The following is a 54,655-nucleotide window of genomic DNA, read 5'->3' on the forward strand; positions in this document are numbered from 1 at the left end:
AAAGCTGATTGCACAGCACTAAAGGAGGAATGAAGAGATCATGGATAGGAAATAAAATTATTTATTTTCAATTCAATCAGATGATTAGAATCATGAATATAAAAAGCAAGAACTGTTGATTTTCAAACACAAACATTGCTTAATCTTTTTCCGCTTTGTAATCTCAAACTACGTCAATATGACCGTTTCCCTTTCTTCAGAACGGATTTTATCTCTAGTAGTAAAATTTCTACCGCTTTCTGATAAGATCGCTATGGAGATAAGCCAAGAATATTCTTTATCATTTGAAAAGAAAGTCTCATTTCAAATTAGTCTATGTTTTAGCTATGGCGAATGTTTTGCAGGAGAGGAATCTTGTTATTGTTTCATCCAAAAAGCTCTCGTTCTTTGAGTGGAAGTTCGAAAAATCAGATTTGGGACCAGGAAATGTCATACGCAGTTCAAATTTCAATCTCGGAGGTGCCGATGCATGGTTTCTGGAACTAAGAAGAGATTTCTTCGATACCTTGTATTTATATCTCTGCAACTCTGAATGTGTTGATATTGTCATACATTACACCATCATCTTATCGGACTGCGTAGATCGCGAAATTCACAGCAACGTGGCATCCATACGCAGTTTCGGAACTTTGCGCAAAGCCGATTTACTCTCCAGTTTCAAATCCCTCTCGTCTTCAACTAACTATCCAGTAACTATCACCTGCGTGATTAAAGTGCCCAATCCCGTAGTATCCGAGTCCGCAGACGATATCTCCGCTGGTGATTTTTTACTGGATTCTTTGAAAGAACTTTCGTGTGATTTTAAGAAAATACTGGAAGATGGCAACAGCACCGACATCTCTCTGGATGTTAACGGCGTTGTTATCAGAGCGCACAAAATAGTGCTGCAAGCACGTTCGCCGGTTTTTTATAACATGTTCAATCACGATACTAGTGAAGCTGCTCAAAATGAAGTGGTCATCAGGGATATTGCGGCCAGTACCATGAAGAGACTCCTCGCTTATCTATATTCTGGAAGGAAAGAAAAGTGTGGATTTGAAGAGACGTTTGAGTTGTACTACGCTGCTGATAAGTACGAAGTGTTGTCCCTGCGAAACATTTGCAAGAATGATTTGCTTGACCAGTTACAAGTGAGCAATTCTTGCTGCTTGTTTAGTTTGGCGAACCGTCACAGCGACGAAACTTTTAAGGAACAGGTAGTGAATTTCATAAGTTCTAATTTCAAATCTGTTGTAGATACGGATGCGTTTGAAGAGATGAACAAAACTGATATGAAATTGTTAACACGATCTTGTGCGCACAACATATTACAGTAATGTCACTCAGAAATTTAAAATTTTTTAAACACGATCGCATTTTAGAGTAAAAGTCGAGGAATTGATTGGCACATTGCTGGATTGTTTAAGATGAACTAAAAAATAACATTGTTTCTAAGTTCAATTTAAAGCATTTTTTTATGGGACAAGAACAAATACTATAATTTTCGTATAAGTAAGTATATTATTTAAAAGAATGTATTGCATTTGGTTCTATATATTAAATTACTTTGTTTAAAGTTCCACTATGTACTGAAGAATTTTTTTTCATGCAAACATTATAAGCACTTATATTTACATTTTATTTAAATGCAATTTCTTAGAAAGGGAAAGTGTTAAAATAACGTTAAATGTAAGCATATTGTTTGAAATTATTTCTTACTGTTTAATTATATTTGTCATTTTACATAACTGGGCCATAAATTGTAACTTTTTAATACGTACTAAAAATGATTGTAGACCATTAAGGCAAGGAGTGCGCTTGTTCTTGTTATTCAGTGGAGTTTGACTTCTGACACACCCATACGTCACACCCGTTTATAGGGCGGATCCTTCCAGTCATACATCCAGTCATTCATCCACAAATCGTAATTTTAAACTGATCCAGAGAACGATCAATCACCAATTCAGTACACCCATAGGCATAATTTGTCATTTGAACATGTAGGACTTTGCGACCCGATCAATTTAAAGTGCACTAGTCACCATTTACTACACGAAGTCTCCGGCTGGCTGTATTTAAACTCCCGAGTTCACGAACGTGAGTCCAGCGCCCTGCCAACCAGGACAAAGTGTAATTTACTATATTTTCGGAATAATTATTATAGGTAACGCATATGTTTATTCATATCTTGAATTTTATTGTTTTTATTCATATATTTTTCTTTTGGATGCATTACTCATAGATGGATTTTCTCGTACAAATTCTAAAAACTCTTAAATGCTCAATTATCATATTTTTAAAATTCAGTTAGATGTAATTTCTTGAAGAGAAATATCTTGTGTTTACGATGTAAGCATAATATTAAAAAAAAATTACAATAGATTAAATTTAGTAACTTATTTAAATCATAACTGCGTTCTACATTTCTGGAATTTTTACGCTAACACCTAAACACCTGTTTTTAACCCATTTTTGCACAGCGTCTTTTACGAAGGACGGTTACTTAGCTCATGGATTATTTTTGTACAAGCAAAACAGTTCTACCAACCTTGATATATGGAAAATACAGATAAGCGGTAGGAAACAGAAGAAATTATCCACTTTTTTAATATAGTTGTTTCTCATATATGATCCACTTTTGGTGACTGAGCTATAATAAGTTAAAATTCAATTAGGTACATTTCTCTTATATAAATTTTTCATTTCTGTTTGATTGTGTAAGTAATTATATAATATTTACCCTTTCTAAGACTCTACAAGATTCTGAATTCTAAAAATTATTTCAACCCAGATAAATAAAAAAACTATTAAAAAAAAGGAAAGAAAAATAAAAAAGGAGAAAATGTTATTGCTTTATTACGATCACTGGTTACCATATATGGCAACGTTACTTTTAAAAAGTAACGAGTAAAAGTACAAGTATTTTTAAAAAAAGTAACGAGTAAAAAGTAAAAAGTTCTTATTTTAAAAAGTAACGAGTAAAAAGTACAAGTAAAAGTACAGGTACTAAACAAAAAAAGTAACGATTTAAAAGTACATTTCTAGGAAATCGAAAATTCAAAGTAACTTAAAATTTGATTGAATAATATTCTTATGTTCTTTAATGTTTTTGCAAAATTGTAGTTATTTATTTAATTATTTTTAATTTTGAAAGTTATGGATTTATTTTTAAATTCGGAAGAATATTATAATATAATTTTATAATATAATCGTATAATATAATTTTAAAATCAAATATAATTTTAATATCAAACTTTTTATGGATTTGCACGAGAAAGAAATTTTATCTATTGATTTTAATTTTTAGTTTACTTTTGTTTATTTAAATTACCATTGATTTAAAATTGTTTTACTTTATAGAAACGCGTTTTAAAAGCACAAACATAAACAAAGCAAACACGGGGTTTCAGAAAGCTTTGTGATCTTTGAGCTAGTAAAAAATAATTGAATGTGCAGTATAAGTTGAAGCAGAACAGTCTACAGTTTTATTTGTAACAATGGCTAATGCTGAAGTTATGCAAGAAAACCATTTTCCGAACATTTCTGCCTAACGGAATAATTAAAATTTGTAAACGAATTTTAGTATCAGCGGCTAAATTAATACCTTCGAGTTTTCAAGAATTAAAATAGTAATTATAATAGTTTTCAGTAGCACAAATAGGAAGTTCTTAGAGATTTGACTGGGCATTGTTTGACAAGGTCGGGCATAAACATAATTTTAGTAAAAAATATACTAGGTAAAAATGTTTTTAGTAAAAAATGTATTAAGACAAAAATTGTATTATTAGTGAGTTCAAAAAGAAAATTGAAAAACGTAATAACAAAATCCAATATTTTTTTATTTAAAATGTATTAAAAAAATGCATAAAACTCGAAAATGAATGAAAATAACTTGCTAATTAATATTTTTATTCATGTTGCAAAATAATTGCATTTCGAAAGCATTTTTTTTTTTAGAAAGCTTACCGAGTTTTAGAAAAAAGTAACGATTTCATTCGACATTTCCGATACAAATACTTGTACTTTTTCCCTAAAAAAGTAACGAAAGTACAAGTAAAAGTACTAAATTTAAAAAGTAACGAAGTACAAGTAAAAGTACGTACTTTTTACTTGTACCGGCGGTACAAGTAACGAAAGTAAAAGTACTGCCATATATGCTGGTTACCCATTGGTTAAATGATTACTTCTCTGTTTTGACTCCTTTAAACGCCACAACATTTCAAATCATGGGTTGCAAAAACTGTCTCAATTGATGTTTGTCGTCGGATTGGTTCAAGACGTTACAAAATACCTTCTTCAGCATTCATATTTATATTAAAATCATTGTTAATCATAAGTTAATTATAAAAATAATATTAAAAAAAACTTTAAATCATTATTATGTAAATACATCAAGATATAAATGACCGCTTGTTAAAGAAAAAATTTCTAAAAAAATTATCAACGGTCGCCATAGCAACGCATGTGCACTGTTTACTATTATTCTTGAACACAGTTGAAAAGTGCGATGACGTCCAAATAAGGTGCGCAACGCCATCAAATCCTAAGCAAACACCCATTTCGCCAATGGATAATAAAGTTCATTTAACCACAACTTAATTAAAATATGATAAAGAGTTATTTATTTTTAACAGCCTTCAACAGCTTTTTATCTTTCTGAGGATGATTTTCTTTAGAGGTAGTAGAAGGATTAATTATAAGCAGAAACATGTTTTCTATTTCGTTTGATTGTTAGAGTTTAAAAATAACGCAAATTATTATGCATTTGATTAAATGTTAATTCAATTTATATATAGTGGTGGTTAATATAATTTTAAAACATATTTATGAAGACAAAAAATAGCAAATAAATATTATTTTCACTGTCAGTTTAAATGTAAAACAAAACTTTTCCAAAATATGTTATAGGTGATTAAAAAAAGATCCATTTAATTTATTGAATAAATTTCTTCTAAAAATTTAAAGTGGTAGTAAACTACATATTTGAGATTTTATTTAAATAATCTTGATTATCAAAGCATTTATTGTATTCTAGACCAGGTCTGTCCAATTGGCGGGCTGAATGTGGCCCGCTAACACATATGGTACGACCTGCCAACTTATTATTCAGGTTGATCAACCTCAGTTTTCCTATTAAAATGTAAGCAAATTGCTTTATAATCCTTCTGTTCCATTGTTTTATAATTAATAATTCAACCATTAATTGTTATTGAAAACCTGCCAACTCTTCCGGATTTTCGGGAAGATTTTATTTTCATTTTTAAAGTGGTAGCAATACTCTGGTTATTCCAATTAACTTTTTGAATTATAATGATAATTATGAATGAGTTTGACCACCACTACATATAAATAATTACAATAAATATATAAAAGCATAATAATCATTGCGCAAGCGAATTTCAACAGGATCAAAATATAAATGTATATTTGAGCCAGATTGTTTTTCGTTTATTGTTTTACAACCACTCTGAAAATCCATTCTCGAAAAGAGTGAAAGTTGGCAGGTATGTTATTGTGTAAGAGGTTATTATTCAACATTTTCAAACTGCGACCCGCCAGGTTATTAGTGACCGGAATTCTGGCCCGTGGGCTCTTTACAGTTGGACAGCCCTGTTCTAGACCAAACACATAAAAGTATGACTTTGACTAACGTTAAAATCTTACTTGCCGAACTATCAGCAATTATTAGAAAAGTTGTTTCATGGAAAAAGCAGCAGCACATTAGGGAATAAATTATTGCATTTCATACCATTATTTATCAATTGGTTTTAAAAATATAAGAATTTACATTTTTTAGGATACATCGCAAATTTTTATATAATTTTTTTTTAGTGTATGCTAACACTGAAATAGCTACGTTACCAGTATTTAGGAATTTGAAAGAAGAATATGTTCCAAAAAATGGAACATTATCGTTTAAACGGTTGAAGCTGGCTGAGTAATTTCTCCCCAACAACAAAAGTTAAATAATATTTGCAAAACTTTGAGTTGTCGCGGGGGACTAAATATGTAAAAAGTGGTGATTAATAAAATTCGTAACTATGTTAAACGAGATTAAAATTAGCGATAATGTTAAGCATTTTTTCAATTTGCTATTAATTCAGTCAGAAAATAGATATTGTTTTAAATAAACATAATTTCAAATGTAAATCATAGTGGTAGTTACGAGCAAATAATTAAAGATAAATAAATAAAAGTTAACCCTTTTGAAGACAGTGGTAAGTATACTTACCACCACGTTTTACCACTTTTAATTTAGGTTTCCATTTTTCAATAACTTCAGCTTTCTTGAAGTGAGTTTGAATAAAATTGGTAACCATTTGTCACTTTTAAAAAACGTTTAAAAGTTATAAAATACATAATTCCTTTTGAAGTTTGTAGCATTTAAGGAATTTATTTTATAAATAAAGAAAAATAAAAGTCAGTAAGTTCCTAATAGATCATGTTAAATATATTTACTACCAAAAAAATGGCATTTTTATAAACTAGATGAGTTTTTTTTTTATATCAGTTACTGTTCTTAAAACAATTTCAATTCCAAAAATACTTTAATTTACCTTTACTAGTAATAAAGGGCCCATTAAAGGGTTAGTAGAGTTCCTATCTAATTTAAAATTTTCACTCTGTTATTTTTTTATTTTTTAAGAAATAACTCATTCTTGGTTGCGACAGATATAAATGATGTTGAAGATGCAGGGATACCACAGGCGACCAAAAATGTTAAAAGTGGTGATTAATAAAAATCAAAAATCTATTAAAAAGGATTAAAATTAGTGTAGGGTTCGCATAGGTTTAATTTTATCACGGAGCAGAAAAGTGTAACATTTATATAAAAAAGATGGCAACTGATTATCTATACATCTATATCTATACATAATAATAAAAGCGGCTGTGTGTGTGTGTGTGTGTCTGTAATCACAATATATCGCCCCAGAAGCCTCGCCCAGGCACGAAACTCGGCACATAATTGTGTTTTGACATAATGAAGAAGTATTTTTTTTCTTTTTCAAAAAATTGGATTAGTTATTTAGTTATCAGTCATTTTGTAAGTCTATGCTTTTCGTCTGCTTTTTCGTCTTCAAAGAGCCATATTCAAAAAACTATTAAAAAATGCATATACTTTTCCCCACTCTTATAAATGTATGCTAATGCGAACCTTACAATTGAAATATTAATTTTCGACAACTTAAACCAATAATATACGAAGGAATTAATAATTTAATTGTAAAGTTCGCATTAGTTTACATTTATTAAAGTGGAGAAAAGTTTAACTTTTGTATTAAAAATGTGGCAACATATTCGATACGTAAATAGAACGCTTCGCTTTGATATATTTGTCATAATTGTTATAATAAGTTTTTCTTCTTCTTTCCACGCTCTATTTTTTTTCTTAAGCGAAGACGATAATTTTTGTAGCGATATTGTAGTACTTTGTACAACTAAAAATGTTTTTCACAACACTTTAAAAATATTTACTTTATTTTCTTTATATATACAGAGAACAGTCGGCAAAGAATTCGATTAGGTTGAAAAACATTTCGCTAAAAAGGAACGAATTCCAAAAGAAAAAGTAAACAACTTAAAGAATAAAAATGCTGATGCCAGCCAATTTTTTGAAAGTTAACTTAGAAATAACAAACCAAACGATGTTAAATAACAAACCAAACGATGTTAACAAAATGACGTAGAAAGCGCAACTAGATCAAAATTATACAAGCACAACTAGATCAAATTATAATACCTGAGTGCTTGACGTAACAGATATAGAAATAGAATTTGATACCATAAAAAATTATATAGAAATAAAAATTGATACCATAAAAAATTTATTCGTTTTCGTGTTCTTTTCATGTATTTGGCATTTTAGTTTTTTTTCCTTCTTAAGCGTTGTAGCTATATAATTTCAAACATCCTCAAGAGCTATAACACATCTGCAGCAGAACTGGATATGAAGACAAAATTGCAGGACAGGAACACTTTAATTGTCCACTAATCTTCATATTTCCTGCTATGTTTTAAAAAACTTTATTTGTGAAAACCTTCAGCGTGGCGGACAGCTGGCCGCCTTAGGCGGCTAGTATATAATAAATAGAGCGCTTCGCATTAAATATTTGTCGCTGTTTATTATTATTATTATCATTAAAATATTTTTTATTATTGAAATATTTTTTTATATTTTAAATTTTGTTTACTATTATTAAAATATTTTTTTATGAAATATCTTCTAACTTTTTAATTTTACTTCATTTAAACTAAATTCCTTGTATTTTAGCCTTACCTTATGTTAGGAACTTTTTCTATCATATTTCTTTCAGTTTATAATTGAGGGTGATTGCAAAGAATTTCATCGCTTTAAATACGAATAATTTACAATACGAGTCATGTTGGTAGTTACTAATGAATAATTAAATCTATACATAATAATAAACGCGGCTGTGTGTGTGTCTGTCTGTAATCACAATATATCGCCCCAGAAGCCTCGCCCAGGCACGAAACTCGGCACATAATTGTGTTTTGACATAATGAACAAGTATTTTTTTTCTTTTTCAAAAATTTGGATTAGTTTTTTAGTTATCAGTCATTTTGTAAGAAAATCTATGCTTTTTCGTCTTCAAAGAGCCATATTCAAAAAACTATTAAAAAATGCATATCTCTTATAAATGTATGTTAATGCGAACCTTACAATTGAAATATTAATTTTCGACAACTTAAACCAATAATATACGAAGGAATTAATAATTTAATTGTAAGGCTCGCATTAGTTTACATTTATCAAAGTGGAGAAAAGTTTAACTTTTGTATTAAAAATGTGGCAACATATTCGATACGTAAATATAACGCTTCGCTTTGATATATTTGTTGCTGTTCATCTGGATATGAAGACAAAATTGTACAACAGGAACACTTTAATTCTCAACTAATCTTCAGATTTCCTGCTATGTTTTAAAAACTTTATTTGTGAAAACCTTTAGCATGCAGGGGTGAAAGCGAGACGGAAAAGAGGAAAGGCTGGTAGTAAAACCATTTCAGTTATAGTTAGTTTTGGGGAGGAGTTTACTTATTCTTTCTTTAAATTTTTCAAGAATATCTACTTTATCTGGGAAAAGAAGCAGTTTTATATATATGCCAGAATTATAAAAGAAATCTTGATAGTTACAGATATTTCATTTTTTTTGAAAAAAATGCTGGAATGAAATGTTTTACGTACCAGGTTTTTCTCTTTTCCGTCTTGCTATATAAGGGCTTTCACCCATGTTAGCATGGCGGACAGCTGGCGGCCTTAAGCGACTAGTAAAAAATAATAAACTAATTTTAACCACTTCTTACATTGTACTGTTGCATCCCTGAAGATTTTTTTTAATCCTGAAACTAGACAGTTTTCTGTGAAGGAGCAGTTTTAGGCTGAATAATTTTCCCTTCAATATTTTTCAATCTTTAGCAAGTAAAATAAATGATGACAGGAATAAGGAAATAACACAAACAATTTATTTTACACCTTTTTTGGAACAGCAACAAAAACATGATGCCACTCACCACAAAACAAATATATATATACAAGAGATTGGAAATTAAATTAAAGAGGGAACATAGAGCACGCTACACACTCCCTTCCCAGTGGAAACGATTAAGAAACATAATCCTCTAAATGAGGTGGGAACCTGACGGTTCTTCCACTACGTGTGGTTTGCTTGTGGTTGTTAGAGGACGAGATTTGTTCCTGGGGTTCGCACTGAGGGTGTGAATCTGTGTCAACCCTTGGTTTGTGAGTATCAGGCGAATGCTCGGTATTGTCCTGTATAGTAAAGCATGGCTTTAGCCTATCAATTGAAATTCTTTTGACTTTTCCATTGATTTCAATATCAAAGTATTTCGATGTTCGGAGCTTGACAACGTAAGGACCAAGATAAACTGGTTGCAATGATGAAGTGGCAGCATTATTGTAGATGAATACATGCGAGCAATTCGAAAGTTGTTTTGAAACAAATACGGCTTTAGTGCCATGAGTAGTCGTTGCAGAAGGTTTCATGCTACGTATGATACTTTGTAGCCTATGCACGAAGTCTGAGTGCGTGACATTAGGGATTTTAGTAACAAATTCTCCAGGTAAACAGAGAGGACTTCCGTACAGAAGCTCAGCTGAAGAATATCCGATATCTTCTTTTAGTGCCGTACGTAATCCGAGAAGAACAAAAGGTAAAGCGTCTACCCAAGATTTATTTTGTTGCAAATGGCATCTCAGGCTGGCTTTTATAGTTCTGTGTTGACGCTCAATCAGTCCGTTCGCTTGTGGATGGTAAGCAGTCGTCCTAGAGGTTTGAAATCCCAAATATCTGCTCAACGATGAGAAGAGTTGGCATTCAAACTGGCGTCCTTGATCGGATGTAATGCGTTGTGGTACGCCGAAACGAGAAAACCAGGTTGAAATCATGCCTTTTGCTACTGTTTCTGCTGATTGATCCGTCATAGGTAGTGCTTCAACCCATCTTGAAAAACGGTCAATCATCGTTAGCAAGTATCTGAAACCTTGGCAAGGAGGCAAGGGGCCAACAATGTCGATGTGAACATGTTGGAAGCGTTCGGGTGGGACCTTGAAGTCCATCAGAGGGGATTTTGTATGTTTCTGAACTTTGGATCGTTGGCAATCCACACATGCCCTGCACCATAATTGGCAATCTTTATTGATACTTGGCCATATGAATCTTTTCGTGATTAGTTTCCTTGTGCTCCTAATCCCTGTATGTGAGAGGCTATGAATAGCGGAAAATATCTGTCTTCGAAATTTTAAGGGAATGTATGGACGGTTACTGGGTGTAGAGACATCACAATAAATCGATTTGTTGGTTTCCGGAATGGGAATTTCAACCATTTTCAGTCTTGGATTGTTTTTCAAAATTATTAAATCATCATCGTTTTGAAAGTCTGCCATGGTTGAGTAATCGATTGGAGATGGTGTGGAGATGGCATTAATTCTAGAGAGAGCATCGGCCACAACGTTCTCTTCTCCAGCGACGTAGCGAATATCCGTTGAAAATTGAGCAATGTAACTCAATTGTCTGGCTTGTCTAGGGGAAGCTTTGTCCAGCTTTTGCTGAAAAGCGAAGATGATAGGTTTGTGGTCTGTGTAGATGGTGAAAGACCTTCCTTCCAAAATGTGTCTAAAATGCTTAATAGCAGTGTAGATTGACAACAGTTCCCTGTCATAAGCGCTGTATTTTTTCTGAGCGTCGGTTAAGGAGCGTGAAAAGAAGCTTAATGGGCGCAATTCTCTATGTTCGATTTGATGTATGACGGCCCCAATGGCTGTATCTGAAGCGTCACATGTCAGAGATATATTAGCATCAGTAGAGGGATGAACAAGCATTGTAGCATGACAAAGCGCTTCCTTGAGCTTTCTGAACGCATTGCGGGAATCTTCGGTCCATACTAGAGGTATTTTGCTATTTTTGCATTTTCCGCTGAGTAATGAGGTCAGAGGCTGCTGAAGCTTGGCGCAATTTGGGATGAAACGATGGTAAAAATTTATCATCCCTAAGAATCTGCGCAAGCTGGTGGATGATGTGGGCTCAGGTACGTTTTGTATGGCATCAACCTTCATCGGGAGAGGTCTTATTCCTTCGGTTGTTATTTCATATCCCAGATATTTAAGTTTGGAAGCTCCAAAAACACTTTTTGCAATGTTGATACATAAACCATAGTCGTTTAATCTTCGAAAAACTGCGTATAAGTGTTCACGATGTGATTTTTCATCTGACGAAGCAATTAGTATGTCATCTAAGTAGCAGAAAGTGAAATCTAATCCTGATAACACCATATTCATGAAACGTTGAAATGATTGTGCCGCATTGCGCAAACCAAATGTCATGAATGGAAATTCAAACAGCCCGAAAGGAGTTATAATGGCCGTCTTTGGGATATCTGCTTCGTGCACTGGGATTTGTTGATAGGCTCTAATTAAATCAATGGACGAAAAAATTCTCTTTCCATGCAGAATAGAACCACAGTCAGTGAGAAATGGTAAAGGATAACGATCGGGAATGGTGATATTATTAAGGGCCCTATAGTCCCCACATGGCCTCCAATCACCTGATTTCTTTAGGGTAAGATGGAGAGGACTGGCCCAACTACTTTTGGATGGTCTGCAAAGACCTTGTTGCAACATAAAATCGAATTCAGCTTTTGCTGCTTTTAGTTTTTCTGCTGACAGCCTTCTGGCTCTGGCTGTAACAGGTGCACCTTTAGTCTCAACGAAATGCGCGATGTTGTGACTCTTGATTTTATTATTGGCGAGTGTTGGGCGCAAGAGGTCTGGAAATTCTTTGAGGATGGCTTCGTACTGATTTTGTACTGTGTTTAATGTTGGCGAAACCGCACCGTAGCCCGGGTCACCAATAGAGGACAATGAAGTGATTCCATCGATTAATTTACGATTTTTACTGTCAACCAAAAGGTGAAAGTGAGACAAAAAGTCAATACCTATTATTGGTTTATTTACGTCAGCTATCACGAAAGGCCAATTGAATGATCTTCTTAGTCCTAAATCCAAATTTAGTAATTTTTGTCCATAAGTCTTAATTTTGGTTCCATTTGCAGCGAAAAGTTCCAGCTTCGCAACAGACCGCTTTTCTTTTGGTTGTGGTGGAATCACGGAAATTTCAGCACCTGTATCGATTAAAAATTGAGTCGCACTCTCCTTGTCGCGAACAAAAAGACGACACAGCTCCACCCCTTGGTTCTCTGTCGTCCGCGAGAGCCGGGGATCTAGTTTTCCCGTTGGTGGAAGTTGGTCTCGTTTGGCCAGTCGCAAGGTTTATTACATTTAAAAGCTCTTTCGCCAAACTTTGAATGGTAATAACATATACTGCTTTCTGCACTATTACCCCTTCTTCTAGAATTGCTTCTGGAACGGTATCTGAACTGTTGATGCCCTGTAAGTTGCTTTTTATTCAGTTCGCTAACTTGCAGTGATAACTCTGATATCTGTTTTTGTAGTTTAACTAAAATACTGTCGTCCCTAGAGCTAGCTAAAGCAGCATTTTGAAGCGGTGTGGCTTTTATTTCCCAGATTTTATCAGCCATTGTCGCCAATTTCGACAAATCGTCACCGCTGATTGATAAAATACTTGACATCGCCGTTGGTAATCTTTGCAGCCAGAGAGTTTTAAGAAAAGTTTCACTTACTTTATCGGAAGCCAAATTCCTCATCTCACATAATAGCTGAGAAGGTTTATTATCACCCAATTCCACTTCCGTTAATAATTTGCGGGTTTTTTGAGTTTCGGTTTCCGCGAAGATAGAAATGAGTCTGTCTTTTATGGCGATATATTTGTCATCTTTTGGTGGATCGATTAGGATATCCGACACTTGACATAGAATTTCAGCTTCAATTGAGCTAACGACATAATCATACTTTGTTTGGTCTGTCGTTATTGCAGAATTTCGAAATTGAGCTTCTAGTTGCAGGAACCATATCTTTGGATCCGGTTTCCAAAACGGTGGAACTTTGATGCTAACCCTAGCAATGGTAGATGACGAGGTGTCGCTTTTAGACTCATCTACATTTGCCATTTTCCTTTACGAAGTGATCACGTCCGGGTCACCAATGAAGGAGCAGTTTTAGGCTGAATAATTTTCCCTTCAATATTTTTCAATCTTTAGCAAGTAAAATAAATGATGACAGGAATAAGGAAATAACACAAACAATTTATTTTACACCTTTTTTGGAACAGCAACAAAAACATGATGCCACTCACCACAAAACAAATATATATATACAAGAGATTGGAAATTAAATTAAAGAGGGAACATAGAGCACGCTACATCTGCGTAGACTACAAATTCACATAATAAAAAGTTTTTAAATTTGAATTTTTAGCAATAGTGACTATATGAAAACACATTTCGAAGAAAAATGGCATTAAATTCATAAATGAAAATGACCCTTACGACATGTGAAATTTCAACTCTGAAATTTCATTTCTACGCAGTGCAGAACTGTTCAAATGTTATAATATTACTTCAAATCTAGCAGTTAATATTTAAAAAACTAATTATCGAGTGTTAAATTTTGCTTTATTCCATTGTTTTTCTTGTACATTTTTGACACATCTTTGTACCTTCGTGATTTCAAGTCTCTAAGTCTACAGCTTCTGCAGAACAAAAAGAAGTATGCAGGACCGTCTTAATAGCAAGCAGGGCCCCCGGACGCAGAAATATTTTGGGCCCCCATAACATGTCAAAAATCGAACTAAGAAACTTCACATACATATAATAAAGTATTTTTAGATATGCTATAATTTTTGAACACATTTTTATCACCCCAAAAACTCAATGCATATAAAGAGAAGCATTTTTTAGACTATGCATAATTAGAAAAAATATTGAGATGATAAACAGTTGCAGTCCTCAAATAATAAAATATTTTTCAAAACGAAGAAGCTAATGAAAAGATTAAATTTAAAAAGACATAAGGATATAACAAGTGAAAAAAATTCAGAAGGTATGAATTATTTCGTCACACTAGTCAATTATTAAAACATCTCGCGAAGCACATCAGACGTAACTAGTTTAAACCTTGCTGTCCCATAGTGCTCTGTAATTCTAAACTCGTTCAATTATTACTTTATTTAAACTAATTATAAACTCTAAACGGAGTTGGTGGTGGTCAGGCATATTTAGAGAAATTAGTTGAGTACTTAAGAACATTTTAATGTGAAAAAATAGATTTCGGTTGACTTTTTAAGTTTTACTGGTGATAAACTATTCAAATTATTAGTGTTTGCATGACAATCAATCACTATTTACAGAAAAAATGCGCACTTTTTACGAGGGAATATATTTATAATAAAAAATGTATAATGCAATAATTTTACTCTTAGTTTTTTTTAACACAATTTATGAAAAGTATGATTCTCAAGGGCCTCCTGAATGCTTGGCGACCCCTGGCACTTCCCGAGTGTGCGTAAAAACAGTATACTATGCGTAAAAACAGTACTTAAAGTGTGACAGAAAACAACTCAACAACAAATTAGAACATTAAAACAACTTTAGAACAAATTAGAATTTCAAAAAAGGTAAAAAGAAGCATTAAAATCAATTTTCGAACTAAGTATCAAATCTATATATATATTTCTCTTACACGGCGATAAAAAAAAGCCTCATTACGACTCTCCGAATGGCAACGCTAGAAAATCGACCAATGATTGCCGCTAAAAATGCCACATGCCAAATCTAGCTGAGATGGCTCAACATATAGCGCTTTTAAAAACGGAAACTGAAATAACCAGAGAGAGCATAAGCAAGGCAGAAGTGAGTAGTCTTTGTAGATAGATCTCTATTTTAGTATTTTGTCGAAATCTTTTTTTTTTTTTACGAATTTATATATTACGAATTTATTTGACAAATTTTGATTTATATCACGAATTTATTTGCTTTACTAGAATTTATTTGTTTATGCAGGTTTTTCCATTGCAATTCACTTATTTCAATTTTTAATAGACTTAATTATAGCTAAAATTTTAACCTTTTTAAAGAGATATCAGTTTTAGAAATTTTATCTTAAGATTTTATACTATAGCACATTTCTAATAGGTTTAACGAATTGCATGTCATTTATTTGAATTCAAATTTATTTTATTGACTTAGTATTTACTAAAAAGATGTAATTTTTTTTTAAAAAAAAAAGTTGTTATATGGATTTGAATTCTTAGAATTTTGTGCATTTGCAATGTACCTAAGTTAGTAGCGAGCGAAGCGAGCTTGGTTTGCGAAGCAAACCATATAAGATTGCGTATATTTTCGGGGGTTGGCGAGCGTTAGCGAGCAGGGGACGCAGCCCACTAGTTTTATTTATTTTTATTCAATTGTACCCGTACGCCCTGTACATGTTTCTACACCACTGCAATACTTTTTTTTCCTAATTCTTTCTGCGCAACAAAGCAAAATGTTTTCATTAAGTTTGAACTACCAAAAACAACGACGGCGAAATTCACGATTTTTTGACTGGGAAATATATTTATAAAAATATATAACGAATAAATAATTTAAATGATTCATGTTTATTCTCTTCTATTTGGGATATTTAAAGATAAGAAACAGCTTTATCTTTGACGTAATGATTAAAATTAGTTTCGATTGAATGAAACAGAGTGTTTTATCAAAGTCAGTCGTCATTCGCTAAGCCTTATGGGTAATTTTTAAATTTCAATTGGTGTTTGAGTTAGATACTAGTTGCGTTATTGCTTTCCCACTAGATATTCGTATTAACAAACTGCTGCTTGAAAAACTCTTATCTAATTAGGAATTCACGCCTACTTTTTCTTCATTCGAAAAGGAAGTTATTATTTCGATTTAGAAATTTAATCAAGTGTTATTTGCAGCATCAAGATGATTCGTATGACACGGGGTGAAAATCTTTTAATTGTTTATTCTAAAAACTTCTTGTTTTTTGAGTGGCAGCTTGAAGAGTCTGATTTTAGACCTTCCAGTGATTTGCGAAGTCCTGAATTCAACCTTGGAGGTGCGGAAAAAATAAACTCATTTCTTGAAATAAAAGCATATGTGTTGGGTCAGATTTTTTTTTATCTACATAATCCCAAACCTTTGGGAAATGGAAATTATGTCCTTACAATATTTGACAAGAACAATTCATGTATTGAGAGTATCAGTAAGTCAATAATTGATTTCACCGCATTAGATAAGATTGATTTGTTTGGACAGGATATCAGAAGTATACCAAATACCACTGAATATCCGATAATAGTTAGTTGTATAGCAAAATCGTTCAATAACGACTATTACCCTACATTGAATGTTACCCACGAGAAAAGAAGGGATGAAATTTCTTCAGATTTGATGAAGGTTCTGGAAGAAGGTCTCAACACAGACATCGTACTCACAACGGCGGAAGAGAGCATCAAAGCTCACAAAATTATTCTTCAAGCTCGTTCCCCTGTGTTCTACAGAATGTTTAGTCACGATTCAATCGAAGCCGCAGAAAATGCGGTTGCCATTTCAGATATTGGGGCACCAACACTTAAGAAACTGATACATTTTTTGTACACTGGTCGAATGGAAAAGTGCAATTTTGATGAAGCCATGGAGTTGTACTACGCTGCTGACAAGTATGAAGTGATGTCTTTACGAGACGACTGCAGTGAGGAATTGCTGCGGAATCTCGATGCCAACAATGCATGTTCCCTGTTCACTTTGGCAAATCGTCATAATGATGAAGATTTTAGGAACGGAGTCGTGCAGTTAGTAAGTGCTAATTTTCCGTCTGTTGTAAACATGGAGTCTATTAAAGACATGAGCAAAGATGATATAATACTGCTTATGCGTTTATGTGTTCCAGGTATTAAAAAGGAATAAATTGTTTTTATTTTATAAATGAAATTTTCGAATCAGCTACAAGCCATATTTGCTTAGATATGTTTTTTATAATATTTGTAAAAAAATACGGTATTTGTTTTCTTTTTTAACCATGTTGAGTAGTTGTAAAGATAGTTAAAACACTCGTTGTTGAAACCAAATATTTTTAATGAGAAATAACTAATTGAGATATAAATGAATATTAATATAACAGTAAGTTTTAAAAATTAACAGTTTATATATATTCGTAGGATAGAGTGAAAACAATGATAAATGTGATAAATAACAATGAAAACAATGATTAACAATATAAGTGTAAATAATACAATCATAATGATAATATATAATATAATGATAATGACCAATAATGTTATATGTGTAATTATATGTATAAAGTATTTGTTTTTGCTTTCACTTTTATTACAATATATTTAAAATTAATAGCTTCTAGTATACAGATATAATATTTATTTTGAAATTAACAGTGCTAAATAAATTAAGTCACGCATGGCTATCCTGATATAGATATAATTTGGATATTACTTTATTTTAATTGAACTGCCATACTTTATTTGAAAACTAGCATGGTCATTTAATATGTAAACATTGAAATGACAGTTGAAACACATTATGTATTTTATTGTGTGTGTTTTTTTTAAAATAAACCATTAAGCATAATCGTTTTTTTTTTTAAAATACACCTTTATTTTCAATTAATTTCTTTTAAATTAAATATCTGTTATTTTTGTCTTAGTTTCTATAATGGATGTTTTTAGAATAAAGTTAAACTTTGAATTTAAATTATCACCAAATGTGTTAAACTGACATCAAATGTGTTTACAAAGAAATTTACATTTTACAAAATAGTCTAGATTAACTTTAAAGTAGAACTGCATGTTTTGAAAGAAAAAGTATTTTAGAAAAAATAAGAAGTTCAATTACCTCTTTTATATTGTAGTAAAATTGGAAATCTGTATTTTTGAAAATCTGTATTAATTCTGTAAATGTTTTGAAATCTAAAAACTTCCATATTTGAGCGTGTTTACTATTTATCTTTACTCATAAATATACCATAACTTTTTATCTTTTTACTAAATTGTTTCAAAATGAACTCCTCAAATATTATATGTGCAAACTGAAATTTGTGGGAAGTTTACTGCAAGAAACATGGATGTTGAAATTTTGCTAATAAATGGCTAATGCTATTATATAATGCTAACTCCATATTGCGTACAATTTTCAACGTAGGAGTGGGTTGATTTCTTTAAACTTCATAAATGTATGATTAAAATTAATTTTTACCTATGGTAAAAAAGAAAGGGAAAAATAAAATTATTGTATACATACAGCAAATGTTGTTTATATAATTTATTGTTATTTTTTTAATTATGTGAATTGTTTTTAAAAAAATTCAATAATTTTAATCTTATTGGGTCATATTAAGTTTCTACTTGAAGGGATTTTTTTCTGACAAATTTAATACACTGAACGATAAAGAAAAGGTACTTATATATGCTTGAACACAATTGGTAAAATATTATTCAGTAGAATAATAAAATATTCGTAAAATATTATATACATCTCCAAGTACTATCGACATAAGAGAACACATTTTGTAACAACAGTATTTTTCAATAGTTATGCAGCATTTTTCAGTGGTTATGTTCTTTACTGTTATAGCAGGCATACGACTGGAACGGTAAAAATTCTTTCGTGGCTGAAAGTAGACATACAAATGTCAGTAGACATACATATGAATGCAAGTGTAAAAGCTCCCATGAGTTGCTCGCTACTCGTTTAAAGAGATATTTTTAACCCTTTGCACTCTAGAGGCGACTGTCAGTCATTACTGTCACCTGTAAATTATCTAAATTATCCACCACTCTAATTGTGAAATTTTTTATTATCTTAATGTTTAGTTACCACTTCATTCAGTGATCCTCTGGGACCGATATTATACATATTATACACTTATGATTTTCCTATAAACAAAGCCGATTATAACAGCATAACAGCCTATTACGCAGACGATACCGGTATTATTATTAAATCCAGAAACCCAAATCATGCTCTTCAAAAACTACAAGACCATATAGACGAAATAGAAGACTGGTGCTTAAAATGGAAAACTGCAGTAAATGCTGGAAAATCACAAATATTAATTATACAAAAAAGAAGCATTAAAATACTTCCACAACTTCAACCAAAAATGTTCAACATACCAATAGTTAAAAAAGCAAATTATCTTGGCCTTATAATCAATAGCAAACTCACCTGGAATGATCACATCAAAAGCACAATAGATAAAGCAAATGCAGCAATAATAGCCATACAACCATTAATATATAATCAGAATATGTCACTTAAACTAAAGAAGCTACTATATACAGCAATTATCCGCCCAATACTTACCTATGCCTCACCTGCCTGGACAACGATACCTCAACATCTACTGAAGAAATTAAACCAATGCCAAAACAAGATCCTTGGAAAAATAACCTGTGCAAGATGGTTCATCCGGAATACCAATATACATGCAGACCTAAAAATACCAACTCTATCACAGCATATATACAAGCTAAACGCAGATTTTTTCGATAAAGCCATAGAATGTAAAACAGCAAATTTTAATGAAATCTTTAAATTTGAAAATTATATCAAAGATAAAAACTACAGACCAATAGCTGCACATTTCACCTCCGACGCCTCATATCATAACTATCAAAACAAATAATTTCATCAACCTTTCTGAAAATAACGTTTACTCATGCTGATACAATTCTGAACAACTCCAAAATCAAACAAACACAGTTTAGAGCAAGCTGCTCAATTTATTTTTGATTCCTTTTTAGTTATTCAAGCAAAGAGCTTGAAACATTCATAAAAGAAACTCCATTGCCTGCTTACCTCATTGCTCAACCAAAACTGTTCAAAAATTCCAGATGAATGGGATAGGGGCCGCTTCGCGGCCCAGGTGCCCAGTAAAATCTAAACACTAGGACTAGGACTCATTCAGTGATCCTCGGATTTTATAAAGTAATAGTATAGGTTTCGGTGATGGGAATGTAAGACGTCAAAATAAACAATATGGCAATAAAACATCCTCGTTAATAGTAAAAGATAACAACCCATCAAGAAAAATTCACAAACTCCAATTAACAGGTTATTCATTAAAAAACATTTAAAAGTTGCTATTAAAAGAACAATTAAAACTTAAACTTTCGATTGTAAATATCTCATACTGCAGGTGGGCGTCACCGGGTAGAAACGGAATATCGGTACGAAGTCTCGGACGCTGCACAACAACCCTTTTCGAAGGCAAACTGTCATCTCCTTAAGTACTGGACATCACAAGCGACTAGGGGTAGGACGAATCCATAATGTTAAAAACTTCAATATCAGACCTTAATATTAATCTATAAAATTGTAATTGGACCAGGTATTACATTAACATGGTATAGTGTACCCTACCGAAGGAATTTATTATAGGTCCCATAGGGGGTACACAGCTTGACCCTAAAGTTACGTAAGAGTTTCGTTGGATGAGTAAAAATAGGGAAATTGCACTGAGAATATTGGGGATTTTTTCATTCGCCTCCATGGCGTAGTGGCTAAATTTCAAAGGTTTGCCGTCACCGTTCGCATTTGTTTATTTTTTGCAACGTTTGCTGTCATTTTCGAACTCGTATAAAATATCTTATTTGTTGAATTTTTTCGTTATGTTTTTGTTTTTATTAGTGTTATTATTGTTTTGTTCTTATTATGTAGCGTAACTACCACTACGAAAATTAAACATCAATTCACTGATATATAAGACATGCTAACTTGATTCAATTTAGCGGTACCTTCTGATAGATGACGGTTGGCATGGTCGATAACCTCGCCCACACTATTACATTCTGTCCCTAGGCATTGTATATAATGTCTAGGCATTATATAGAATGACAAATGCTATTTAGTCAAAGTAGGAATTAAACGTCTTGATTAGGTTATTTTGTAAATAATGTGCATGTTACTGCGAATGATAGAAATCGGTGGTTGTATACAATCACACAGTCGCTTTGGTCAATGTCTGAAATATTTATTACATCCGATTTGATATTAATTTATACGTGGATATAATTACATTTATTCGATATTGTGATGTTGCTACATCACACGCGCGTTGCTTTTCTACTCCTGAATAGTTTTTTTCAGTTTTCGTTCTTTTAACTGCAATAGCCTATCACTACATTTATATTGATCGATTGATTTTCTATATCGATTATTCCCAACTTAACTTTAACCGACTAGCGCTTTGCTCCTTTCCGCGTGCCTTCTTGGTGTCAGTCGGGGAAGCCACCGTGAGAGAGAAGCATCGCTCTCATTTTTAATAACTTCAAGGCTCTAACCTTCCTGCTCAGCGATTGTCCTTTTTTGCAAAAAATAATTATGGAGACTCATTAAGTTAAAATCTAATCAATTAATTTCAAGACACTATCACATTCCATTAATATAAAGATGAGGCTTGGCACGTGTTCCTGTCGCCAATGATTTGGCGCGATTTCTACAGCCAGGTTGTGCATGCGGCACAATTCAGATGATTTGATTTTCTGAGAACTGGAATTCATCTTCCTTCGAAAGAAAAGTTTTTCTTGTCTAAGATTTTATCCTGGGGATCCCTTATGTTTTAACACTACCTGTCCGGAGCCACCTGCATTGATGAACCCATGATGAGAAGTAAAAAATAAAGTTTCTAACATTTCCTGGAATGAACTCTCTTCAATTCATATTCCTTAACACAGCATCAGACCACATGAACATGAAGATCCTTCTGGAACGAAGGATCAGGTAAATTCATTTGAACACTGTTTAAGTATTACGATCACTTTTTATATTTTCACTCATTTGTAATTATTTATCTTATTCAAAATTTATTCAAATCGTAACAATACAATAGATATTTTAATACTTGCTGACGATAGATTAGAAGAAACATCAGTGTTTGGAGTATCGGACAAATGTATACCGGGCAGTGGCACTAAACCTTAAAAAAACATAAGTGTAGGGTATACCGGGCAAATATATACCGGGCAATGGCACTTGACCTTAAAAAAACATCAGTGTAGGGTATACCGGATAAATGTATACCGGGCAGTGGCACTGAACCTTAAAAAACGCCTGTGTAGGGTAAACCGGGCAAATATATACCGGGAAATGGCACTTGACCTTAAAAAACAGTGTAGGGTATACCGGATAAATGTATACCGGGCAGTCACTGAACCTTAAAAAAACATCAGTGTAGGGTATATCGGGGAAATGTATAACGGGCAGTGGCACTTAACTAGACCTAGTATGATTAGACCTTTGGTAAATGTCCGAAATATATACTAGGTCTAGTTAAGTGCCACTGCCCGGTATACATTTGCCCGGTATACCCTACCTACGCTGATGTTTTTTTAAGGTTCAGTGCCACTGCCCGGTTTATACACGGAATTCTTTTCACGATCTCTCCCCCCTCACGCTGTACAGAATTGCTGGAACCCCGACCGATAATTGTCAACAGTACCTCTCTACATCAAAACGCTCTTTAAAGATAAAAAAAAAATAGAACTCCATTCTGTCTTCACTGTAAAGCCTAATAATCAATTCTTTCTTTTTTGATGACCCTAGTTAAGTTTTTTTTCTTCAGGAAACCCAGCTAAAATTTGGCTTCCAACGTTGGCGCTAAAATAAGGCGATATTTTACTAAGCTAATGCTCTCACCAGCAACGTTTTCCCAATATCGAGCTCATTTTCCCCTTTCTTTCTCTTTCTAAATTTTGTAAGTCCGTTTGTGTTACGGAATCGTCCAGTCCCTAGTCGCTTGTCTGGACATCAGCCTCTTCTCTCCCTGCCTTGGCCGCCGGTTGTGCTCCTCCACCGGTATTCATCCGCGCAGGAACTATTCCGGTTCGTCCTCTTACCTTCGATCCAATCCTCGATCCTTCTACCTCGGCTTTTCATGCTATCTCAGCTGTCGCAACCAACAGCCTCTACAGTAAGATTGCAAAAGTTCTTTTAAAATGTTAGTGGTTGCTTCCATTTTTTTAACAGTTCGAAGGACTTTGAGTACGAAGGGTTGGTTAATCCATACGCATCTTACACTGCAGATTTTAACCATTGCTTTTTTTTTTTTTTAACTGTTAATGAGAATATCTTAATCATAAAAAATTAATCATAAATGTTAATTACAGTCTGTAAATTTTTATAAAAAGTATTGAATTCATACATTTTGAAATATATTTTACTAAAAATCCAGTTGAAATTTGGGTGTTATTTTACGTTTGAATATAAAGCAATTCTTTAAAGTTGTTCTTAATACAAACACTATGCATGCACAGATATGAGTTGTACATTGCATGCACAACTATTTATACATACGTATAAACACTTTAAGATTGCATGAACTTCCACAATAGTCTTTGGAATCCAATTGGTTTAAAAAAAAAAAACAATATATGAATCCTTCCATGATCCCGAATTAGAGTGAAAACTTTATCAACTGCAACATTATTTTATTAACCCCGCAGTGCTTGTGAGGTACGCTGCAGACGTCAGTCACCTTTTTTATTCATTGTTTTCAGAAATTTTCCCCTCTGGGAGCTGATATTTTGTTATTAGCAATTGTATAAACTGCAAATATGCAAGCAAACATATTTATTTCTCTGCTTATAACCGGGAAGTTGACCTAATATTTTTGTAAATATGTGAAAATGGGAAATATACACTTAATGCTGTGCAAAAGGGTGGGGATTTGAGGGGTTACTTCCCGAATAATTTAATAACAAAGAAGTCATCCATTTAGTCACTCTTTGAAGAGAGAAGGCTTTTGCACGAGTTACGAGTTACTATAAACTAAAAATCCCATCCTTTGTAGTCCTAACGTTGTGACACAAATCTTATTTTTCCCAAATTCCACAATTTATGGTTGTTCCTTGGAAATACTAAGAATCGGGTTCGTGCGAAGGCCTTCTCTCTTCAAAGAGAAGTAGGTCCAATCGATAATTAATCCTTTTGAAACAAACCCAACATCGACTGTCAGACGTAAGTTTCCTAATTTTCTGTTCAATATCCAATTTTTTACAATCAACAGAATGATGCGAATTTATTAAACCACAAAAAAATATAAATATTTTCAGGCAGAGTATGCAAAGTTGAATCAGATTTAGAGTAATTCTTTTTATACGCTTGTCCTCTGATAATTTTGAAAAGGGGTGCGTTTAGTTTCGTAATATTTGGGGCTACTTAGTACAGATTCACAAATTTCTCTAGAGTCGACCCCATTTTTTAAAAATGTCATTATTTCGGGAACTTCACAATTCTTATTTTTATCCCGTTTCCGATGAAATTCTAAAACTAAATCTTGGAGGCAATAATTTCAATAACAATTGGTTTAAATGGTCATACGAACCTTCGGTAACATTTAAAGCACGCACAAGTATCATCGTACTATTTCATCGTACGGTTCACGCAAACCTTTAACAAAAGATGAGTTTCTAACCGGCTCCTAATTTATTAATTTAGTCATATATGAATTTATAACAAAATCATTTATACCATAATGCAGTTTTAATTGTTTAATGTAAGAATCGTAATATTTAATTGTGAAATAAAACAATAATCCATATATTAAAGGATCAACTTACCTTGGATGAGATTAAATATTACTAAAAATACTCTTAAAATATAAAATTGCCCTTATTAAATTAAGCTATCTGAAACATTTGTTTTCGTAATTTTACATACAATTATAAGTAGTTAATTAGATGTGTTAGAATTGATATTAATTGTGTAAGAAATAATATAAACTACATATAATTTTCTGAAATTAATTTATTGTGTCATACAAGTTATTACTTGTATATTAATTAGTTACATAATAATTAATTGTGTTATGATACGTAAATATGTATATATACGTATATATGTACATAAAGAGCAACCACGTGCAATTTTCAATTTTAAAATAGATGTAAATAGGGGTAAGGAACAGAACAGAAGAGGATATAAATTTAATGTTATAAAATTAGTTAATTGACTGAAATATTGAAATAGAAATATCCTTATTACATAATTAAAAACATGCATACGTATTATGACAGCCGACTTTTGTTTTGATAGAGCAGCTAGCAGCAGCTCTGCAGGACATATTAATTTAAACTGTATAAAATATCTGGGCACCTGAGACCGCTTGCGGCCCTTTTCTTATTCATCTTGAACTTGATCTGTGGGGTGTTTCGATGAGGTTGTGGAATGCAAATGAAGTAAAGGAGTATTCATTTGGATCATTGAGGTTCTGACTATGTAATAATTACATGCAGTAGGGTGATAAGATTATATTGTAAAAGTATAAATTTTAGCTAAGCAGATATGATGGAAATGAGATTACGTACATGCTATTGATGTCGGGAATATGTTGCATCACTGCAATACTATGCTGCTACTGGTCTGATGTTCTTGTCTTCAGTTAAATTCCGCAGAATATATAATTTTTTCTCACTCTTTAAATTATTACTTAAGACGACCTAACAAAATGAATAACTATAGTGTTGCCAATCGTTGGAGAAATAACCGAACTTATGGTGCCACACTAGATGTATGTACAGTCCGCAAAAAAAAAAACGAATCACCCTGAATAACTTTCGTTCTAATGATCGGATTTTCACGAACTAAGTGTCAATCTTAATGGTTCCTGGGGGTGACCTCAAATATGCTAATTAATTAGTGCTAACTATTAATTAAGTTACGAAATCAGACACAAAAACGTACTTTCTCTGAATAAACATGCATTTTTTTTTACATATTTGGATTTCTTATCTTCAAAATATGGGGGGTAGCCGCAATCTGGGAAATGTGGCCCCCATAGTTTGGTCAGGAGAGCGATTCAAAGTTCGTACCCCTTAATGTTAATTTCGCTTTTTGCGTTTTCAGTCATATTTTCAAAACTAATGAAGCAATTCAAAACAAATTGCACCCACTCATAAAACTCATTTACCCAAAGATAATTTCATGCAAAAAATAATTTTTAATAATTATTTATTATTTTTTATTATTTAATTAAAGTGAGGATGAAAAAATATTGAATTATAAGGTATGAATTTTTTTATACCATATTAATCTACATATTTTTCAATTGAAAAATCTAAAGTTTCAACTGTTTTTATTTATTAGAAGCTAAGAAAAATTAAAATTAATTATTTTTAAAAAAATAATTTGGCGACAATAAAGAAATAACTAATTGGGGCGATTAATATTAAAATGTGATAAACTTGGGAGGAACTTGACTTCGCGCGCGTAGCGTAAAATTTCATTCATATTTTTTTCGCTAATAATCGTTTGCTAATCTTTTTATTTTTATTTCTTTCACACTATAAAATACGATGTTTCTTTTTTAGTCATTTAATAATTTATTTGCAATTTAGTAAAGAATTTTGAATAAAAAACACTTTATTCAACAAATGTCTAGTTTTAAAAAAGCGTGCTTCTGATAGAATACACCAGATTGTGCTTATTTAATGTGATTATTTTTTATTTTTTTTATTTTGTTTTTCAATAACTGATACAATTTCAATAATATACATACGTATGCATAGATTTGGAATAATATATTTATCAATTTCTTGAATATATATTTTATAAATATTAATAAAAATACGTAGTCAACATTTTTAAACATCTCTCACAACATCGCAAATTTCTCAACATCTTATAGGGTAAACTAAACAATGAAGGAACACTTAAGCTTAGCTTGCCTTTAAAAAAAATTCATAAAAATTTCAAAATTTGTAATTTTAGCTAAACGATGGTTTCGACATATTTGTTATTAAATGCAAATTATGTAAAAAAAGTTAGATAACTTACATAATATTGTTTTAAGCTTTTGGTGGTTTAAATAATAAGTAGTAAGATGACCAAGTGAAGGAACAGTTCTTACCAGTGAATAAACACTAAATTTTCCATAGAATGAACACTTAATTTTGATAATGTTTGATGCTCGTTAGGAATCCATAGGCCACACAAATGTCTAAAAACAAGATTTTTCTTGGAATTACGACATATAACCATAGTTAATGTGGAAAATTTTACTTTTTTTTCAGTCATGGAATGGAAAGTAAAATATGTTTGAATACATAATTTTAAAAAAATGTTTTTCATTTTTTTTCTCACAGTTTAGTTGTCCGTTCTAAATTATGAATGTTTATCATTGTGTAATCTGATGATGTTTTTATTATTATTATAATTCGATCATTTTTTTGTTTAATCTTTTCCTCATATTTTTTAAGCTTTTTTTAAAATCTTTTTAAGTATTTTTTTTCTCTTCGTCATGAGTAATTTATTTCTTTTTCTTTTGATTTAACCTTCCTCTTTTTTCCAAATTTTTGACCAATGTAAATGTATCTTCGAAATTTCTTTTGATTTTCCAGTTCCATTTCCAGAATTCCTCACTGGGTAATAAATGAGAAAAAGGAGTTTCGAAGTTTGAGTAAAACCCATCTCTCATTGACTTATATCTAGTAGTTACTTATGAAACCAATCGTTTTTGCAACTAACAATGCCTCAAGAGGACTTATCTCAAAATCGGTTTTCAAGATACTTTCATTATTATTGTTAGTTGTCTCAGCTTCAGAGCCAAAATTTGATTATACAATTGTTCTTTTTGAAATAAATTTTTCAATATTGAGAAAAGCGCAGGCTATTGGATATTTGGGAGATTAAACTTTTCTGTCAATGTTCCTTTAAAAATTTGCAACATAACTTGTGAGATTTCCTTCTCAAGCTTCTGAAGAAATAGCGCATCGTTACTCTCGAAGCATGTGTTTTGTTGATAAGTTGTCTTGCTCATTAATTCTTGGTGTCTGTTTTGCATGCATTTGTTACAGTCAACGTTTTCTACATCGAATGAAAAAATATCGCATTTCATAAAAGCATTTTAACTTCATCAGTTGATGCCTCAAATCTTATTTAAAAATGGATGTAAAATTTTCTAGACATATTGTTTTACAATTCTTTTGTTTATAAGATCTAACGAGATTTCCAAGAATTACGTAGAAAACTAAACCAGAAAATTTGTTTTGAGGAACAAAACTTGCTCAGTTTCAAATTGATATGAGATTTATACCTATCCAGAAGAAGCAAAATTAGGAATTTGATTGCATTTTTAATTAGCCATGGGTAGAAACATTTGCAATATATTTGTAAAATGTTGCTGCGGTCATCGTTTCATTTCATGAATAGCTTTTTCCAATGAAATATGTAGCAGGGACTGATTCTGTAACATCTCTACGAATTCTTCTGTAAGGAAAAACTACCAATGGAGGTACTTTTTCTTTCCTAGGTACTTTAGAATATAAATCCTTATAATTTTTAAGGCCGCAGATTTTTCTCGTTTAAGGGCAGTATTCAACTCTTGTTTCATTCGCATTGTAAATGCAATCACTTTATAAAAGGATGCCAGGGCTACTTCCCTCCTAAAGATTCTCTGAAGTTCTTAAAACCAGTATTTCGAATATTATTCTCTAAGGGAAGTTTTGCCTTTTGAAATTATCTTCGCATTGCACTGAGTTATCGGTGGATGTCACCTTAAAAAAACTTTACCCATTTTTCACCTAGATAATTGTCTTTAAATGGATTTTTCCTACCAGTTCCCGTTAGGACATTAAAGACGTCAATAGGATAATAATTTAGCTAATTATTGGCACAAAATCCTGCAAAGATTCCATTCAAGCTTTTATTATTATATTTAGTTGTTATATTTAGTTAATAAACATAGTTTATTAAGAAGTCTAAGGTATGATGTAATAACTAATCACTACATTTATAAAGATAAATAATAAATTAATTATTATTATAATTCTTTAAATAAATTTAGCAATTAAATTTGCATATTTAAATGAAATAGTTATAGGAACTATTCATACAACATTTAACTGAATTTTAGGAGTCCTCTATGTCGCTGAACTACTAATTATCCAAGTAAAATCATATTTCACACATACTATTCATTCACTGGGAAATCTATTCTCAGTGAAGGAACATGCCTGTTCCTTCACTGGTTAGAAGTTTTTTTTTTAATTTTTAACATATTTTTGATTTATAATAGATATGACAAAAGGTACAAGAAAATTAAAATTTTTCTTTTATTTTCATTAACTTGAAAAAATCCCAGTAAAGGAACACTTGTTTATACATTGGTTTTTCATCGTTCTGTAATCCAGTTAATAAACACCCCCTAATCTCAGTACTTGCTTATGTAATGATGCTTAAAATAAATAAAACGTAACTTCAATGACCATATTTTGAATTCTTTTTTTCACAATGAAAAGAAAAAGCATTATTATATGCAATTAATTGTAGTTTAAACGGATAACAACAAACACTGACCTTATAATTTTGTCAAAGAAACAAGGCGTTGAACAGATACTAACAAATTCAAAACTTTTTCCAGAGAAGACTCAAAGACCAGATAACTAAATGCATTGTTAAAGGACTTCCTATTGTTAGGTAGTAAGCTACTCTTACCAATCAATCTAAATTAAAACGTTTAAAATCTTATTTCTAAGAAATATCTATGAAATGCTCCTTCATTTGTTGGTTTACCCTATATCATCCTAATCTTAAAAGAAATTTCCGGAAGTGTATCGCAGAACCATTTTACCAACTATTTAATAAAATTTTAACATTTTAAAATTCTTATTCTTTTCCATTTTACGTTTATTATTTCTTCATTAATATACTAATAAGTTTTTTAGAACTTTAATTTACATTTTCTTTAATTTAGGTTTCCTTTTCAAATTATAGTCAAGTTTTTTTTAAAGAGTTATTGTCTAGTAGCTAAGAATAAAACCTTGTTAAGAAATTAAAAACATTCAGCTGTTTAAAATTATTTAATGCAAAACAGCTGATTATTTACTTAGCATACTATTTTTTTGAAAAAAGAATATAAATTATTGATTGTCTTCTTTTTTTTGTTTCTTGTGACTTCAACTTAGATTATCTAAAATCGTGTTGATGTTTTATAAGTTACGACAAGGAGGATAAAGATACCGAATATAAAAAGCTGTGGAATACGTAGCCAATTTTTTTAGTGTCTTAAAATATCTCAGTATCTTAAATGTCGTCCTACTATCTTAGTTGTGAAATTAAATTTTTAATTATCTGACCACGTGTGATTCACTAATTATTTCATTATATCTTTTACTCTTTATGATACCAAGTAGATTTTTTTTCTGATAATATACTAAACTATTTTGTTTAATTTTTTACTTTAGCATGATTTCCAAGATATTATTGTAGTATAATTTGTTATCAGGAAAATGCCTTATTTTGTTAATCAGGAAATACTAAAAATTGAAATTTGTAAGGATTCCGAAGCTGTGCACACAATACACAATTTCCGACCTTATTTAAATAAAAAAAAATTTTAAAAAAAACGTGGCAAGTAGGCTAACATACTTTTTACAGAAACTGTGAAAACTAATTTTTCCTATATTTCGTCAAAAGAGGATAAGAATGATATTGCTCCAAGGGACCTACTCAATAATTTCGCTATTTCCAGAATGAAATCTGTTTGATCGAAACATATTATTCCTTGAAAATTACACGAGGGAAAAATTAACTTTTATTTACCTAAGCTTATTCCATTTATTTAATGATAGCGGTATTAAGGTTAAGGATATGCGTCAGAAGCTCCGTTTATTATTATACTATAAATGCATTAAATCATGTAGCTTGAATAATTTATTTTAAGTAAATTATTTAATAATTTTAAGCAAATAAGGGTGTAAAAATAAACTCGATCGAAATACTCCGAAAGTATACCCTGAAATATATGTAGAATAAACTTTGGAATCGATATATAAAAAATACCTTTTCAAACAACTTCGAGTAGAACGGAAACGCTAACATGTTTAAAAAAGTTTTTCTTGTTACTATTTAATTTCGATTCCTGGTACTAGGGGACATTCCATTTTCCCATTCGACTTTTGAAATTTCAATTGTAAACGGAATTTTTTTACGACCTTAAACTAAAATGTTAAGGCTTGCAGCAAAAAAAAAATTTTTTTTTTTACTGCATTAATTTTTTTACAAAGTAGTGAATTATTATTTTTTCAATCTAAGAACCTGTGCCTATAACATATGTAAAACTTATTTTAATATCGAATGAAATAATTTAATATGTTGTGTAACTAAATGGATAATCCCAAGAAACTGAATCGAAAATATAAAAACTTCATTGATTTAAAAAAATAATAGATGATAATAAAAATAGACATGTTTTGAGAGTTCAATAATAAAAGTCACAAGTTATCCAAGCCTGACAAGTCTTGAGAATGGGCGATTATATTTGAAAACTCGAAACATGTCGACTTTTACTTCCCTCTTCATATGTTTTGAAGCCAGTTGAGTTTTTATCGTCAATTATACTGTTTTACATTTGGGTCTTGATCATTATTTTGATAAGGATTTTACACTAGTTAAAGTAAACATATGCATTTTAATATTTTATCAGGATTCATATGGTCTTTAAAAATGTAAGAACATCAATATTGTAAAAGTTATATTTAACTTAAAAATTAACATTTTGATACCAGATATTTTGAGTTAATGAAATTAAATATTTTATCTCTTAAGTTTTTGTGCCCCCATTTCAGTATCTTAAGGATCTTACGAGCTCTGTTTGAAAAGAGATCATCAGATAAGAAAGCAAAAATAACCATAGTAGCAGTATTTGGTGGTAAATGTAGCTTATCGTAATTGAAGAATATGCTGTGCGACATTTTATGGTGAATTTGCGAACGTATAAGTTTCAGAATGTATCGAAACATGAGGATGCTATTTGCTAATCATCTTTATCCAAAGGAAACGATGTAACCTAAATATCTAGTAGAATGAAGCGATTTTTTAAGCAATGAATCCTACAATTTGCAATATATTATTTCAATATCTTATTCTTAAACATAACATATTTCAATCTTTTTAAAATGCCACTAAACATTCAGCAATTCCTTGAGTTATAGAAAAAAGAAATATCGTAAATTATAGAAAGCCTTGTGAATGTGCATTAGAATTATTATACAATCTACATTTTATTTTTCAAGCACTTTTTTTTTCTTCAAATTTTCTTGCCTAGAAGACTCGATTAAAACTAAAAATGATTATCCCTAAAATTTTGTATATAGCTATAATAAGTTATGCTCATTTTATTTTAGTATAAAATCCTCGAATAAATATAGTAAAAACAGTGTAATCTAAACAATATCAGATAAAAAGTTCAAGTATTTAAATTCTAAAAACTATCATGAATAATTTATAAATCGATACAAATTTACTTTTCAAAGGAGATTAAAATAATATTTTTTTTGCTTTTTGGACAGAAATCCCCTAAAAAAATTGTTTATGGCCTGGAAACTTCGAGATATTTTCTATTAACAATAAATTAAGCCCCTCCGAGCAATCACTGAACATTATTTCAATTTTTTTACTATCAGAGTTTGGTTGCGTAGCAACCTAGTAAAATTAAGCACTCCTCTTTTGAATTAGTCAATGGGTTATCTTAAAATATTTATTTGCGCAGGCGACTTTTTTTGGCGGTTTTCTGGACTATCGCCAAATATATAAACATTTATTGCGGCCCAATTTACCACCCAATTTTTTTAAAATTTTGTCTACCCCCCCTAATTCAAGGGTCTAGATTCCAAATATGTAAAAAAAATTATATGTTTATTCAGAGAAAGTACGTTTTTGTGTCTGATTTCGTAACTTAATTAATAGTTAGCACTAATTAATTAACATATTTGAGGTCACCCCCAGGAACCATTAAGATTGACACTTAGTTCGTGAAAATCCGATCATTAGAACGAAAGTTATTCAGGGTGATTCGTTTTTTTTTTTGCGGACTGTACAGTCTGCAAAAAAAAAAAAAGATATCACCCAGAATAACTTTCGTTCTAATGATCCGATTTTCACGAACTAAGTGTCAATCTTAATGGTTCCTGGGGGTGACCTCAAATATGCTAATTAATTAGTGCTAACTATTAATTAAGTTACGAAATCAGACACAAAAACGTACTTTCTCTGAATAAACATATATTTTTTTTTACATATTTGGAATCTAGACACTTGAATTAGGGGGGGTAGACAAAATTTTAAAACAATTGGGTCGTAAATTGGGTTGCAATAAAGGTTTATATATTTGGCGATAGTCCAGAAAACCGCCAAAAAAAGTCGCCTGCGCAAATAAATATTTTAAGATAACCCATTGACTGATTCAAAAGAGAAACGCTTAATTTTACTAGGTTGCTAGGCAACCAATTTCTGACTGTAAAAAAATTGAAATAATGTTTTGTGATTGCTCTGAGAGGTTTAATTAATAGTTAATAGAAAACATCTCGAAGTTTCTAGGCAATAGACAATTTTTAAGTTCATTTATGTCCAAAAAGCAAAAAAAAAAAAAAAAAAAAAAAAATATAATAATTATTTTATTCTCCTTTGAAAAGAAAATTTGAATCGATTTATAAGTTTTTAGAATTTAAATACATGAACTTTTTATCTGATATTGTTTAGATTATGCCATTTTTGCTATGTTTATTCGAGGATTTCATACTAAAATCAAATTAACATAACTTATACAAAATTTTAGCTATATACAAAATTAGCTATATACAAAATTTTAGGGATAATGATTTTTATAGCTTTAATCGAGTCTTCTAGGCATAAAAGTTTGAGGGAAAAAAAAAGTGCTTGAAAAATAAAATGTAGATTGTATAGTAATTCTAATGCACATTCACAAGGTTTTCTATAATTTACGATATTTCTTTTTTCTATAACTCAATGAATTGCTGAATGTTTAGTGACATTTTAAAAACATTGAAATATTTTATGTTTAAGAATAAGATATTGAAATAATATGTTGCATATTGTATGATTCATTGTTTAAAAAAATTGCTTCATTTTGCTAGATATTTACGTTACATGGTTTTCTTTGGATAAAGATGATTAGCAAATAGCATCCACATGTTTCGATACATTCTGAAACTTACGTTCGCAAATTCACCATAAAATGTCGCACAGCATATTCTTCAATTACGATAAGCTACATTTACCACCAAATACTGCTACTATGATTATTTTTGTTTTCTTATATTTATTTTCTTATATATATTTTCTTATATACTCTCTTTTTAAACAGAGCTCGTAAGGCCCTTAAGATACTGAAATGGGGGAACGAAAACTTAAAAGATTTTTTTTTCCTAATGCCCACCTGTGTTAACATCCGTCAATTCAGGCATCTACAGGGCGACAGATATCTGTGTGGCCGAAGGATTCCTAACGAGCATCAAACATTCTCAAAATTAAGTGTTCATTCACTCGAAAATTTAGTGTTTATTCAATTTAAGAACTGTTCCTTCACTTGGTTATCTTACTACTTATTATTTAAACCACCAAAAGCTTAAAACAATATTATGTAAGTTATCTAAATTTTTTTTACATAATTTGCATTTATTAACAAATATGTCGACATGCATTTAATAACAAATACGTCATTTAGCTAAAATTACAAATTTTTAAATTTTTATGATTTTTTTTTAAAGACAAGCTAAGCTTAAGTATTCCATCACTGGTTAGTTTACCCTATAAGATTTTGAGAAATTTGCGATGTTGTGAGAGATGCTTAAAAATGCTGACTACGTATTTTTATTAATATTTATAAAATATATATTCAAGAAATTGATGAATATTTTATTCCAAATTTATTCATTCGTATGTATATTATTGAAATTTTATCAGTTATTGAGAAAAAAAAACTAAAAAATTAAAAATAATCACATTAAAGAAGCACAATCTGTTGTATAATCATATTCTATCAAAAGCATGCTTTTATAAAACTCCACATTCTCTGAATAAAATGTATTTTATTCAATAAAATGTTTTATTCAAATTTCTTTACTAAATTTTCAAATAGAATTTTAGACGACTAAAAAAGAAACATCGTATTTTATAGCTTAAAAAAATAAAAATGAAAAGATAAGCAAACGATTATAAGCGAAAAAAATATGAATGAAATTTTATGCTAAGCGTGCGAAGTCAAGTTTGAATCGCTCTTTGGATCGCTCTCCTGACCAAACTATGGGGACCATATTTCCCAGATTGTGGCTACTCCCTATATTTTGAAGGTTAAGAATCCAAATATGTAAGAAAAAATATATGTTTATTCAGAGAAAGTACGTTTTTGTGTCTGATTTCGTAACTTAATTCATAGTTAGCACTAATTAATTAGCATATTTGAGGTCACCCCCAAGAACCATTACACTTAGTTCGTGAAAATCCGATCATTAGAACGAAAGTTATTCAGGGTGATATCTTTTTTTTTTTGCGGACTGTACACTTATTTAGCTATTTTTGACATCAAGTTCAATTTGAAACAATAAAATGAAGACCGCAGGAAAGAAATTGTTCTAATCCAATGGAAAAATAGTTATTATTGAAACAAAAAAAGGAACACTTAAATTTGCAATAAATTTTGAGCAAATTGGAATTTCGAAGAAAAATGACATAAGTTATCATAAATGAAAATGACTCTTTCAGCATGTGAAATTTCAACTCTGAAAATTTTTTTCTACACAGTGCAGAACGGTTTAAATGCTATAATATTATTTCAAATTTAGCAGTTAATATTTCATAAACTAATTATCGAATGTTAAATTTTGTTTTATTCCATTGTTTTTCTTGTACATTCTTGACACATCTTAGCACCTTCAAATCTCTAATTCTACAGTTTTTGCACACCAAAACAAAGTGTTACAGAAAACAACTTTAGAGTAAATTCGAACATTAAAACAACTTTAGAACAAATTAGAACATAAAAAAAAAACTTTAGAACAAATTAAAATTTCAAAAAAGGAAAAAAAAAGAAACTTGCATTAAAATCAATTTCGAACTGAGTATCAAATTTTATTTATTTTTATTCATTTGTACCCAGTACGCCCTTTACACGTTTCTACACACCTGCGAGATTTTATGTCTAATTCTTTTTGTGCAGCAAAACAAAATGTTTTCATTAAGTAGAACAACTAAAACAACGACGGCATCACGATTTTTTTAACAGAAATGGGTGGGTGAAATTTTTTTTAAAAATATATATATAACGAATAAATAATTTAAATGATTCATGTTTATTCTCTTCTATTTGGGACATTTAAAGATAAGCAACAGCTTCATCTTTGACGTAATTATTGAAATTAACCTTGAACGGAGTGGAATGAAACGGAAGGCTGTTTCAAAGTCAGTCACTTGCTAAGGCTTATGGGTAATTTCTAAGTTTCAGTTTGTGTTTGAGTCATGTTGTAGTAGACTAGTTGTGATATTACTTTCTGCATTATTACTGTTTGCGTTTATGTGCAATATATTCGTATGAAGTAACTGCTGTTTGAAAAACTCTTATGTAATTGGGAATCTACTTTTTTTTAATTCGAAAAGGAAGTTATAATTTCGATTAAGAAATTTAATCAAGTGTTAATTGCTGCATCAAAATGTTTCGTGTGACACGGAATGAAAATCTTTTACTTGTTTATTCTAAAAACTTCTTGTATTTTGAGTGGCAGCTTGAAGAGTCTGATTTTAGCCCTTTCAGTGTTTTGCGAAGTCCTGAATTCAACCTTGGAGGTGCGGAAAAAATAAACTCATTTCTTGAAATAGATGTATATGAGTATGGTCAGATTTTTTTTTATCTACATAATCCCAAACCTTTGGGAAATGGATATTATGTCCTTACAATATTTGACAAGAACAAATCATGTATTAAGAGTATCAGTAAGTCAATAACTTATTTAATCGCATTTGATAAGTTAGATTTGTTTGAACGTGATATCACAAGTATACCAAATACCACTGAATATCCGATAATAGTTAGTTGTATAGCAAAATCGTTCAATAACGACTATTACCCTACATTGAATGTTACCCACGAGAAAAGAAGGGAGGAAATTTCTTCCGATTTGATGAAGGTTCTGGAAGAAGGTCTCAACACAGACATCGTACTCACAACGGCGGAGGAGAGCATCAAAGCTCACAAAATTATTCTACAAGCTCGTTCCCCTGTGTTCTACAAAATGTTTAGTCACGATTCAAGCGAAGCCGCTGAAAATGCGGTTGCCATTTCAGACATTGGGGCATCAACACTTAAGAAACTGGTCACTTTTTTGTACACTGGTCGAATGGAAAAGTGCAATTTTGATGAAGCCATGGAGCTGTACTACGCGGCAGACAAGTACGAAGTGCTGTCCTTACGAGACGACTGCAGAGAGGAATTGCTGAGAAATCTCGATGTCAACAATGCATGTTCCCTGTTCACTTTGGCAAATCGTCATAATGATGAAGATTTAAGAAACGGAGTCGTGCAGTTAGTAAGTGCTAACTTTCCGTCTGTTGTAAATATGGAGTCTATTAATGACATGAGCAAAGATGATATAATACTGCTTATGCGTTCCAGGTATTAAAAAGGAATAAATTGTTTTTATTTTATAAATGAAATTTTCGAATCAGCTACAAGCCATATTTGCTTAGATATGTTTTTTATAATATTTGTAAAAAAACACGGTATTTGTTTTCTTTTTTAACCATGTTGAGTAGTTGTAAAGATAGTTAAAACACTCGTTGTTGAAACCAAATATTATTAATGAGAAATAACTAATTGAGATTTAAATGAATATTAATATAACAGTAAGTTTTAAAAATTAACAGTTTATATACACTGGTTATCATAAATTAAGGAAAATTCACAAAAATCGCGATAACTCAAGAAATTACACATGGAATTTTATGAAACTTACCCACAATATACAACACATAGTAAGGTATTAAACAACATAAAAAGAAATTATCAGACATTAATAGTAGTATAGAAATTAGCACATGTATAAAATAAACAAATTGGAAGTATCGGTTTGCAATAGAAAAAGTACCTTTAATATGGAATATGATTGCCTCTAGAAGCAATACAGCACAAACAGCGATGTGTGATGCTTTCAATTATGCGGTCTATCAGTTCAATAGGAAGTGAGAGCCATTGCTCTTGTAAAGCAGTTGCAAGCGTGGCAAGGGTCTGAGGGGGCGGATTGATGGCAGATACACGCCTCCCTAGAGCATCCCAAACGTGCTCGATAGGATTCAAGTCCGGGGATCGAGCTGGCCACTCCATGCGAGTAATTGTTTCCTGTTGAAGATAATCATCAACAATGCGAGCTCTGTGTGGTCTTGCATTATCGTCCTGTAACAGGAAGCAATCACCAATTGCCCCGGCATATGGGCGCACATAAGCATCAAGGATGTTGTCTCGATAAACCTGAGCATTCACGGTTCCCCTTGGAAAGACATGGAGGTATGTGCGCCCTCCTAAGGATATGCCTCCCCAAACACAGACACTGCCTCTTCCGTATGCATCTCTTTCACGGATGTTTGATGGATGATAACGGGTCCCAGGTTCTCTCCATATCAAATAACGTCTACTGTCACTTTCTAGACTAAACCTGGACTCATCCGTAAAGAGAACAGGCCTCCATTGATCTGACGTCCAGTGGACATGTTGTCGGGCCCACTGCAAACGGTCTCTCCTATGGCGTGATGTGAGCGGCACGCAAATGGCTGGTCGTCTCGCATACAGACCACCTTCGTGGAGCCTTCTGCGCACAGTTGACGTTGACACCAACCTTCCGGTGGCTGCAGCAAGAGAGGATCTAAGATGTGTCGGAGTAGCGGTTCTATTCCTGCGTGCACTTAATGTCAAATATCGGTCATCGGCACTGGTCGTAACAGTTGGCCGTCCTTGACTGAACCTCCTAGATGCCGAATCTGTGGTTTGAAATTGCCTCCAAAGTCTATGAACCACAGATGGACTCACATTTAGCCATCTGGCCACTTCTGATTGACTCTGCCCTGCCTCTAGTCTCCCGATGGCTCTCCATCGTAGTTCTTCAGGCAAATGATGCCTAGAGGTCATTATTACGAATTGGCTATCTCAGATTTTCAATGTCGCAATCACAGTAAAATTTGTGTGCTTTCTCTCAAACTTGGACTTTTATGCTCCAGGCAGATGACGTAAGCCGAGTGCAGCGCCACTAATTTGCATATTGCAATTTTACTCAGCTACTCTTAGTGGACAACATATGCAAATTTTGCACGGTTTGGCTTACTTTTGAAAGAGTTATCGCTATTTTTGTGATTTTTCCTTAATTTATGATAACCAGTGTATATTCGTAGGATAGAGTGAAAACAATGGTAAATGTGATAAACAACAATGTAAACAATAATTAACAGTATAGGTGCAAATAATATAATGATGATATATAATATAATGATATAGTTGTAAATAATATTAAGCGTTTGTTTTTGCTTTCACTTTTATTACAATGTATTTAAAATTAATAGTTTTTTAGTACAATGATATAATACTTATTTTGAAATTAGCAGTGATGAATAAATTAAGTCACACATAGATATCCTGATAAAGAAATAATTTTGCTATTACTTTATTTTAATTGAACTACTGCAAATTATATAAAAATTAGGATGATCATTTAGTATGTAAACTCTAAAATGACAGTTAAAACACATGGTGCATTTTATTGTGTAGTTTTTTAAATAAACTATAAAGTATGATTGTTTTATTAAAAGAAATGGTCACTTATTAGAAATGGTTAATTTAATTTTTTTATTATAGACTGTTATTTTTGTCTTAGTTAACCTTTGAATTTTAATTACCACCATATGTGTTTAACTGACACCAAATGTGTTCACAACGAAATTTAAATTTTACAAAATAGTCTATCTTTACAATAAAGTTGAACGGTATTGTTTGAAATAAAAAGTATTTTAGAAGTTCAATTATCTCTTTTTTATAGTAGAGAAATTGGAGATCTCTATTTTTGTAAATCTGTATAAATTCTGTAATGTCATGAAATCTAAAAATTCCGCATTTGAATGCGTTTACTATTTATTTTTACTCATAAATATACCATCAATTTTTACTTATTGTTTCAAAATGAACTCTTCAAATATTATAGTCATAATATTATATATTATAAATATTATATATTATTATATATTATATTATTATTATAATTAGTCAAATATTATATATTATAAGTGCAAGCTGAAATTTGTGAATTTAAATTTACTGCAAGAAACATAGCCGCTGAAATTTTGCTAATAACTTGCTAATGCCACTAAACTTTATTTTGTGTATAATTTTCAACGTATGAGTGAGTTGATTTCTTTAAAACTTCATAAATGTATAATTAAAATTAATTTTTACCTATGGTAAAAAAGAAAGAGAAAAATAAAATTGTTGTATACTTACTGATGTTGTTTATATCATTTATTGTTCTTTTGTTAATTATGTGAATTGTTTTTAAAGAAATTCAGTCATTTTAATCCTATTGGGTCATATTAAGTTTATGATTAGTTGTTCTAGTTGTCGGAATTTTTTTTTTTTGACAAATTTAATACTTTGAACGATAAAAAAGGTACTATTCTTGAAGAGAATTGGTAAAATATTATTTAGAATTATATATGTTCTTTACTGTTATAGCAGGCGTACGACTGTAAAGGTAAAAAAAAAAAAGCTTTGATAGCTGAGAGCGGATATATGACTGGAACGGTAAAAATGCTTTTGTGGCTGAAAGTAGACATACGAATGCAAAGCGTTCATTACAATTTTTAACTTTTTGTAAAAAGTATTGAATTTATACATTTTGAAATATATTTTACTTAAAATCCAGTTGAAATTTGGGTATTATTCTACGTTTGAATATGAAGCAATTCCTTAAAGTGTAAGTTGTTGTTTTAAAGTAAGTATTTATACATATGTATAAACACTTTTAGATTGTATGAACTTCTACAATAGACTATTGAATCCAATAAGTTTAAGAAAACAATCTTTGAATCCTTCTATGATCCCGAATTTGGGTGAAAACTTTAAAGAAAGTACAAATAGCTGCAATGTTATTTTATTAACCAGGCAGTACTTGTGATGTGCACTGCAGGCATCAGTCACCTTTTTTAATCATTGTTTTCAGAAATGTGTCCTTCTGGGAGCTAACGTTCTGTTATGTGCAATTGTAGAAACTGCAAATATACATGCAACTATATTTATTTCTCTGCTTATAGCCGGGGAGTTAACGTAATAATTTTGAATAATATATGAAAATGGGAAATATGTACTTAATGCTGCGAAAAGGGTGGAGATTTGAGGGGTTACTGCCCGAATCAACCAATAACAAAGAATATATGAGATTATTATAAACATCTTCAAGTTTCTTGCGGAAAGAAAAATAGCTCTATTTTAAAAACCGATTTCTCAGATTTTAACTCTATTTTTTTCTTATCTAGCTATTAATCTGTGGTCCTAAATGTTTAGGTTTTCAATTAATTTCATTCCTAATAGCAGAAATCTCTTTATTGATCAGCAAATGTATGAAAGATTTTGAGATTCATTTGCAGACCCACGATGGCTCAGGCGATAGAGCGTTCGCCTTCCAATGAGGTGAAACGGGTTCGAATTCCAGAGATTGCTGGTCGATATGAATTCCGCATCCGGCTTGCACCGACCTTAGTGCTGACGTGAACTATCCTCAGTGGTAGACAGATCATTGGTTAGAGGTCCCTTGCTGTCAGGCTTACAGTGGGAGGTTCTCGTGGTCTTCCTCTCCATGTAATGGAAATACGGGTAAGTTCTATCAAAAAGTCTTCCACGATGGCAAATTTTTCCGAGTACTTGTTCAAGGATTTCCTTTGTTTTCTGGATTGGGTTCAAAATTACGAGGCTACGGAGTTGAACATTAGTAGTCGTAAATTGTTGAGAAAGACATACGTTAAATCCCTTATTGATTTACCTGTTATGGTTTGATTTTTACTTCTTGATTTTTGTTTTGATTTTCACTTGATTTTATCTTAAACTATTTTATGTTGTTTTTTTGCATTTTAAGTTCATGCTTTTTATCAGTCTCTGCCACTATGTTATTCCTCATTTTGAACTTTAAATCACTAGTGTTCCTAGAGCAGGGATGGCGAACCTTTATGCACCAACGTGCCATTTTTTCAAAAAAAAAGTTTAATGAGGTCATAGACGTGCCGTCAAATAATTTTGACTTCGTGATTATTCGGAAAATAATAATACTATCAAATCAAAACTCTTTATTTACCGTGAAAAAAACAACAAATATTTTTCAATGTCTCAATTATAAGCGTAATTCAGCTTAAAGTAATATCAGTGTGACTTCTGTTGTTGCAGATTAGATGACAAATAACTTATATTAGGTTGTAAGATGTCAGTTAAGCAGTACTGTTAAATCTTTTTTTGCTGATTATATATTGTTAGCGTGTTTTTTATGGTTATTAATTGATTGTTTTTTTGGCATTATATATTAATTTTTTGTTTGTTTTTGTGAATTTTAATTTGTTAATATGCTTCATAGTGAACGTTGTGGTCAGTGGCGTGCCCAGAATAGTGTGTCGCGTGCCATAAATGGCACGCGTGCCATTGGTTCGGCATCCCTGTCCTAGAGAATGTCTTTTTTTTTTTTTTTTACTTCAGGAGAGACTACTGCGCCAATGTCATGTGCACTATTGCTTTAGAAATATATCCAATGTAACAGCAACAAAATAATATTTATTAATATTTAAAACGACAAAACAAAACAATTATGAGCATATAAGGGCCCTCAGCGGCCAAAATAGAATTACAGAAAATTCTCTTATCGAGGAAAGACCAGCCTACGCGCCGGATCCTCTTCATCTCCTCTATTCTTAAATCTTTAATTGGGTTAGTGATTAACTCGCCCTCTAGCAGTGAGCCAATCACTACATGGCCTTTGCACCATGCGTCATAAATTATTCACCTGACTTTCAATGTACATACTCACTGTTATGCTATTACATTTTTACGTTCTTTTGATTGTACATTTACTGTGTTGAAAAAACCTTTTCTTTAACTTGATATCTTAAGTACTATTCTATAAGGTGTGATTATATTATGAGTTACAAACATCTGATATTTAACCATGTGTAATTGTTTCTTTTTATTAACTTTGCACCCCCTACTGAGGATGCGACATCTCTTCTGATTGATACTGTTTATACTTTGCAAGGTTTGTTTGTATTTAGTTCATTTCTAAGTAACGCTGTTTTCTGGATTTCATATTTAATACTCTCCCTATTTGTTAAAACTCTAATTTGAAAATTTTGAATATGTTTGCTTATATGATTGAACTGTTGCGCGCACTTCGAACTATCAAAGTGTTAAGCAGGTTATTATTAATAGTCGTAAACCCAAGAATTGTGTCGGCTGTTCAACGATGGTAGTTTCAGCTGCAGTGCCCGTGATTAGCCATTTGTATGAACTAATTTCTTTTCCACGTGGCAAAAATAAATCTGCGTTTCCATCCTGCATCATTAATTCTGCCACTTCCATTTTGCCAAGGATTCTAAAAGAATAGCTTGCAATCCTGTTTGAATTGTTACACGTGCCATGCATAACAATTAAAATTCTTCTTATTACTTAATTCTCTATAATTTAATTCTCTTATTATCTTTAATTCTCTACTATTATATTCTTTAATTCTCTAAGAGAATTGAAGAATATCTTGCATTCCTTTTTCAATTGTTTTACGTACCATGTGTGGTAGTTAACATTCTTTTAAATCAAATTTACCAAGCCAAGAAATAAAACACAAATTTGTTACCACTCTGTAAAAATAATAGTCGCCAACTTGCCCTGCATTTAATTGGATTTTTTTTTTTACAAATAGTGAACGGAATTGTAGCTTCTAAGTCTTTTAAGTGGTGGGAAATGATGATTTAAGTTTTTATTCTTTTCATAGTTTAAGTTTCAGTTTCTGCTTAGTTAGTTTAAGTTTTTATTCATTTCATTTATGTGTCATGATAGTAAAAATTAGTTAACATTTTTTTTTCAATTGTTAAGGTAGTAACATCAAAGCATACATTTCCCCCTCATTTTAAAAGTAATATATACATTTTTGATTTCTCGTTCTAACTATGAAGTTCTGCGTGAAGTGTAAACTAATCTTGCCTTTCAGACAAAGGGCTGAATAATGAGTTTTGAATTTTTTTTACAGAAAGTGCACCCAATACAAAGGAATTTTACAATCGATTAAAATCCTCATTAATAAAGTGAGATATGAAATTTTATCTTTTGAACTTTAGTCACTTACATTGATAAGTTCTTTCTTGTGAAAAATAAAGAGAGTTCATTTCTGTGTCTGAATTAACTGTAAAATGGCTGCTATTTCACAAAGGCAAAATCTGTTTTCAGTCAAGTTAAACAATTTAATATTTTTTGAATGGAAGTTGAAACAAACGGACGTGAGCAGTAATGGAGTGATTCAAAGTTCGACATTTGATGTAGTAAACAGAGGATTTTCATGTCTTGAGGTGAAAGTTTGCAATGGTTATCTAGATATAAAATTACAAAATCCAAAATTTGTTAGTGGTGATTATTGTATGATTTATACATCGGACAGTGAATATAAAGGAATTTATGTTAAGGATGCATCATCAATAAGCATTCCAACTATGAACGGTTTTACTTTCATTGAAGTATTTCGAAAGAAAACTAGTGAAATTTATTTCCCCATTATTATCTCTTGCACCATCAGGTATGACAATGCGAATACCGTAAGAGAATCAAAACTTTCTTCTTTGAAAGAACTTTCTTTGGACTTAAAGAAAATTTTAGATCACGGCATAAACTATGATGTAGTACTGAAGGCAGGAGATGAAAACATCAAAGCTCATAAAGTGATACTGCGAGCACGTTCACTCGTGTTCAACAGGATGTTCCATCCCGGTACAAGCGAATCTTCAGAAAATACAGTAACCATCTCAGACGTTGGGGCAACCGCAATGAAGAGACTTGTCACTTTTCTTTACACGGGAGCGATCGAAAAGTCTGATTTTGATGAAGCTCTAGAATTGTACTACGCTGCTGACAAGTATGAAATATTGTCTCTGAAGGAGGAATGCAAAAGAGAATTGCTTGGCAGTATTAATGCAGAAAAAGTATGCATTCTCTTTTCATTAGCAAATCGGCACGGCGATAAAGTGTTTCTGGAAAAAGTAGTGCAGTATATATGCGAAAATTATGAACCTGTTGTAAATGCGGATGCGTTTGACGAACTGAGCAAGGACGATATGAAGTTACTGATGCGTTTGTGTGCCTCGCACTTTAAAAAGTGAACGCTTTTTAGCTGAGTCAGTTGTAGGAAGGATCAACTGCAACTTTTGACTTTTCAGGTAGCACAACTTCCTACTTTGTATGTTTAATTGTTAACCAAATCCATGGAAGGTATTTTCATTATTAAGTAAATGTGGATTTCAAATGTTATATTGGATATTTTATTTAAAATTACGTTTAATATTACAATATTTGGTTTAAGAAATAAATTGTTACAAATCTATTCGTATAAAATGTTGATTTGAGATAGAGCTAGATATCAATGTTTCATTTGCACATATTTGACCATTTCAACACATTTTACATTAAAATTTATACATTTTAATAAATATTCATTGAACTAGGAAAGTACTATTAATTATATGTTGAAATATTTAACATTTTCCTTTTAACTTGACGAAATAAATTTGGTTTTGAAATAAGAAAAAATTATCCATAATTTATTTATTAATAAATTATTCTGCGCTTTTTATTAATATTTCAAAGCATCGAATGCTTTGAAAGACTCAAGAGCGCTCAAATGCAATACATTGTAATAGTTTGAATAATTGTCATAGTATTTATTAAAGTAATTTTTTTGTTGGATAAAATATACACTTATCTAAATAATTTTCATAAGATCAAATACTTTGTTTCCCTTTTTATCGGAAGGACCTATCTTTTAATTAACTGTAGTCGGAGTCTTAGAAATCTTTCTAAGCTATAGTTTAATATATTATTTAAATTGATGTAAGTTATAGTTTAAATAATGTTGTCATAATATTTATTAAAGTCGTATTTTTGTTGGATAAAATATACACTTATCTAAGTAATTTTCATAAGATCAAATACTTTGTTTCCCTTTTTATCCATAGGATCTATCTTTTAATTAACTGTAGTCGGAGTCATGGAAATTTTTCTAAGCTATAGTTTAATATATTATTTAAATTCATATAAGTTATAGTTTAAATTATATTGTCATAATATTCATTAAACTAATTTTTTTGTTGGATAAAATATACACTTATCTAAATCATTTTCATAAGATAAAATATTTGGTTTTACTTTTTATCCATAGGAACTATCTTTTAAATAACAGGAGTCGGAATATCAGAAATTTTTTTAATCTGTAGTTTAATATATTATTTAAACTATATCAAATTCATATAAGTTATATTTTAAATAATTTTCATAATATTCAATAAAACTATATTTTTGGTAATATAGTTACATATATTTAACTGAATAATTTCCATAACGTCAAAGACTTTCATTCTTTCCATCAATAGGTCCTATCATTTGAATAATTGGAGTCCTACAAATTTTTCCGACTGCATCTTTGACCCTACAGTCTTTCTGTTTAGTTATAAATTTAAGAACAGACAGTTACAGAGCGTTTTTACTCTTTTTTGGAGCAGAAATATGTGATTAAAAGTTTTAGAGTAAGCCAACCATGAGAACTCTCAAAACATAGCTATCTGTTTTATTGGGACAGTTTTCAAAATTCATAATTGTAATGTGGTGTAACTACCACTATAAATATTAAATAACAATTCAATAGTACATATCACATGTTATTTGATCGTTTGAGGTACCTTTTAATAAATAAAAGTTAGTTCAGTCGATTATTAAAACTCTTCATTAGTGACCCGTACTTGATTTGAATTTGTCGACATTAAACAGTCGAATTGCTTAAGAATGTACAGTTCAAAGAAAAAGAATCTGGTGAAGTAAATTAAGTCACCCGGTCAATAAAACAATATTGAAGAATAAATAATAATGATCAGAATACTATAAAAGCAAAATTGACGAAAATAAAAACAACTACCACTATAAACATTAAACATCAATTCACTAGCATATAACGCATGTTAGCATGATTCAATCAAAAGCTGTCTTGTAATAAATGAAGGTTGACATAGTCGATAATTAAATCCCTTCAGTAGATTAAAAACCGCGTATTGTATGAAATGAAAATTATTACAATTTCAGTAGTTTCTATTGTCAAAAATAAGTGGGGTAGTATTAATTTCACCACCTCTGAAAAGATTAAAAATGTATACATATGTAAGTTGACCGCATGTAGTGCTTCAGTGGTCAAGAGGTGATGAACCATTGTTTTATTTCGGTCATGCTTTTCTTACAAACATCATACAATTCATATATTTCTTTCACATTATTAACCCCTTGCCAATGTCGCCCGTATCCAATTCGGCAACTACTAAGTGCAGTATTTTTGATGCCCGAATTGACCACAGGCAGGAGAGAAATTAACGTTTCTATTTTAGGAAGCCCAAGCTGGGTTCGTTCCTACTTTAGGATACTTAATTCACTATTTTCCATATAGATGGCATTAGTGGTCTTAGTTTTTCACCGATTACGACTTCAGTCGAGGGAGGGAAAATGTGGGTGGTAAAATGAGTTGAGGGAAGAGAAGATTTGTAAAATTTATAAATTGAAAATCATATTGTTGTGTTTTTATATTATACTAGTGGGCTGCTCCCCCTACTCGCTAACGCTTGCCAACCCCCGAGAATTGCTACGCAATCTTATATGGTCTGCTTCGCAAACCAAGTTTGCTTCGCTCGCTACTAACTTAGGTGCATTGCAAATGCAGAAAATTCTAAGAATTCAAAACAATCATTCAAATCCATTTAAAAACTTTTTTTTAAAAAAAAATTACATCGTTTTAGTAAATACTAAGTCATTAAAATAAATTTGAATTCAAATAAATGATATGTAATTCGTTAAACCTGTTAGAAATGTGCTATAGTATAATTCGTGATATAAGTTAAAAATCGTCAAATAAATTCGTAATATATAAACTGGTGAAAAAAAGCGCTTTCGACAAAATACTAAAATAGAGAGCTATCGACAAAGACTACTCACTTCTGCCTAGCTTAATAGTATGAGATTGCCGCTGCTGATGCTCTCTGGTTATTTCAGTTTCCATTTTTAAAAGCGCTATATGTTGAGCCAGCTCAGCTAGATTTGGCATGTGACATTTTTAGCCGCAATCATTGATCGATTCGCCGTGTGGGAGGAATAGTAACGTAAACAAAACAAAGCAAACGTTGCCACCGGCGGAAAAGAAATACAGCCAAAATTTGGGAGCCACGTAAGAGAATTATATATATTAGATTATACTAGTTATATTTAACTTCAAAATTTTGTTTAATTTCCTCTAATTGAATAAGATGTTTGTGTAATCCATTACTTTTTTATGTGTTTGTAAAAATTATAAATACTGCAGTTATTTCATTTAAAATTTTATTTTTGTAATGAAAACCCATTTTCAAACTTTTATAATGATATAAAGAACAAAATTAAACAGTAAAAAAAAATCCCTTTTCTGAAATATATGTCATTTTTCTGAAATATATGTCACTGTTAAGTTTTTAATCTCCACATCAATCGTATAACAAAATACACACTTTAAATTTTTTTTAAATTTGACATTCAGTATACAATAAAATGATCTGCCATTATGGATTTTCAATTCCGAGCAATAATTTTTTGTATCAATCACATTTAAAATCGGTTATTCAATTTTAAGATCCAGTTTTTATATTCCATTCCATTTTTGGTTCATTTTTCTGAAATATATGTCACTTTTAAGAGGTTAAGTAAAACAAAAGTAAGTGCAATTAAATAATTTTAGCCGGACTTAAATTTATTACACTATTTTAAAAAAAAGAGAGTAATTACCATAAGGAGTTACAATTTGTTTAAATTGATCAAATTACGAAAAAAAGATGCATATTTTGCTAGTGTTGTATTCTAGGTATTCATTATAATTAATTTCATAAAATATCGGTACACAGAAGCTTGTATACAATTAAAAGGTGTAGCATTATATGCCGTAGCGTATAGATGTAGCAGCACCGTATTCATCGTATCATAATTATACATCAAGACCGAAATTTTTAAATTATGCCCTGTTTTTTTCTTTAATTTATTTATTTATTGTAAACACTTAAAGCTGTGCTAACTGATTATTGTAAACTGTTAGGGCTATATCCTTAATGATGAACCGAAGGCAATATTAGTAGATGAAAACACTTCAACCACAATTTATTTCATATGAATACTCTGAACCACTAAGACACGATAGGAGCATAAACAATCCGATCAGACACACAGCCTTTACCACAGGGTATCGAACCCAAAACAAGCTTGATAGACGAAGACTTAACCCATCACACCGACTAGATAGTAAAAAATTATAAATGACTTAAACTTAAGATATACATTTTATGCAGCATGTCGAATCAAGGAATTTTTAGTAAATCAAAGATTTTTAATAAAGTAAACAACTAAGCAACTTCACTAATAACAACTAAAAATCGCATTATTTATAAGGAAAAAAAGTATTTATTCATTTACCGGTACAACATATATTTGCCGACTTGCGTGCTTAATTAAGGCTTATAAGCCTTTGTCTGGTAGAAGGGCAAATAGCACAGGTCAAACAAAGACAGTACGAAGATACATACAGGGTTACAGCTGGATTCGAACCCGCTATCTTCACGCTTCGCACAGCGTTTGGTGGGAGATACCGCTCTGCCAGGATGGCTTTAAGAAAATGCAGAAGACAAACAATATCTTTACTTAAGTTGTTGTAGTTAATTTACGTCGCACTAGAGCTGCACGATGGGCCATTGGCGACGGTCTGGGAAACACCCCTGAGGATGATCCGAAAACATGCCATCACAATTTTGATCCTCTGCAGAGGGGATGGCACCCCCGCTTCGGTAGCCCGACGACCTGCACGCGAAGTCGAGCACTTTACGATAGCACAGTTTAACGAGGACCAATACCGCACACACTCGGTCCCTTAACAGACTGATCCAAGTGGTCACCCACCCGCACACTGACCGTAGCCAGTGATGCTTGACTTCGGTGATCGGCTGGGAACCGTGTCTCAGCGATCAGTCCACTGCGGGACCTCTTTACTTAAGGAGAAAATTACGAATGGATGTTAGAATAAGAGATTCGAAAAATGTAATGAAATAAGAACTTTCTAATAAAAAATATCAGTAGATCACGGAAATCAAGCATTACTGGCTGCTGTCGGTGTTCGGGTGGGTGACAACTTTGATCAGTTTGCAAACTGATCAAACTACTGATAGTATTCTGAGGGTGCGTGATATCGCTTCTTATTAAACTGTTCTACCATAAGGAGCTCAACTTCTGGCACAGGTCGTTGGGCTACCAAAGCTAGGGTTCCACCCCTCTGCAGAAGATCAAAATTGTTACAGCATGTGTCCGGATTTTCCTTAGGTAAATTTCCCAGAGTACACCAAGGTTCGAGTATGTTTAAATAAATTGCTACCACTTACATAGTTCATCTACATGGCCGAGTAGCCTCATTGATCCGTCAAACGCTCTATAGCGTTGAAGTAAAGAGTTTAAATACCACCATAAACCTGGATGAATATTTTGACTGATGAATTTACTTTGAATGATGACTGGGCATAAAATACATTTAGGGTAAAGAAGGGATTCGAACATCATTCCTTCACGTTTCACAGTATTTGGTGGCATTCTTCCTTAAAACAAGGTGGCCGCAGGATGACTGGAAACCATGGAAATATGAATATTTATACAAATTGAGTTTAGTTATCACAAGCATTTAATAATAATCAATCACACTCCTCAACTCATTCGTGCCACCCTTGTTTTTCACCGGCTCAATGTACCAAGCTGTGTTTTTCTTGTTTCATTCACAATTTTATGTTAATACGATGATGAGATATGAAACGACTAAAATTTTTATCATTAGGACTTTATTCACTTACATTGATAAGTTCTTTCTTTTGAAAAAAAAAGACTTCATTTCTGTGTCTGACTTAACTGTAAAATGACTACTATTTTACAAGACGAAAGTCTGTTTTCAATCGATGCGAAGAATTTTATGTTTTTTGAATGGAAGTTAGAAGAAACGGACATAAGAAAAGATAGATTGATTCGAAGATCGGTATTTCAAGTAGAAAATAGAGGAACTTCATCTCTTGAGGTGAGAAATACGAATTTTTATCTAGATTTAATACTATATAATCCGAAATTTGCTAGTGGTGATTATTGTTTGATTTGTATATCGGACAGTAAAAATACAATAATTTATAGTGAGCATAAATCAACAATGAACATTCCAAATGTAAGCGAGTTTGATTTACTTCGAAAATTTAGAAAGAAAACTTGCGAAATTGATTTCCCCATTATTATCTCTTGCACATTCAGGTATAACAGTGCGAATACCGTAAGAGAATCAAAACATTCTTTGAAAGAACTTTCTTTAGACTTAAAGAAAATTTTAGATCAAGGCATAAATTATGACGTAGTATTGAAGACAGGAGATGAAAACATCAAAGCTCATAAATTGATACTGCAAGCACGTTCACCCGTGTTCAACAGGATGTTCAATCCCGGTTCAAGCGAATCTTCAGAAAATACAGTAACCATCTCAGACGTTGGGGCAACAGCAATGAAGAGACTTGTCACTTTTCTTTACACGGGAGCGATCGAAAAGTCTGATTTTGATGAAGCTCTAGAATTGTACTACGCGGCTGACAAGTATGAAGTATTGTCTCTGCGGGAAGAATGCAAAACAGAATTGCTTTGCAGTATCAGTGCAGAAAAAGCATGTATTCTCTTTGCGTTAGCAAATCGGCACGGCGATAAAGTGTTTTTGGAAGAAATAGTGCAGTATATATGCGGAAATTTTGAACCTGCTGTAAATGCGGATGCGTTTGACGAACTGAGCAAGGACGATATGAAATTACTGATGCGTTTGTGTGCTCGCACATTAAAAAAGTGAACGCTTTTTAGCCGATTCAATTGTAGAAGATGATCAACTGCAACTTTTGACTTTTCAGATAGCACAACTTCCTACTTTGTATGTTTAATTGTCAACCAAATCCATGGAAGGTATTTTTATTATTAAGTAAATGTTGATTTCAAATGTATTCCTGTTTTTTAAGTTATATTGGATATTTTATTTAAAATTACGTTTAATATTACAATATTTGGTTTAAGAAATAAATGTTAATAAATTTATTCGTATTAAATTTTGATTTGTAATAGATCTAGATATCACTTAGCACATATTTAACCATTTCAACACATTTTACATTCATACATTTTACATTAACATTTATACATTTTAATAATTATTCATTGAACTAGGAAACTACTATTAATGATAAGTTGAAAAAATATTTAATATTTTCCTTTTAAATAGTTTTCAGACTAGACGAAATAAATTAGGTTTTAGAATAAGAAAAATTAGCAGTAATTTATTTATTAATAAATTATTCTGAGCGTTTTATTAATTTTTTCAAAATTTTAAATTTTTTCAAAACATTTGAAGACTTAAAAGCGCTCAAATGTAATAAATTAATTTTGAGATAAGCAATAGTTTGAATAAATGTCATAATATTCATTTAAGTAATTTGTTGGATAAAATATACACTTATCTGAATAATTTTTATAAAATCAAATACTTCGTTTTCTTAGTTCGTTTCGAGTCTTAGGATTTTTCCAAAGATATAGTTTAATATGTTATTTAAACTATATCAAATTTATATAGGTTATAGTTTAAAAAATTGTCATAATATTCATTAAAATTTCATTTTCGGTAGTATAATAATATATATTTATGTAAATAATTTTCATAACGTCAAAGAGTTTAATTATTTCTATTGATAGGACCTATCTTTTAAATAATTGCGAATCCTGCAAATTTTTCAGACTCCACAATCTTTCTTTTTAGTTATAAATTTAAGAACAGACAAGTACAGTACGCTTTTAGTCTTCTTTGGGGCAGAATTATTTGATTAAAAGTTTTTGAGTAGGTCAACCATAAGAATTTTGGTCATTCTTTGCACTCCCAAAACGAAGCTATCTATTTTATCGGAAAAGTTTTCAAAATTTATAATAGATTAAAAACCGCGTATTTTATGAAATGAAAATTATCACAATTTCAGTGTTTTATATTACCAAAAATAAGTGGGAATTTATTTATTTCACCACCTCTGAAAAGATTAAAAATTGTATAGATAATTTTATTTTTGTCGCTTGAAAAGTATTTTCGTGGTCAAGTGAAAACTGAGTAAGTTGACCACTAGTAGTGCATTGCTTCAGTGGTCAAGCGGTGATGAATCATTGTTTTATTTTGGCCATGCTTTTTTAAAAAATAACATACAGTTCATACATTTCTTTCACATTGTTAAGTAAAACAAAAGTATGTACAACTAAGTAATTTTAGCCCGACTTTGAAATTTTATTGACCTTCTTTTAAAAAAAGAGGGTAATTACCATTAGGAGTTACAACTTGTTCGAATTCATCAGATTAAGAAAAAAAGATGCATATTTTGTTAGTGTTGTTTTCTAGATATTCATAATAAGAAATTTCATTAAATATCCGTATAGAAAAAATTATATACAATTAAAAGATGCAGCATTATATGCCCTTCAATATTTTCAATATACTTGCATATGTATGGGTTACAAAAACCCTTAGTATTTTAGTATTGATTCAATCAGAAAGGGATTTGCCATAGGTTTTATTACTATTTTATCAATTTGTTGAAATCATAATATCTAAAATAACAATAGAAAACTCAACCCAAAGAAAAATATATAATATAATGTCGAATTAAATAATTTTTACTAATTAATCTGTTAATAATATTAGAATTTTTTGGATAAAATCTTTTTATATATTCAGAATTTTCAAATATTTTTCCAATCCTAAATATAGATTTTTCCGCCATTTGCTCAATAAAAAAATTTTGAAAAACTAGTTTAAAATGAAACTAATTTTTACTCAATAGATGGTTATAATTCATTCTTTAATTGCAGAAATAATAATCGCTCTGGAGGTGTTTGTGTTTTTATTAAAAAATGTCTTGATATTTCAGAGTTAGCTATACATTTTGTTTCCGCAGAATCTATATTACTTTATTGCAAATCTTTAGATTTATTATTTCTATCTTTATATAGATCTCATGATTTTACTGTTGATTTTTTTAATACTGAACTTAAAGTAATAATCTCTAA

The 54,655-nt window shown here is 31.2% G+C and overlaps 3 protein-coding genes across 3 annotated transcripts; all 3 read left to right on the forward strand.

Annotated features, from left to right (window-relative positions):
- The first annotated feature begins 16,140 nt into the window (after positions 1-16,140).
- LOC107454862 (speckle-type POZ protein B-like) lies at positions 16,141-18,699 on the forward strand. Its single transcript, XM_087151021.1, has 2 exons — positions 16,141-17,593; positions 18,598-18,699. Exon 1 carries the CDS (start codon positions 16,363-16,365, stop codon positions 17,344-17,346), a length of 984 nt encoding a protein of 327 aa, XP_087007147.1. The 5' UTR covers positions 16,141-16,362; the 3' UTR covers positions 17,347-17,593; positions 18,598-18,699.
- Positions 18,700-36,642: 17,943 nt separating this feature from the next.
- On the forward strand, positions 36,643-40,719 carry LOC147803375 (speckle-type POZ protein B-like). The gene has a single exon (XM_087151022.1). It carries the CDS (start codon positions 36,897-36,899, stop codon positions 37,860-37,862), a length of 966 nt encoding a protein of 321 aa, XP_087007148.1. The 5' UTR covers positions 36,643-36,896; the 3' UTR covers positions 37,863-40,719.
- Positions 40,720-50,958: 10,239 nt separating this feature from the next.
- LOC147803376 (uncharacterized) lies at positions 50,959-52,677 on the forward strand. The gene has a single exon (XM_087151024.1). It carries the CDS (start codon positions 51,456-51,458, stop codon positions 52,410-52,412), a length of 957 nt encoding a protein of 318 aa, XP_087007150.1. The 5' UTR covers positions 50,959-51,455; the 3' UTR covers positions 52,413-52,677.
- Positions 52,678-54,655: the final 1,978 nt, after the last annotated feature.

This window comes from Parasteatoda tepidariorum, chromosome 9 (assembly GCF_982258835.1).
Source record: "Parasteatoda tepidariorum strain Cologne lab strain chromosome 9, Ptep-v5.0, whole genome shotgun sequence".
NCBI classification, from domain to species: domain Eukaryota; kingdom Metazoa; phylum Arthropoda; class Arachnida; order Araneae; family Theridiidae; genus Parasteatoda; species Parasteatoda tepidariorum.

What these genes read in the sequence shown, in the direction of transcription:
- LOC107454862 (XM_087151021.1), top strand. Translation starts at nt 16,363, where the DNA reads ATGATTCGTATGACACGGGGTGAAAATCTTTTAATTGTTTATTCTAAA.
- LOC147803375 (XM_087151022.1), top strand. Translation starts at nt 36,897, where the DNA reads ATGTTTCGTGTGACACGGAATGAAAATCTTTTACTTGTTTATTCTAAA.
- LOC147803376 (XM_087151024.1), top strand. Translation starts at nt 51,456, where the DNA reads ATGACTACTATTTTACAAGACGAAAGTCTGTTTTCAATCGATGCGAAG.